At 39.1% G+C, this 72089-nt stretch overlaps 1 protein-coding gene across 1 annotated transcript; it reads left to right on the top strand.

Moving 5' to 3' along the window:
* The first annotated feature begins 21978 nt into the window (after window positions 1–21978).
* On the top strand, window positions 21979–67670 carry LOC124721194. Its single transcript, XM_047246039.1, has 4 exons — window positions 21979–22529; window positions 54865–55158; window positions 63406–63621; window positions 64811–67670. Exons 1-4 carry the CDS (start codon window positions 22245–22247, stop codon window positions 65237–65239), a joined length of 1224 nt encoding a protein of 407 aa, XP_047101995.1. The 5' UTR covers window positions 21979–22244; the 3' UTR covers window positions 65240–67670.
* Window positions 67671–72089: the final 4419 nt, after the last annotated feature.

The following is a 72089-nucleotide window of genomic DNA, read 5'->3' as shown; positions in this document are numbered from 1 at the left end:
GACACAGTGATAATTGCAACTCACCAGGAAACACAAACATTACAACAAATGTCAGTGAAATCACTAAATGCTGCAGTAAAACGGTGCTCCAACAAACTGCTGTGTAATCCTGATAAGAACCAGCATCTACTGTTAGTACTATGTAATGATATAGAAACTAGAACATTTAAACTTTTAGGAATCCGTATTGACTCCAAACTGAGCTGGGGAGAACACATCAGCCACAAGTATATTAAGGGTAAAATACCTGATGTGGAAACAGAGCGATTTAGTTACTCCTAACTATTTAAGACTGACATTTTTTCGACTGTTCCAGTCTCACTTTTATTTTGGACTGCTATTATGAGGCCATTCTACACATATCAGTGATATATTGAAGATACAAAAAAAGTTGTAAGAGAAATATGTAGGGTTGGAACAACAGACCACTGCTGACCTCTGTTTAGAAAACTCAATATACCAAAGGGTGTCCCACTCAAACCTCCCTGGTTTCTAGGACCCAGGAGAGAAAAACCACAGTAGATACGACAATGAAAAATGCACCACTCAAAGAATTTATATTCTCGCTTCAGAAGCGCCAAGTATCGTCGCCAGAGTGCAACATAGTCGCACGAAGTGCAAATGGCGACTCCACAGCAGTGCACGCAAGCAGTAGTGTGGTTTGAAGAAACAAAATCGCCGATTACTGTGCAATGAAATTATCCTCGTGTGTATGAATGTGAGCCAGCTGATGTGAAAACAATTAAGGAATGCTATAGGAAGTTTCTGGTAACAGAAAGTGTTCTGAAACATTCTCACCTTGCACATTATGGAGTTTCCGAAGAGACAGTGGAGGACATCAGACAAACATTTCTCAGAATCCCACGTAAGTCAATTTGTAAAGCATCTAGGCAACTCGATGTACCTCGATCAACATTGTATCGTGTAGTTCACCAGCATCTTCGTGCGTGTGCTTACAAAATGCAAATTCTGCAACACCTGATGCCGAACGACAAACCATGCCGACAACAATTTGCTGTGGATTCGCTGCAGCGTATTGATATGGATGCCAGCTTCATGAAAAGATGTTTATTCTCAGATGAGGCTACCTTTCATCTATCAGGAAGGGTTAATAGGCATAATGTTCTAATTTGGGTTTCACAGAATTTGCCCATTGTCATTGAACATGTTCGTAATAGCCCTAAACCCAGTGAATAGGTCAGTGTATCTGGACATGCTGAAGCAGTTTGTGTACCCTCAGATACAAGACTTGCAACCCAACGTCATTTTTCAACAAGATGGAGCCCCACCGCATTGGTCAACAGCTGTTCACAGGTTCCTGGATAGGAAATTTCCCAATAGTTGGATCAGATGCGGAGGACCCATTGCCTGGGCACCACTTTCACGTGACATTACGCCGCTTGATTTCTTCATGTGGGGATTCGTGAAGGACGATGTGTATGCGACAAAGTGGATGATATTCCTACATTGCGACACCATATCACTAATGTGATTGAAACAATAACAGAGGAAATGTTACAGAGAACTTGGCAAGAAATTGAATATAGAGTCGATATTCTTCATGATACAAATGGTTCACGTGTAGAAGTGTATTGATGATAAATAAATAAATTCTTTGAGATGATCTACTATGTGGTGCAATTTTCATTGTCATATCTACTGTGGTTTTTTTTCCTGGGTCTTTGAAATCAGGGAGGTTTGAGTGGGACACTCTGTATTTGCGTGTGTGTGTGTGTGTGTGTGTGTGTGTGTGTGTGTGTGTGTGTGTGTGTGTGTATCATCACTATACATTAAAGCAAATATCAAAGAATTTCATATAAGAGGATATATACACCAGCACAGCATCAGAGGAAAAATTAAAATGGATATTCCAAGACACAGACCACTCATGCCCAGTCAGCTCCCTAAAAATCTTTAAGAAATTACCACCCTAAGGATGGCTCATACCTTCAAATTATTTCAAAGAATGCTGTATATCTGGCTGGCTGAAAATCCATTTTATATTATAACAAAATACTTTAATGAAAAAGTTTGAACATATGTCTAAATGGTTGTAGTTGTGTAGATAATTCAGTATAAATGCTTGTAACTGTGTTTATAATTAAGAATAAATATACGTGACTCAGCATGTACTAAAATATACCAAACACATGTTAAAACTTGAAGTGTACAGTTAAAGTCTGTAATTGTGTATGTAACTAAAAAGATCAGTATTATGTGTGAGACATAAAGCCTATTCCATTATGCTAATGGTCAATGGCAAATAATGATGAGTAAGGATGAATAAACATTAGATTCTCTCTTTACACAGTTTTGCAGCACATAACGCTTTGGTGTAATATCGAAATATGTTACAAATAGGGAAATCATGCTGTTCAACAAACAAATAGCAGTCAAATTAAAATAATATTTTTATCTACTGAAAAAATAGGTTTTATTGTCAGCTGCAATATAAATCAAGCTTGATCTACACTGTCGCAGTATGAACGCTACATACAACATTCATTTTAAAATGACCATATACTTATATTCGCTATGAAACTTATCTACCCTCCACTAGGAGCCTACAGGTTACACAAAGAGAAAAAAACTACTGTTAATGGGCGTGTTGGCCATGATCTGTCATCAAAATAATCTTGAAATCGTTTTTGTTAATGAAAGGAATTCACCCATCTGGGTATCACGAAATAAAACTAAACGTGTTTGTTAATGAAAGGAATTCACCCATCTGGGTATCACGAAATAAAACTAAAAATCCAAAGACTAAAGAGGAAATCACTCACATGATCTCTGTCCAAATATCTTTCCACTCCACTCATGCAAGGGCGCAGGTATGATAGTCTGTATGGTGCACCAGGGGGAAGGAGGAACCACACCTGGGGGTATAGTGTATTTTTAATATTTTAGAAGACGAATGGAGACTTGTGAGCAGCCATAAAAAGTTTCAGATATGAACACATTAAAAACCTGTGTAATAATGACTTTCAAATCATCTTCTTAAAAGAAAAACACCTGAATATACAATTTTTTCCTTTTCCTGGTGCCTTTATCCTCATGGAGAAAATACGCATGGCAAAGGAAAGAGTAACCAAACTGTTAAATCTGGCTCTGGCATAAATATAACTGCTGATGTTGAGCTGGCGAATGCAAGTGAAAGCAGTACTGTATATGATTTTAAGGGCACTGATAATATTCTCATTGAGCACCTATAAATTTCTATTTAATTGTAATGAAGATTCTGATGTTAAGGGGAGATTGTATGTGAAATTCATTGAAATTTGACATTTTCTGTTTTCTACTCCATCATATACTTTGGACTTTCCTGAACATTTTCGTATATAATACATTAAAATTAGATAATTGTGAGACCTTGAAATAATATTTTGAATGTTGATGTCTGATTGTCAAATTTTGCGGCTATGCATATACTGCCACAGTTCAGCAGTCATATCTTGGAAACTACACAGTCTAGAAGGCTATGAATTGCTTTGTTTTGTGCCTACTGCTACGTCTCAGAAGTTGGCGTTTCGTTGAAAGTAGTGTGACTATCGGCTGTTTTTGTAGTAAGCTAACTTCTATTGCTTTTTGTACCTAAATAAAATGACTAAGCGTAAACGTAACTTCGAGAAATGCAAATTTGCGGGTAACAGGTATGTGAGACCTGCATTTTCTTATAAAGTACTTGAAAACACGTGTGCTAGCTGTGAAGTCAACTACGATAATGTTTCTGAAGTGACTACACCCCCTAGTGCATCGAAAAGGAAAGTAACTTTAGAAACGGGTGACACTGGTAAAAGTAATGATATTATGGCAATCAAACCTATTTACAGAGATTCGGCAAATCCTGAACAACCAAAGAAGTGTTTACATGGGAAGACCGAGAATGTGAATGAGTCCTTCAGTAATGTTGTGTGGTGCCATGTGCCTAAAAATGTATTTGTTGGCCTTATGACTCTAAAGTTAGCAGTGTCTGATGCTGTAATAACTTTTAATGGTGGGGGCTATGAAAGACTTAAGGTTCTGGAGACGTTAGGAGGAAGATTTGGACAGAACGCAGCTAAAGGACTGCAGGAACTGGATGAGCTTTGTGTATGTGAAGCAGAGTCAACTGCTCAGCACGTGACACAAGAAGGAAGTAAGGAAAGGAGGAGGCAAGCACTGAGCTGTTGTGGCACTGAAGAAGACACAGACTATGGGCCAGGGCAATTCTAGTGCATAAAAAAACGCAGAAATGCAAGTCTGTATAGGAATTTGTTATAAAAAAATTTTAAACCTCAATATCTCGGAACTACGTTTTTTGAAATAAATTACCCATTTTCTAAAAAAGTACTGATGGTAGAGACATGAAATTTTCGCCATGACAAGTGTGAGATTCAACACATATGCAACCAGAATAATTAAAATATCCTTAATTGTTTTGTTTTTATGATCATTTATTTACAAAATTCTGTCAAACACTGAGTGTTTGAAAAAGAAAGATAACAGTCCCACAATACAATTTTAGTAATAATTCTAGTTCAGTGTGTCTAGAAAGGTGCATTCAATAATTATGGAAAATTGTAAGTTGATGTCTTAAAAAGTTTCCATGATAATGGGTCACAAAATTCGATAATTTAACATTTGTGGCATAGGACATACAATGTCCCCTTAATGAGACGGAAAAAATGATAAATGTGATAATTATGAGAAAAGTACTGAGGGTGAACATATTTCTGATGCATCTGACTTCAACTCTCCTTCATACAGTGATACTGCACATTTCCCAGAATTGTATTTGTTCAAAAGGGTAGTGAAGTACATATCTCAAAACAAGGAAGAACTTTTGATCCTATATAACGTCCAGGTGAATAAATTCAGAGAACACATCGTTGTTATGGTTTTACTTGCATCTGAAAATGACTAAATATTTAAGAAAATTGATGCTATACTCGCCATTAACAAAGAAACTACTGTTTTTGCTATCGATTATGTGCCTGTATACAAACAAAAATAAATTTATTTCTGGGTTCTCTCAGTTGTGAACATTAAATCCAAAGATATCAAAGCATGAATGATGACCTAAACATTTATGAAATTTAGAAAAACATTCTCTCTTAAAACCATTGACAAGCATAATCAGGAGGTTGTTAATGATGAGAACAGTAACTGAAGAAACATTTGACATCACCTTTTAGATATTAGACTATTTTTAGCCCAGAAAAACTTTTCTTTCCACAGTCATTGCGAAGATGTTTCACTGGTAAACAGAGAAAATTTTTTATAAATGGTGCAACTAATGGCGAAATATGATCCAGTATTGAAAGAGCATTGTTTAAAGCTTGAAGAGTATGCCAGTTACTCCAAGCGAGCGCCCTCATATTTGTGAAAATTTATACAAAATGAATTTAGTTTTATTTTGGGTGAACATGTTAAGAACTAAATTATTGCAGATATATAACAAAATAAACATTAAGAAATAATTTTTGAAAGCACTACTGATGAAAGCAGAATTGACCGACTAAGTCAAATAACTAAATACATCTACATAGAACACCACATTATGGAAGTCAGAGAATCACTTTTAGGTTTCTTTATGTCAGAAAGGACTGCAGAGGTCATGTCGAAAGGTATTCAACAGCAGCTAGAAAAAGATGGTCTAGATATTAGGTTATGTGGGGCTCAAGGTAATGACAATGCTGCATCAATGTCAGGTGTACATTAAGGTTTACAACGTAAAATTCTAGCACTCAATCCAAAAGCCCTGTTCAGTCCCTGTGCTACTCATGCGTTAAATCATGTGGAGTTCATGCATTCTCATGTGTTCCTTCTAGCATCACCTGCTTTGGAGCCATAGAGAAGTTATATTAATTCTTCTTGTCTCCTACACATAGGTGGGAATTACTTGTAGAAAAATGGAAAAGAGAAACGATTGTGTGAAGCTCTCTGGAGTACTCATTAAAATTCAGTTAAGGTCAAAAAAGAAACTGTGAAAAGAATTATTATCACATCCTAGCATGTGTAGTATCCAACCAAGGCAAACCTTGACATTAAATCTGCAGCAAGCTTGCTCCTTCAGCTATATATGATTTTATCTTTTTGATTTACATATATCAACTTTTGGCATATGATAACGGAGTTAGTAAATTTAGTTTGACATGATATAGTCTCCAAAAATCGCTTTGGATAAACGAGTCGCCAAATTACAAACTCTGGACGACTTTTTAGTGAGTGAACAAACTACAGTTATAGACATACTCGCATTTTGGGAATACATATTGACGTCAGCTGTTTGCAAAACGTGAAAATTTCTGACAAACTGGGATTAGAACCCAAACTTCCTGCTTATAACAAGTGGTTGTCTTAACCACTTCAGTTATCTCAGCACTCCTCCAGAACTTGCTTATATCAGTGAGTCCACAACCCTTATGCTTGCACATTTCGTGATTCTCACACAGTGAGAGACAAATATTTGGTTGTCATTTTAGCCCAATGAGTCATAGATACATCAGTAATGATTACAGGGTCTGTGTTTATACAGTGTCTGTATCTTCACATTACAAAACAGACACTGTATGAACACAGACATAGTAACCATATCACTGCTGTTACCTTTGGCACTAAAAACTGCAATGATATGAACATTAACATTGACTGATGAGAAAGAAGCAGCGTAATTGAAAGAAATCTGGGTGAAATAGCTTGAGATGCTGGAATATCCATTCAAGAAGAAGTTCATCAATCAAAGTTTGAATCCATAGACCAAATTATTATGAGACTGTGGACAACGATACATAGCCACGAAAGAAATCACCAAAATTTTCCATGTTGTTGAAACAAAATTTATGATTTAAGCCTCTGCTGACGCTCTGGCTGTAGTTCTGGAGAATACAGTAGAAATTTTAGATCAATTTGCTTAGGAGTAGGTGCTGCAAGAAATAAAAAGGTATTGTAGGCAATTATGTGCAACCAATGTGTGTGTGGACGTTGCTGCTAAATGGACAGCCCAAGAAATCCTTCAAGTTGTAATTAAATTAGACTTCAGTTAATCACTGCCTGGTACATAACTTATAATTCAATACTTCTCGACCATTTGTGTTTTAGTCTCATCATTTAAAAGAATTTTTTCGAAACTGAAATTTAAAAAAAAAAATTATTTGGAATTTCAGTATAACAATGTGTGACAACATTTACTACAATGATATAAATAATAAATACTATCTCATATTAAGGTTGTGAAACTAGCTGATGTTATAACTGTAGAAGCTTCATTTACAGACATATAAAAATAAAAGTCAATTTTCTCACTCTGCTCTTTATTATTTTTTTGCACTGTACACGATGGTTTCTAAGCAAAATGCAGATTTTTGATTAGCTTAGATTTACTTTCATTCCAACTGATCTTTAGTGAGGAGGTCCTCTAGGATGTAGAACATCTCAGAAAAACAATAATACATGACAAATATTTACAACTGAAACAAATAATTTACTGTACCGTCCACGGATCCCAAGTGGAATGATCATCACTTTTTTAATCAACACTGTAAGAAAGAATCATTTTACAAACACTAATGCACTGAATTTAAAATAAAAAAGTTTTTTTATTTATAAGGTAACAAACATGTAATAGAACTACTACAATACTTATTTACAATGAACACATTACTGCGCTGAAATTATGCAGAAGTTACATTGCACTTACACACACACACACACACACACACACACACACACACACACACACTTATTTACAATGAACACATTACTGCACTGAAATGGTGCAGAATATATATATATATATATATATATATGTATATATATTGGTTCTACCGAAAAATTCATCAGTGGAGTAGAGAGAGTTGGCCATCAATAAATCCTTTAGGCTTCTGTTAAGCTGAATTTCATTGGTTGTTGAACTTTTTATGGCTCCTACAAGTTATTGAAAATCTGTGTTCCTGCAAACATGTAATAGAACTACTACAATACTTATTTATAATGAACACATTACTGCGCTGAAATTATGCAGAAGTTACATTGTACTAGAGAGAGTTGGCCATCAATAAATCCTTTAGCCTTCTCTTAAGCTGAATTTCATTGGTTGTGAAGCTTTTTATGCCTTCTACAAGTTATTGAAAATCTGTGTTCCTGAATAATGCACACCTTTTTGAACAAGTGTAAGTGACTATATGTTGTGGGTTGGCAGGAGAGCGAACACCGTGTGACTAGAGGAAGCCGAAAGGCACGCGTTTTAGCTCAGGCAGGCTGGCGTGAGGTCTGGAACAGGTCTAGGAAATTAGAATTTAGAAAAACGGACGTAGCTGGTGGAATACTTAACTTTAATCCATTAAGGATGAGCGTCGCTCTTGACTGTATATTATTCACAATACCAATAGTAACTGGTAATGGCGTCTTGCTAGGTCTTAGCAAATGGCGTAGCTGAAGGCTATGCTAACTATCGTCTCGGCAAATGAGAGCGTATTTTGTCAGTGAACCATTGCTAGCAAAGTCGGTTGTACAACTGGGGCGAGTGCTAGGAAGTCTCTCTAGACCTGCCGTGTGGCGGCGCTCGGTCTGCAATCACTGATAGTGGCGACACGTGGGTCCGACGTATACTAACGGACCGCGGCCGATTTAAAGGCTACCACCTACGAAGTCTGGTGTCTGGCGGTGACACCACACTTTAACTCATGGAATTCATGGAATCAATATTAGAAATAAGGATAATTTCTAATATTGATTCAATGAATTGATCTGTTGGTTTGAAAAAGTGGTATATTTTTAATGACAAATTTCATTAAGGAATAACTATATTGGGAAGCAGTAGTTAGAATCCCTTGTTCCGTAAAGAGGTTTCTGCAGGATGTTCTTGAGTTCACATCACATATAACTCTTACTGCACATTATTGTGCCCAGAAAACTTTAGCTTGGCTTCACAAATTACCCCAAAAAATAATTCCATATGACATTATGGAATGAAAGTAACCATAGTATGCCAGCTTTTTCACTTTTATATCCCCTATGTCTGACACACTTCACATTGCTAATAGAGATTTGTTAAGACGCTTGAGCAGTTTTGTGGTGTGCTCCTCCCAGTTGAATTTTTATCAAGCTGTAATCCCACGAATTTAACACTGTCCACTTCTTCTATGTGCTTGTCATTGTATGTACTAGTGGGACACCCCTTACCAGTTGTGAACTGCATGTAGTGTGTTTTTTCAAAGTTTGGTGACAAAGAATTGGCTAGGAACCAGTGATTAATGTCCACAAATATTTTATTAGCCGACCTTTCTAAGACTATACTTGATTTGCTATTTATTGCAATGTTTGTATCATTGGCAAACAAAGCGAAATAGACATCTGGTAATGTTACTGATGAAAGGTCATTGATATACATAAGAAAAAGTAAGGGCCCTGAAATAGAATCTTGTGGGACCCCACATATAATTAGTTCCCAGTTGGATGATACCTGATAGCTTAATATATGTCTCTTTCCTAGTAACAGCCTTTGTTTCCTGCCAGAGATATAAGATTTGAAAAATTTTGCAGCATTTCCTTTTATACCATAATATTCTAATTTACTTAAAAGGATATTGTGATTTACACAGTCAAATGCCTTTAATAGATCACAAAATATACCAGATGCCTGCAATTTTTTGTCTAATGAATTGAGCACATTTTTATTGTAAGTGTAGATAGCCTTCTCAATATCAGAACCCTTTAGAAATCCAAACTGCGACTTTGACAGTCTGTTATTTGAGATAAGATGGTTTTAGCCTATTGTACATTACTTTTTCTAAAATTTTTGAGAGTGCTGGCAAAAGCGAAATTGAACGGAAATTTGATGCTATTTCTTTATCTCCCGTCTTAAACAGTGGCTCTACTTCAGCATATTTCAACCATTCAGGAAATATTCCAGTGATAAACGACTGGTTACACAGGTAGCTTAATATGTTACTTAACTCAGAATCACATTCTTTAATTAACTTTGTTGATATTTCATCATACCCACTAGCTGCTTTTGATTTTAAAGATTTTATGATGGATATTATTTCTGCTGGGGCAATGAGGGTCAAATTCATATTAAGGAAGTTACTTGAAATGTCTGGTCTGAGGTATTCCATAGCAGCATTTACAGAACCTGACAACCCCATCTTTTCAGTAACAGTTATAAAATGTGTCTTAAAAAGTTCTGCAACACTATACACATCTGTCACCAATGTATCATTTACTCTTAATGCTATTTGTCCCTCTTCATGTCTGGTTCTACCTGTCTCCTCCTTCACTATATCCCATATTGTCTCTATTTTGTTATCTGATATGACTATCTTTTCCTTGTAATATATTTGCTTTGATGTTCATATTACAGTCTTTAAAATTTTGCAATATTTCTTGTAATGTGCTATACCATCAACATCAGAACTGTTTCGGATTGACAGATACAGTTTTCTTTTTGTTTTACAAGATACCCCTATTCCTTGAGTAATCCATGGTTTCTTTGTAAACTTTGGTCTAACGTTCGTTAGTTTTGGGGGGAAACAGTGTTCAAATAAGGTAAGCATTTCATTAGTAAAAGTGTTATATTTTCATTCATGCCATGAGCACTGTGAACATCAGTCCAGTGAATGTTTCTGAGGACTGTCCTAAAGTAATCAATTTTTGGCTTATTGATTACCCTCTAGAGCTCAGATTTAACAGATTTTATGTCCTGTTCAGTATTAACATTTAACAGGAGGAGCTGCATGTCATGGTCTGAGAGGCCACTGACTATTGGTTCTGTAATATAGTTTTGTTCATTGTACTTTTCTATAAAGATATTATCAATGGCTGTTTGTGAGCAATTGGCTATCCTAGTGGGGAACTTCACAGTGGGAATTATGTTGAATGATAGCGTTAATAACTCAAATAAGTTCTTATTGGGAGAGTCTTTAAGGAAATCTACATTGAAATCACCAGCAACCACTATTTCCTTGTTTTTGGTTGTTAAATTGGCCAGTACAGCTTCAAGGTGGTTTTTGAACAGATTAAAGTTACCTGCAGGCGTTTGATATTTACTTAATATTATGAAGGATTTTTTGTGAAATTCTACTTCTGTTGCACATGCTTCCATATGCTGCACTAGGCAAAATTTATGAATGTCTATGTTCTTAAATTTATGACAGTTCCTGATGAATGTGGCAACTCCTCCTTTCTCCATTTCTGCACTACAAAAGTGAGATGCTAACCTATACCCTGCAACACTTAAATGTTCTATACCAGTGGCCACATGATGTTCAGAGAGGCAGATTATGTCAGCTGGGTTTGAGGACTCTAATTCATCTATGCAGATAATTAATTCATTAATTTTATTTCTCAGTCCTCGAATATTTTGATGCAATAAAGACAGCTAACATTTCGCATTGACTGAGTTAAAATTGGGTAGAGTTGAAAATTGTTGAAAATTCTTAACCAGTAGCTGTTTATGTTGATGTAATAAGCTAGAATTATGTTTTTTGGTGTCTTTCTCAAACGGAAAGTTTGTCTCAGTCCTAACCTCTCTTAAAATTTGATTTCTTTCTGTCCCCCCTACCCTAAAAAAGGGTCTTTTTGTATTACAGTTACTTAGAACTTAGAGTATACACATTTAAAATACTTGATTTTCTCAGCCATTATATCTATATTACTTTCTACAAAATGTACATTACAAACATACCAATTTCTAAGCAGACCAAGGGTCTCATTTAGTTTCACCACCCCAGGCCTCGGATGACTTAGTCCACCATTGTTTACAGGTACAATGCTTAATTTTGTAAGCAAATTTTATATGGCTGTGCAGAACATACATTACTGGGTGACTGCCAACACAACCACTATTGTTTATAGAGGATTTTAATTAGGGACTAAAGCAACTTTAAATCTCTAAAGGCACAAATAAATTTTGTATTTCCACTTCACCATGGTATTTACACTAAAATACTAAAGCAAAAAATTATTATTATGCACTGATATAAAAACATTTTTACAATATTGACTGTTCTGCAGTAATATGAACTTGAGCAAGATCCACTTTCGGTTACTGGTACAATATTTTCCGAATCTGTACATCACTTCAAACAGGTCTGTGTTACTTTACTACATATAAGTGATTACAAGCAATTGCTGAAAACTAGAATGAGATTTCTGGCTCACCATTTAAGAACATTTTGTCACTTAACATAGTATAATTGTTGACTGAAGCTTCCAGCAACCTGAGGATGTCCCTCATGCCATGTATTTCCTGCAGGATACCTTCTCAGACACTATATCTGTCCACATTATCACCAAGACCATACATCCCCATTGCCCTAACCTTCCCCTGCAAGCTCTACTCCTTCTCCAAGAATCCTGTCACTTGTACCACTTCTTCTTGTGGACTCATGACTGGGATACACTTACACACCACCACCAAATACAGGGACACATCAGGAATTTATTACCTGCAAATAAACTGTGGGACTGGTGCACCAGACTCAACACTACATTCCCCATTAACTCTTTGAACTATTGGAAACGATTCTATCGACTCACTGGCAATAACCCTATCCCTTACTACCTGTTCCTAAACAACAACCATCCCCTACCTGACAAACTGAGAAAAGTTGTTCTCTTTGCATTGTATATCACGAACATCTCCATCCCTGACAATCCCCAGTTTCATTATTCCCTGTTCTCTACCATCCATGAACGCACAAACACCACTGTCCCACCTCTGGTTCCCAGCTTCCAGTACTTGGACAATGTATGACAAACAGAATTAAATACACCAATCACAGCACATGACACATTCTATATAAAAAACATAACTGAGAACTGTACCCTTACAACACTTTACACCACTATTCTCTCCAGAGGTTACTATACTCAACTATGGAAAACGTCCAAAACACTACTTTTCCTGAAACTGCACAAGCCTCCAACTGATACCTCCTTCTACCATCCCATCTGTCTCACCTCTTCTTTAGCAAGGTCTTTGAATCCATCAACCACTGAACCAACACCACCTGTTTCCCATTAACCAGTGTGGCATCCATCCCAATTTCTCCTCTAATGACCAGCTCCTGAACATTGCCCATCTCCTACCCCACCAGCTCATCTCCCATAAAATCGTTATTTTTGTCTCCCTCGACCAAGAGAAAGCCTACAACCAGTATCGCATTCTGGGCTCCTTTTAAAACATCAAATACACACATATTCACCTTCTTGCATTCTTCCTGTCTGGTCAATAATTCTCTGACACCATTAACAAAACCAATTCCTGTACATCCCATCCCACTGCAGGAGTGCCCCAAGGTTCTGTCCTCTCCTCTCATTTATCTCCTCTATGATGATGGCGTCCTATTGGGTAAAATATTCCGGAGGTAAAATAGTCCCCCATTCGGATCTCCGGGCGGGGACTACTCAAGAGGACGTCGTTATCAGGAGAAAGAAAACTGGCGTTCTACAGATCGGAGTGTGGAATGTCAGATCCCTTAATCGGGCAGGTAGGTTAGAAAATTTAAAAAGGGAAATGGATAGGTTAAAGTTAGATATAGTGGGAATTAGTGAAGTTCGGTGGCAGGAGTAACAAGACTTTTGGTCAGGTGAATACAGGGTTATAAATACAAAATCAAATAGGGGTAATGCAGGAGTAGGTTTAATAATGAATAAAAAAATAGAAGCGCAGGTAAACTACTGCAAACAGCATAGTGAACGCATTATTGTGGCCAAGATAGACACAAAGCCCATGCCTACTACAGTAGTACAAGTTTATATGCCAACTAGCTCTGCAGATGATGAAGAAATTGATGAAAGATATGATGAGATAAAAGAAATTATTCAGGTAGGGAAGGAAATACAGTAGAAGAAGAATGGGTAGCTCTGAGGGATGAAGTAGTGAAGGCAGCAGAGGATCAAGTAGGTAAAAGGATGAGGGCTAGTACAAATCCATGGGTAACAGAAGAAATATTGAATTTAATTGATGAAAGGAGAAAATATAAAAATGCAGTAAATGAAGCAGGCAAAAGGGAATACAAACGTCTCAAAAATGAGATCGACTGGAAGTGCAAAATGAATAAGCAGCGATGGCTAGAGGACAAATGTAAGGATGTAGAGGCTTATCTCATTAGGGGCAAGATAGATACTGCCTACAGGAAAATTAAAGAGACCTTTGGAGAAAAGAGAGCCACTTGTATGAATATCAAGAGCTCAGATGGAAACCCAGTTCTAAGCAAAGAAGAGAAAGCAGAAAGGTGGAAGGAGTATATAGAGGGTCTATACAAGGGCGATGTACATGAGGACAATATTATGGAAATGGAAGAGGATGTAGATGAAGATGAAATGGGAGATACGATACTGCATGAAGAGTTTGACAGAGCACTGAAAGACCTGAGTCGAAACAAGGCCCCGGGAGTATACAACACTCCATTAGAACTACTGACGGCCTTGGGAGAGCCAGTCCTGACAAAACTCTACCGTCTGGTGAGCAGGATGTGTGAGACAGGCGAAATACCCTCAGACTTCAAAGAGGAATATAATAATTCCAATCCCAAAGAAAGCAGGTGTTGACAGATGTGAAAATTACCGAACTATCAGTTTAATAAGTCACAGCTGCAAAATACTAACACGAATTCTTTACGGACGAATGGAAAAACTAGTGGAAGCCGACCTCGGGGAAGATCAGTTTGGATTCCGCAGAAATGTTGGAACAAGTGAGGCAATACTGACCTTACGACTTATCTTAGAAGCAAGATTAAAGAAAAGGAAACCTACGTTTCTAGCGTTTGTAGACTTAGAGAAAGCTTAGACAACGTTGACTGGAATACTCTCTTTCAAATTCTAAAGGTGGCAGGGGTAAAATACAGGGAGCGTAAAGATATTTTATAATTTGTACAGAAACCAGATGGCAGTTATAAGATTCGAGGGGCACAAAAGGGAAGCAGTGGTTGGGAAGGGAGTGAGACAGGGATATAACATTTCCCCGATGTTATTCAATCTGTATATTGAGCAAGCAGGGAAGGAAACAAAAGAAAAATTCGGAGTAGATATTAAAATCCATGGAGCAGAAATAAAAACTTTGAGGTTCGCCGATGACATTGTAATTCTGTCAGAGACAGCAAAGGACTTGGAAGAGCAGTTGAACGCCATGGACAGTATCTTGAAAGGAGGATATAAGATGAACATCAACAAAAACAAAACGAGGATAATGGAATGTAGTCGAATTAAGTCGGGTGATGCCGAGGGAATTAGATTAGGAAATGAGACACTTAAAGTAGTAAAGGAGATTTGCTATTTGGGGAGCAAAATAACTGATGATGGTCGACGGAAAGAGAGATATAAAATGCAGACTGGCAATGGCAAGGAAAGCGTTTCTGAAAAGGAGAAATTTGTTAACATTGAGTATAGATTTAAGTGTCAGGAAGTCATTTCTGAAAGTATTTGTATGGAGTGTAGCCACGTATGGAAGTGAAACATGGACGATAAATAGTTTGGACAAGAAGAGAATAGAAGCTTTCGAAATGTGGTGCTACAGAAGAATGCTGAAGATTAGATGGGTAGATCACATAACTAATGAGGGGGTATTGAATAGAATTGGGGCGAAGAGGAGTTTGTGGCAGAACTTGACAAGAAGAAGGAACCGGTTGGTAGGACATGTTCTGCGGCATCAGGGGATGACAAATTTAGCATTGGAGGGCAGTGTGGAGGGTAAAAATCGTAGAGGGAGACCAAGAGATGAATACAGTAAGCAGATTCAGAAGGATGTAGGTTGCAGTAAGTACTGGGAGATGAATAAGCTTGCACAGAATAGAGTAGCATGGAGAGCTGCATCAAACCAGTCTCAGGACTGCGGACCACAACAACAACAATAATGCCCATATACTCAAACCACATCCACCAGTCCAATTCCTTCAGTATTCTGATGCCATCACATTTCTTGCCGCTACCCTACATTCCAGAAACACTAATGATCCCTACAAATCCACCTCAGTCAGTTTATCTGCTAGTGTAACTGATGGCTCCTCGAGATCAACCCTTCCAAAGTCCAGGCAATAATTAAAAGATGAACCGCCCACAACTTCCATCTCCATGATTTGTACCTTATCATTTACGACTGTATTATTCATTTACTACTGTATTATCCATTAATAGACTAAATATCTTGGACTGACCCTCGACCAGCTATTTATGGGGAAACCTTATCTACTAACCATCCAACAGAAAGCTCACTATAGACTGCAACTACTAACACGCTGAACTTGTGGATTACACACCTCCGCTATTATTCACACATACGAAACACTGATCTGACACATTCTCTGTTATGCAAATGCTGCAGAGACCCCTGCCCCATCAAAGTTCTATAAGTCTCTCCAGATCCTCAAACCCCATGCACTCCATCTCATTTTCCGCATCAGTTTACCTTCCCTCACATGGAACCTCTACCAGCTCATCAAATTACCACCCCTCCTACCAACACTGAATACCTCCAGATCTCCTATACCATCTGCAAACAAGAGTACAATAACTCCACTGTCTGCACTCTGATCATCAACCCTGATATACTGTCACACATTTACAAATGCACCCCATCATCCTTTCATCTACACACACTCCATATCCTATCCCAACACAACTCCAATCAACTCCCTCTCCCATACAATGAGATTCGCCCTGGTATTTATATTTCCTAGCAACTTGAACTCTCCCCCACATACCCCACTCCACATCAGGGATCCTCTCTCCTTTTTCTTCTGCATCCATCCCCACCCCTTTCCTGTTGTTACCACTACCTTATCCACATACCAAGCTCCACTTTACCCTCTTTCTTTCCTACCTTCTGTCTTCCCACTATCCTCCCCAACATGTGTCTTCATCTCGATAATTTTCCTACCTAACAGACCCCCTATCTTTCATTCCCACACCCCTCAACACTATGAAACATATTCCTTCCTCCTGAAATACTTCTTTCCCAGTGCAGTACTGCGTTTCATTGCTTTTTCTTATAATAATTTCACGATTCTCCGATGTTTTTTTTTCTATTGTGTCTATTTTCATTTGTAGCTGTCCATCTTTGACGTTGAATTTCAGAAACAAAAGTAGTCCTAATGTTTTCTGTCTGCTCTTGTTTTTAAAGTGCCTATAAAACACAAGAATTTTAATAGGGCTATGCAAGAGTAATCATTGTATATGTCAGTTTAGGATGATCAACAGAGGATTATCTGTGACTCTGCTTACTGCATTAATTTGAAAATATAGTATACATTGTTGTGTTACTTAGCAGTTTTGAAAAACACTCCCATTTCTAAAAACACGCCATATATCTGCAATTACTAGGGAGAGATTTGCGAAATGCATGTCAGTCTCTCTAACACATCACAAAGAGTAATAAAAATATATTACTTTCATTGTCTCAATAGGTCCTTGCCAGGCAGTTACAATTTCTTCACACATCTGCATAGAATTTTAGCAATTGAGCTTGCTGATATTACAGAAGTAAACTTTGAGCATTAGAATGACCTGTCTGTCGCCAGACATTTCCAAATTTCTCCTAAACTCTTGCTGACTGTGACTGCCTTTCACATTAACGTATTGTACTTCTGTACTTTATTTTGTATCAATGCTAATAACTTGTTGGAAAATAATTTAGGAAATCTTTCGGATCCATGATTCTGATTTCAGTCAGTAAATTCACATGTGAACAGTTGCTCCTTCTTTTCAACCAATCTCGGACCCATTTCCACTTTTTCGTTTTTTTTTTTTTTTTTTTTTTGTTTGTAAGCAGTAGCTAATATAATTGGGTGTTTGACATCTTGTTGTTGTGGTCTTCAGACTGAAGACTTGTTTGCTGCAGCTCGCCATACTACTCTATCCTTTATGAGCCTCTTCATCTCCCTGCAACCTACATCTTGCGGAATCTGCTTACTGCATTTATCTCTTGGTTTACCTCTATGACTTTTACGCCTCACGCTTCCCTCTATACTAAATTGGTGATCCCTTTATGTGTCAGGATGTGTCCTAGCAAACCGATCCCCACAAATCTCCTGTCTCCTCCATTCTTTTCAGTACTTCCTCATTAGTTATGTGATCGATCCAACTTTTTTTTTCTGTAGCACCACATTTTGAAAGCTTCTGTTCTCTTTTTATCTTAATTGTTTATCATCCGTGTTTCATTTCCATACATGGCTACACTCTACACAAATACTTCCCAAAAAGATTTCATAACACTTAAATCTATATTCAATGTTAACTAATTTCTCTTCTTCAGAAATGCTTTTCTTCCCATTGCTTTTCTGTAATTAAAATCATGTCCACTTCAGACATCATCAGTTATTTTGCTGCCAAAATAGCAAAACGCATTTACTACTTTATGTGTCTTGTTTCCTAATCTGATTCCCTTAGCAGCACCTGATCCAATTCGACTACATTCCATTATCCTTGTTTTGCTTTTGTTGCTCTTCATTGTACATCCTCTTTTCAAAACACTGTCCATTCCATTCAACTGTTCTTCCAGGTCCTTTGCTGATAGAATTATAATGTTATCGGCAAACATCAAAGTTTTTATTTCTTCTCTCTGAGTCTTAATTCTTACCCCAAATTTTTCTTTGGTTTCCTTTAGTGCTTGTTCCGTGTGCAGATTGAATTATATCAGGGATAAGATACAACCCTGTCTCACTCCCTTCTCACCCATTGTTTCCCTTTCATGCCTCTCGACTCCTATTACTGACATCTGGTTTCTGTACAAGTTGTAAACAGCCTTTCACTCCCTGTATTTTACACCTGCCACCTTCAAAATTTCAAAAGAGTATTGCAGTCAACATTGTCAAAAGCTTTCTGTAAGTCTACAAATGCTATAAATGTAGGTTTGCCTTTCCTTAAACTATCTTCCAAGATTAATCGTAGGGTCTGTATTGCCTCATGAGTTTCTACATTTCTCTGGAATCCAAATTGATCTTCCCTGAGGTCGTCTTCTATGAGTTTTTCAATTTTCCGTAAAGAACTCGTGTTAGTATCTTGCAACCATGACTTGTTAAAATTATAGTTCGGTAATTTTCACACCTGCCAACAACTGCTTTCCTTGGAACTGGAATTAGCACATTCTTCTTCAAGGCTGAGGGTATTTCGCCGACCTAGCACACTAGATGGAAGAGTTTTGTCGTGGCTGGCTCTTTCAAGGCTATCAGTAGTTCTGACTGAATATCGTCTACTCTCAGGTCCTTGTTTCGACTTAGATCTTTCAGACCTTTGTCAAATTCTTCTCGCCTTATCATATCTCCCATTTCATCTTCATTACGTCCAATTCTCTGTGTATAATTTTTCTTACAAGTTCATCTCCCTTGTATAGGCCCACTATATATTCTTCCGCCTTTCCTTTCTTTGTTTAGGACGGGTTTACCATCTGAGCTCTTGAAATTCATACAGCTGCTTCTCTTTTCCCTAAAGGCCTCTTTAATTTTCCTGTACGTAGTGCCTGCCTTTCCCCAGCTGAAATATGTTTCTGAATGCATACATTTGTCCTCTAGCCATTCCTGCTTAGCAAACTGTGCAGAAATAATGGGCATCATTAGCTCTCTAAAACCCTTCAATTCAGCTGGGCCTGATGACCTAAATACTAATGTTTTAAAAGCCTGTAGCCAAAATGTCTCTGTACCTCTGTCTGCAGCAGTCAACAATATAATAGAATCAGGCACCTTTCCAGACAGACTCAAAATAGCACAGGTAACACCCATTTTTAAGAAAGGTGACAACAACAAAATAGAAAACTACAGACCAGTCTCAATCCTTCCTGTCTTTTCCAAAATAGTTGAGAAAGTTATATACAACAGGATTATAAACTTTATTTACAAACACAACTTGATGTTCGAAAATCAAAATGGATTCCTAAAAGGTAAATCAACTAGCACTGCAGCTGCTCAACTAATTGAAGAGGTGATAGGGGGTATCGAAAGCAAGGAACATGTGGCAGGTGTATACCTAGACCTGGAAAAAGCCTCTGATTGTGTGAACGTTGACATCCTCTTAGACAAGCTATGGAAAATGGGCATTAGAGGCGCTGCTTATGACCTAATAAAGTGTTATATGAGCAATAGAAAACAGTTTGTTCTACTTAAAACGGAAAGTGGTGTCTACAAATCAGGATCACATGCATAAAATATGGTGTGCCCCAGGGCTCGGTGTTGGGCCCCCTTCTGTTCTTGATCTATGTAAATGATATTAAATACTGTACTATAAATTCCAAAATTGTTCTGTATGCCGATGACACGTCCATTGTATGTAACAAGGAATCATGTAATGAACTAGAGGCAGAGTGCAACAATGTGACAAAAGAAATTGTTCAGTTTTTTAATGAAAGCCACTTAAATGTAAGCACTAGTAAACCATGTTTGATGGAGTTTAACAAAAGTAGTTTGAATAATGAAATTAAATTATACATGGGCAACGAATTGGTAAAGAAAGAGTCTAGTGTAAAATTCCTTGGCATAACAATCCAAAGCAACCTGAAATGGGACACACGTATTGACTCCCTAGCAACTAAGTTGTCAAAAAATGTATTTGCAACCAGTACTATTAGCAAGTTCTGTAGAGACACCCTAGTCCTAAAGACTGCATACCATGCTCTTTTCTCCTCTCACTTGAACTACGGTATTGAAATTTGGGAGGCAACAACCAAAGCCAATCTAGATAAGCTACTCATTCTTCAAAAAAAGTGGTGTGAGAATAATCTGTGGAGCAAAATATAGGGAATCTTGTCGCAACTTGTTTCCAAAAACAGAGGTGTTAACTGCTATAAACACATACATTCTAAAAGCCATATTGCTTGTGAAAAGACTGCACCCAAACACTTATTCAGATTTCCACCAGTACAATACTAGAAATAAAGAAAGATTTTACATTGGCAGCCACAGAAGAGCACTTTACGAAAGGGGGCCTCAGTATGCAGGTATAAAATTAGCTAATGCACTGCCTAGTGCAGTCATGGCTCTTCCTACAATTAAACTGAAACATCAACTTAAGAAATTTTTAGTAAAACACCCTTTCTACTCATTAGAAGAGTACCATACTTATATGAAGAACAACAAATGCTTTGTGAAATTATGCGAATAGAAATCAGTAAACATCTTATTGTAATTTTGTTGTAAATTAATGACGTATTCAGAAGAATGTGTCTTGTGTATTGTACAAATAAATTTAATCATTACTGTTTCTTTGCACATGTGCAGTGTACCATTCGATGTTGAATAAAGCTATTATTATTATTATTATTATTATTATTTTGCCCTTCCTGTCAATCTCATATTTTGAATGTTTGTATTCCCTTTCCTCTGCTTCATTTGCTAAATTTTAAATGTTCTACTTTCATGAATTAAGTTGAATATCTCTTGTGTTATCCAAGGATTCCTACTTGTCTTTTTATCTATTTGATCCTCTGCTTCCTTCACTATTTCATCTCGTAAAGCTACCCATTCGTCTTCTACTGTACTCCTTATTTCCTTTCCCCTCTTCTAGTCAACCGTTGCCTGATGCTCCCCCTGAAACTCTCAACAATCTCTGGTTCTTTCAACTTTTTCGGTTCCCTCCTCCATAATTGCCTACCTCTCTTCCAATTTTTTTCGGTTTTAATCTACAATTCATAACCAATAAATTGTGGTCAGAGCCCCCATCTGTTCCCGGGAATGTTTAAAATCTGGTTCCTAAACCTCTGTCTAACCACTATATTGTCAATCTGAAACCTTCCCAGTGTCTCTAGGTCTCTTCAAAGTATACAACCGTCTTTTATTATTTTTAAACCACTGTTAGCGATGATTAAATTATGCTCTGTGCAAAACTCTACCAGGCGCCGTAGAAGTCTTAACCTTTAAAATCGCCTTGTTAATTGACAATTTTTGTTAATATTATTGATAGTGTGAGCTCGCTTCAGTATATTGTAGTTTCGATAAACTACTATAATCAACAAATATTGAACGTGTTCTTTGGTAGTCATTCATTCGGTTGCGTCTACTGCAAGTTCTTTGATGGTCATTGTTTGTGTAGTTGTGTACAGTAGCACACGCACAGGTCGCACACTGAATGTTGTGTATACACCGGCTGGCTGCACTGCGTAGTGTGTGTGGTGCCGTTTGGTTTCTGTGGGGAGAGGGTGGCTTCAAATGCTTGAACTATAGCTGGTGTTCACCGTTAATTTACTCGTACAGTTAATTTTTGTGGATAAAATGTGCGGTATTAATTAGGTTGACAAACAACGTTTCTCCGGTAGGTGATAGACAATTACATTATAAGAAATGCTAAGACATCTTACAAAAAATGCTAGAGACATATTTGGCAAATTTAGTTTTAAAAATTTGGTGAATACCTGTGAGTTACGCAAGGTCAGTTCATGTATAATCAAGTCGAGAGGAGCAACTTCATATTATGCAAATAGTTTACAAAATAGGAAATATGTCAACAACCGCCTTGGTGATGCAGGCGTCAATACCAATAGCGAAGATGGATTTGGACGAAATAAAAAAGATTCATGGACAGATTCCATACACTTGGAGCATTCTGCACTTGAATTTTTGGGATGGGTAAGTTTTCTATGCTTACTATTGTTAAATATAACAGTGTTGAATCGTTATTTCGAGTGTGAGTAACAAATTCGTGTAAATATTTTAAAGAGGTAAAGACAAAATGATAACGCTGGCTTTATTCTGCGTGTCAGTTGAACTGACGATTTCTTAGGTTTTTAATATTTCCTAAAAGAAAAACAAATTTGCCCCTACGATACTATGAGCTTTTAAATATGCTAAGTTTAAAACATATAACATTGAGACAGAGCTGTTCACCGAATTTAGACACCATCAGTCAGAAAATGTGATAGTGTCTTCCACTGGAATAGTGTTAGAGATGAGAGACTGAGCGGGAAGTTACACAAAGCCTAGGTTAGGTTAACATGTAATAACTTGAGGGGGGGGTGGTATTAATATGAAATTAAGGTTGTAATAATGGATGAATCCTAAGTGTAGTCCAAAGGTTTAAGTTAGCTCTATAATTAATGCGATTTAAGAACCAAAGTTTCGAAGTTAATTCATAAGACCTGTTTTACGTAATACATAAATGTGGACGATTAGTTTGATGCCGATTATGTACCGCTACATATAGTTCTATATTACATAAAAACTCTGAAAAATAATCAAATTAGCTAGGGGGAGGGGTAGAACACGACTTTCCATCCCCACTTAATTTTGCTATTGACGCTCCGATGGTTCAGTGCCTAACTACATACATTATTACCTCTTGCATGAAATTGGTGTTTTTTCCCCCCACAAGGACGTTTCACGTAGCGTCTGTGAAAGGCATGTTATTATTTTTTAGAAATATGTATTACTCAACCTTGTTTCCTGACATAGTCTGCATGCTTTAGGATCTCCTCCCTATGGATCTCTGAACGAAAAAGTACATCTAATCTAATTTTCGACCATCCTTTCAGGTTTAGATTGGACAGCACTAGGAATTACACGAGGAAAGTATTTAATTTTCTATATTTAATTGTCGTTTCACGTAGCATCTGTGAAAGGCATGTTGTTATTTTTTAGAAATATGTATTACTCAACCTTGTTTCCTGACATAGTCTGCATGCTTTAGGATCTCCTCCCTGTGGATCTCTGAACGAAAAAGTACATCTAATCTAATTTTCGACCATCCTTTCAGGTTTAGATTGGACAGCACTAGGAATTACACGAGGAAAGTATTTAATTTTCTATATTTAATTGTTTCGAGGAAATTTCCTCATTGCAGTGATGGGCCAACCTTTAGTATTGTCGTGTTCTGTATCAGAATATAGGTTTAAAACAATCACACATGGGTTGAACTACCTAATAAGTAAGAGGTTTGATAATATACTATGCCAGTCCATTCAAATTTGCCATTTTAGAAGGTTAACTACCTCCATTTGTCACATGTTGTCATTTAATAAGACACGTGGTAGTCTTAAAAAGTAACTATTAGCTGTAAATGTTTCTGACTTACACAGTCACAACATTATTTATATAAGAATATCGTGCCCTATTGCAGCAGAGTCTGCTTAAAGTCAAAACACAGAGCAGCATCAGCAACATCCACTGTTTGTGTATCATCAATTTTATTTTCATGCTGCAAATAAAGTGAAGGAAGCTGTAAAAGAAATTTAAACAAACAAGAATGTTTCATGTAAAAGCAGGTCACAATACTATCACAAGCTCACTGCATCGATTTAGGTAAAGTGGATAAACTTGGAGAGGAAAATGGTGAACAATTACCCCACAGCACGACCACCACTGGGTCGTTCCATGTGAAGTGGCCTAAGGCTCCCAGCTCAGCCATCTTCAGTTTTGATGAAATTTGTACAGTATGTACCTGAGGGTGCAAAGTTTCAGGGTTGCCTGTAACTTGGTTGAGATGCTAGAGCCACTTTTGTGAAGACCACTTCTACAAGAGGTCAAAAAGTTGTGAAGAAATCTTCAGGTTTGGCATTCCACTGTTTCTAATGCAAAAGAGCTAGGCTCTTGCTTCTGGGTATAGTGGTACAACTTCTTGTACTATACACACAAATGATGGAAGTAGAGTTCAGAAAGCAATGCATTTGGCATAGTCTCAGTTCAAAGTGGGCAACACATCATGTTGCGAGAAATTTGTCCCATATTTTAATGGGACGTAAGTGGTGGAGAAAGTGGACTATGGGCCTGGTCTTTTGCCAAACTACTGTCTGTCTGGGAGTTTAGTATATCACAAATTTTAGTCTGGCTTCTGTGTTTAATTACTGTGCTACCATGCTGTAAATTTGCCAAAAAACATGAATGTATCAAAATATATCTGTGTTCAAAGTCACGTATCTCAAAATGAACACCTATCGCATTACATTCATTAGCAGCATTTGACAGAGCATATTTTATACTATTAGAAAAATATATTTTCATTTTGGTGTCTCTTTGGGTAAGGTGCAAAAATTGTGCCCAAACTATTGATTTTTTTTTGTAATTTGAGAAAAATCCTTGCATTGCTCCATAGTGGCTACGCCATTACCAATCTCAGTGGCTTGTAGCCCCATTGCCAAGGGGCCTCACCTGATAGCCATGCAAAGTCAGCCACAGGTGGGTTTCTTTACTGCACGTTCCCAAACCGAAATTTGAGCATCTAACAGGTTGTCAATCCTGAATGTGGGTATCTAGCAGGTTCCCAAATGTGAATGTGGGTATCCAACAGGTTCCCGGGCCTTGTTTGGGTCTCTTTGTGGTTCACAAGCCATAATGCAGAATTTTTCAGTCATTAAATGCAATTTGTTGCTGATGTCCAAAACTAGTGTTGCGGCAAACTGTATTGCCGCCCTATCATTGAAGCAGCTGGAACTGTTATGACTGTAATTATCTGTTGTTCTGGAATGCAGCATATGTCTCTTCTAACTGGCCAGTAAAATGATTGAGCAGCTCCATGAGGATTCATGACGTTAATCAAGGCATCTTTTTCTTCACATGAAAGTTCAAATATTTTCTATCCACCATTTTCCACCATAAATGCAAGCGACATACTGGCCAGGCTGTAGTTCAGTACTGACAACATGTTTACTAGCAACTTTAGCGCACTGACTAAACTCTTCATCATAAAAATATTCTATGACTCTTGCCGTCACAGCCTCAGGAAGCTTTTCCCCACATTTAACTTGGGCTGTGCCAATATTCACTGTTCAGCTTTTAAATTTCTAGCCTTACGTACCATTCTTTCTGAAAAACAAAATTCTTCCATAGTCTTTTTGATAGACCAGCTTTGGGGAACTAAGGTCAAAGTTTGAATTTCCTGATTATGATTTAATATATGTAATTTGTCTTTCAGTACTAGGATCAGCTGACTGTAATCTGAACAAGTCAAGCATTGCTTGCTTGCGGATGGTTGCTCCAGTTCACTGGGATCAAGTCCTCCCACTTCTGCAACTTTCTTAATGATTGCACCTTCAGCTTGATGTATTTTTCACTTTGCATATCCTTTTGTATCCCTTGCATCAATTTGTTGAAATTTTAATGGTGATATTCCAACAGCTGTTAAGCTTGTACTCAAATTGTGAGCAACATTAGTCTCGTCATCTTCATCTGACCGAGATGTAACTTCCATCTGTGAATATTTCAGTGTATCAAATTCTTCTCAACAGGAAGGGCACTTTTTTTGGCTTGGTTTAATACCAGACACAGTTATACTTTTTAGTAGGTCAGCTGTTTCTATGTTGATCAAGTGCAAACTGTTTTGTGCAGTGTGGTTTTTCTTACCAAAGAGGTTGCGGCACGATCTTTGCAAAAATTCAAATCTTTGTAGGAGTAAAGTGTCATGGTGGAAGCATAGTTGAGCATTTTCAGTAGGGTGTAAACCATTCCGTCTAGTAAGTAATTGTTGTTCTTTTAAGGAAAGTTCCTTTACAGCTTTTTGTCCTTTTAAGACACTGTACGTTATTAAATGGCATGGGGAATCAGTATTTCCAAAACTGCACACATTAACTTGATCTTGGGTCATTCCATGTCAAGTCACCCAGGCCATGACACCCATTACCTAGTTGTGAACTGAGATTTTGTGTACTGCTTTTGTATCTTATATTGAACGTTGGCCAATTTTATTTATTTATTTATTCTTTTCTTACATCATGGATCCAACTGTGAGAATTTCACATGGATGTAGTGTGTGTCAATTTTTACATTGTCAATGACAAGTACTTATAAACTACGTTTACAAGTAAAGATCAGAAAGTTACGTTACTACTACAATGATCCATAACACAATATGATGAAATGAGAAACCTTAGGCCTACAGATGACAAAGTATAAAACATAGTAGATTAAATATGAAAAAGGTCGTATAACCTAGATAGGCTAGTTAAATATAAGCAGTTAACACTGAAAGTGTTACATGTGTGGCAAGAATGTACAGCTTAATGTTCAATTTATACGATAATACATTGATTTTAAGGCAGTTTCTCACTGTGTTTCATAAACTCTTTCAAACTGTAAAATGACATGGCTAAAAGAAATTGCCTCAGAAGCTCTTTAAATGTAGATTTGTTGGCTATTTCACATTTGATTTCAGGAGGAAGAGCATTAAATATCTTTATACCACAGTACTGTACACGATTCTGCACAACCTTCAAATTTTTACCTTCAGTGTGGAAATCATGTTTCCTCCTTTGTGTTGTACTGATGGTATTCACTGTTACATTTGTATAAATCAGTGTTTTTACTTATGAAACACGAAAGTGAATATATGTATTGAGAAGTAGTTGTAAGAATTCCCAGATTCTGGAATAGGCTTCTGTAAGTGCATCTAGGGTCTACACTACACATCACTCTTACAACATGCTTCTGAGCAATGAATGTTTTCTTTGCAAGAGGTTGATTTCCCTAGAAAATAATTCTATATGCCACCAAAGAATGGAAGTAACCATAGTATGCTGCTTTTTAAATTTTGAAATGTTTTCTGGCACTATACCATCTAGTGAGATATTAAGAGTTTCAAAATACTCCTCAACAATCTCTTTACTTAGAACTGCTCTCATTGTAGCAATGTTGCTACACTGCCTCACTGATAAGTGTTTTGGGGATGACTTAGCCCTGTCTCATTCTATCCAACAAAATTTTACTGCTCGCTCTTCGATCAAACAAATCGAATCGGTACCCCCAGGCACCCATTTGAATCACACAATTACACAGTTGTTGCTTTTCTTCGTATGAAGTAAAAACTATTCGTCCTCCAGGTTTCTCCCAGTGCATATTTTTCATTTTATAGCACAAGGTCCGTGTACGTATATTGAATATTTGGGAGACTTTGTTTAGTGACATCATCTTTCGCAAAGAGAACAATAGTACTCGAGAAAATTGTAATCTCGTAAAAGAGTTGTTGCAACTCTCATAATTGTTTTTAAATTACGAATCAGTTCTGCACGTCTACCGTACATGAATCTGGCTTGGTACTCTTCTATATTAGATCCTACTTGTCTCTCTATTCTATTTTGCTTTATATACATTCTGTTGGTAGCAATTGCTGAAAGTTTGATGCAATGCGTTACTTCAAAGCAAACTGTAAAAATTTGAAAATTGGCTGCAGTTTTTAAAGAAAATATGGTATGCTGACAGTTTTTTCCCTGAATATCCTTTCGGACATGTAGTTTCTGAAAACATGTTAGAGTTGCCCAATTAAATTTTTGTAAATTAATGTAAATTAATGTTATTGTTAATTTAGAAAAATATTTTGGACAAGTGTCCCCCGCCCCCCAAATAATAAAGTTTTATCCCACAAAAAAATCAGTTTTGAAAAATGAATGGCACTATCCTGGAGAGAAATACAATTACTAACCAAGAGACATTAACAAGATAAGTACACATAACAATATCCAAATTGAACATAAATTGCAGTACATTACATGACACATGAACACCTTCTTACTTGTGTCATAACCAAATTAAGTGAATGTAAAAATACATAGCATTTTGTTTATAATATTTAAGCATTTTGTCAAAAGCTAATATTGTCAACACTGCCCAAAATGGTGGTGCTGCCGTCTGCATTAAAGTTGATTCGGAATTACACATGTGACAATACACTTTGATGCTCAGATAATATTTTTTTGTATGAGAACCACTTTTCTTCCATCAACTTTGAGGACTCTTTGCTCAGAGAATAAGTATGGCAAGTTGCAGTGATGATACCAACTTAACTTAGAATACGAGGTGCGACAATAAATTAATGAGGCTGATGTGAAAAAAAAAATGTTGCTTACCGTTTTAGTCAAGTTTAGTGTTGTCTCCTTCAAAGTAGTTGCCTTGTGACTGCACACACTTTTTTCAGTGCTTCTACCATTGATGGTAACATTCCTGGAACTCATCTTCTGTAATATCCTCCAAGACCCTCATCACAGCTTTTTGGACATCTTGTGTTGTTTGAAAATGGTGTCCCTTGACCGCCGTTTTGACTGTTGGAAATAGAAAAAAGTCGCACGGAGTGATATCTGGTGCATAAGGTGGCTGTGGTTGTACTGAAATTTGTTTTGAGGTTTTAAAATTGCTGTACTGACAGAGCAGTATGGAACCATTTTTGCACAAATCTTTCTCATACCAAGATCGTGAGTTATTATTAGATGAAACATTTCTCAATTGATGTTCAGTTCTTCTGCAATCAGTTTTACGGATAATCTTAGATCAGATCGCACGAGTTCACGCACCCTGGCCAAGTTTACATCTGTCCATGAGGTTGATGGTCATCTACTGTGGTCTTCATCTTCAACATTCGTTCTGCTTTCACTAAACATTTTATGCCAAGAAAAAACTTGAGCTCTTGACATTACCTCCTCTCCAAAACCCTTCTGAAGCTTACCATAAGTTGTCGTTGCGTTTTCACCCAATTTAACGCAAAAAGAAATGGCATACTGTTACGCAATATTATGCGGTTCAATTTCCACAACAAATGACACAAACATGTGTTAACTTATTACAGCACATCTCACGACTGAGCAGTTGCATCGATGTGCCGCTTGGACTAGAAGCAGCTTATAGACCAAGGTCAAAGGTATTGTGCCTACGCAAGCCTGCAGGGTTGCCACATCTTACAAAGAAAATCAGTCTCGTTACTTTATTGTCACACCTCGTATGAGAGAAAGAAACATCACAAACATCATCATCAGTCCATTAAAATGGGAGTGGTCCATGAGGATGCGTGAACCCTACTGTAACATCTCCACCTTCACAATTCACCTTCTCAACAATTCCCAAATACCAAGAAGAGTCATATGCACATGCAACATAGCAGTTGGACTGCACAGTGCATTCTGGCATTAGTGGTGTAAGTGCATCTGAGAAATCATGCACGATACTAAAATCCGTATCACAGCTCAGCCTTTTTGCTCCAATCTCGGTTGGTGATATTGGTACAATGTGATGCATAGATCGTGTTCCAGGAATTGTTTTTGCACTTATTAAGTGCCGAGAAAGATAATGTCTGACTTGTAGCATTTCATCTTTTGAAATATTGAGAACTGAAGTGCCTTGCAGATAGAATTCAATTAGCTGTGAAGTTGTAAGTATTTGATCTTTGTAAACTCTTTGCAAACTTGTTTTTGTGACAAGTCCTTTAACAGTGCCACCAATACCATCAGAGGGAGATTTTCCATGGCTGGTAGCAAAAAAGGAACAGCTGCACTTTATGTTAAAGTCATGTTCATTGTAGCAGATATTTCTGAAATTCTTAATAATTTTTATATTGTGGACCACAACCACAGCGAAATATTCAACATACACAAGATGAATTTATGGAAATTCACACTTTAAAAAAATTCAGTACAGTCTTCTGAGTCTGGTACACCAATGCAACATCATGTTCTAGATAATCAGAAACAATACAAATACTTTTTGCTTCAGCTGTTTGTCCTTTCTGTAATATATATGGGCAGTGTGAACAGTGCAGCTACCATTGTTCCACTGGTACCCCTGTACTTCATCTTGAACAACAAACTTGAGATTTTCACTGAAATCCATTAAAATTAACACTGACCCTTCTTCATTTTCAAATAATCAGATTTAGATTGAGAAATAAAAGAGTGTGGAGTAAGTTTTTCAATTTTATTAATTAGTTTTCACAGAATTTTGATACAGAAGTGATTTGAACACTTAGTCATTCTATCGATTGATACCCATTGACTGCACTATACCATCTCATTAGGATCATAGTCTTCTATTGCATTTTGTGTGTTTTATGCAATGAACTGATGGGACATTTTTCGCACAGATGAAACATACAGGTTCAGTTATTTATATCACATGTTACTATTTTAATTATATCTTGGTATGTTTCCTTAATAGAAATGGAATTTAGAAGCAATTTAACGTTTTGGTGGTAAATGCACACACACACACACACACACACACACACACACACACACACACAGTATGTACTCCTGATGGTCCTGCAAGTATACACTGTTTTGGTCGAAGAGAAGCAAATTTTGAGAATCCTTCTTTGTCTTCAGGATAATTTTTTAATAGAGAGAATACAGTTTAGTTAAATTACTTAACACAAGACACTTTTGTTATAGGTATTTTTGCTGATGCTCACTTTGGCTTTTTTTCCCAGGCATTATTCTTGTGTTTTCGTCATCCAAATAAAAACTCTTTACTTTTTGCACTGTATTGTCTGGCAATATTTTTTCTCTTTTCTGCTCACTCATTGGTAAAATATCCTTCTCCATAACCCCCTGCAGGTCCGGGGTTAGAATAGGCATGAGGTGTTCCTACCTGTCATAAGAAGCAACTAAAGGAAGTCTCACAGTTTGGACTTCACGTGGTAGCCCCCTGTAGAGTTTGACCTCCATTCTTCAAAATTTTCCCGAAGAGTGAGCCAGTTGGGGAAGGGCGCCTTACATGGTGCATCGTGTGCTGAGACCTTTCGCATCCTTCATCGATGTGGATCTGCACTTCGGCTCATTCTCCAGCTGTTGGGCGAGGTCACCCTTCTGGGTGCATTTTCCTCCATCCATTGTGCAGGAACGTTCTCTGCACTGACAGTGATAATGGACTTGTTTACTTGTTTGCATCTGATATCCAGCATGGTAGCCAGTCCGTTGTGGTGGGGCTGCCACGTATCGTGTTGGTTGTAGCCCCCTGACCACACAGGAGTCGCTCTGCTGATGCCTTTGCCATTAACTCCCCATGTATGCCAAGGAGTAGATGCCCGTCACCCTGGGGCATCAGAACTCCCAGTAATGGCCGTCCTGCCAGGTGGCCTTTGCTGCGGCTGGGTGGCATCCAAGGGGAGGGCCCCTGGTCGAAGTGGGTGGTATCAGGGCGGTTGACACTCCATGAAGCGTAGTACATCACCTCTTGCTGGTGGTCAACCACCAGCAGTCTCCAAGCATTCAAGGGCTCAATTTAATCCACGGAAGTATAACCACAATTCGTTCCCCCCCTGACGATGCCATGGTAGGAACGCCAGGCTAAGGACGACAGTGAATTTTACTCGCCCCGGTACCCAGTATGTACGAGAGCTGATGGGGAATGCTTTGTGTCGATGAAGCATCAGTTTTTTGTAGAACATTTGGAGGACAATTTTGGGGAGGTGGAAGGATTGTCCAAAATGCGGTCAAGGTCAGTCTTAATAAAAACAGCCTCCTCTACCCAGTCACAGGCATTACTCGCTTGTGACAAGCTGAGGCTGTTTCTGTTACTATCACGCCCCATAAGAACGTAAATATAGCCCAGGGTACTATTTTCCACAGGGATCTTCTTTTGCAGTCTGACAACGAGCTGCACGCCAATTTACAGTGGCGAAGTGTTCATTTTATCCGGCGCGTCTATTGGGGTCCGAGGTATAATCAGGTTGCCACCGTTGCCTTCATGCTGGCCTTCGAGGGTGACACATTACCCGAGAAGGTCAAGGTGATGGTCTACCGCCGTGATGTTACGCCATATATCCCTCCCTCGATGTGGTGCTTTAAGTGCTGGAAGTTCGGCAATATGTCTTCCCGCTGTACTTCCAGTGTCACCTGTCGATATTATGGAGAAACCTTCACATCCCAATATTCCCTGTGCCCCGCTTCTCATCTATGTCAACTGCGCAGGATTTTACAGAAAGAGAGGAAAATTATGGAATACGAGACCCTGTACGACTGACCTACACTGAGGCTAAGAGGAAATTTGAATGCTGCACCCTGTGCCTATGATATCTTCCTATGCCGCCGCTACAAGAACAGTTATCACCCCATCAGTTCCGCCAATTCCAGTCGGGTCTCAGAGCTGTAAAACTACACCTGTCCCATTGATGGTGGGGGCGCTTCCCTCCCTCTTGCTCCTGCACACCTACTTCGCGAGCAACTCCCACCATCGGGGACATTAGTCCCACCTTCACAGCTGGAGGAGTGTAAGTCTTCTTCAGCTCCTCTTGCTGTGAAGTGGTCCCTTGGCTCACTCCCTTCCCAGGATACTACCAGTGGCAAAGCGGACACCCGCCAGTGGCTGAAGTGCACACACAGGTAGCTGGTCGTAGGGCTTCACAGTCCTCCTCAGTCCCTGAGACTGAATCAGTGAAGCCCTTCCTTGCCCGAAAAACCTAAGGAGCAGCAAGATAAACTAAAAAAGAGAAAGACCCGCTAGAACCAAGGCACTGCGATGGCACACACACAACCGCTACCTACAAGCCCTGCATCTGAGGATGAAGTGGTGATTGTTGTGTCTGCTGAGGACCTAGCTCTCCCTGGGCCCTTAGACAAAATGAATGTTGATCGCACAGGTACTCATCCGGTGGCAGCAGGTGATCCTGAGGTGTAGACTGCCTCATTGAGTGTTTCATGCCTTCCCAGTCTCACGATAATGTCATACTCCAGTGGAATTGCGACGGTTTTTTCCACCACCTGGCTGAGCTACAGCAACTGTTAAGCTTAACACCTGCTTTCTGCATTGCCCTCCAGGAAACCTGGTTCCCGTCAATGTGGGCCCCTGCCCCCCACGCTATAGGGGATATTACAAGAACCATAGCAAATGTAATAGTGTGTCAGGTGGGTTGTGCATCTATGTCCTGAACTCTGTATGTAGTGAACCTGTGCCCCCTTCAGATGCCTCTTGAAGCTGTGGCTGTCAGGATACGGACAATGCAGGAACTAACTGTCTGCAACGTATATCTGCCTCCAGATGATGCAGTACCCCTGAACGTATTGGCTACACTGATTCAACAACTCCCTACACCTTTCCTACTTTAGGGAGATTTTAACGCCCATAACCCCTTGCAGGGTGGCACCGTGCTTACTGGCTGAGGTAGAGGTACCAAAAATTTACTGTCTCAACTTGACCTCTACCTCCTGAATACTGGGTTCGCCACACATTTCAGTGAGGCTCATGGTATTTACTCGGCCATTGATTTATCGCTTTGCAGCCCAGGACCTCTCCCATCTCTCCACTGGAGAGCCCATGATGGCTTGTGTGGTAGTGACCACTTCCCTATCTTCCTGTCACTCCCCGCAGCGTCATGCCCATGGCCACCTACCCAGATGGGCTATAAACAAGGCAGACTGGGAAGCTTTCACCTCTGCTGTCTCCGTTGAATCTCCCCCACATGGTACCATCGATATGGTGGTTGAGCTGGTCACTCGAAAGATTGTTTCTGCAGTGGAAACCGCAATCTCTTGTTCCTTAGGGTGCCCACGGTGAAAGTCAGTACCTTGGTGGTCACTGGAAATTGCTGAAGCCATTAAGGAGGGCAGGGGCTCTACAGTGACATAAGTGGCACCCTTCCCTAGAGCACTTAAAAGATCTTAAATTGCTCTGTGCCTGCGTTCGCCACCTTATAAAAAGACGGAAACAGGAGTGTTGGGAGAGGTATGTCTCAACCATTGGGTGCCATATGTCACCTTCCCAAGTCGGAACGAAGAACGGACGTGTTTTTGGGTACCAGACCCCAACAGGTGTCCCCAGCATTACCATAAATGGCGTGTTTTCTACCGAAGGAAACATGATTGCCGAGCACTATGCTCGAGCCTCTGCATCAGCAAATTACCTCCAGCCTTTTGCAACCTCAAACGGCAGATGGAAGGAAAGATCCCCTTGTTCACTACACGCCACAAAGAACCTTATAACGCCCCATTTACAGAGTGAGAGCTCCTCAGCGTCCTTGCAGTTTGCCTTGACACTGCTAATGGACCAGATTGGATCCACAGTCAGATGCTTAAACATCTTTCGTCCGACTACAAGCAATATCTCCTCGTCCTCTTCAACTGAATCTGGTTCGATGGTGTCTTTCCATTGCAAAGGCGGGAGAGCACCATCAACCCAGTGCTCAAAACCAGTAAAAACCCACTTGATGTGGATAGCTATCGGCCCATCAGCCTCACCAATGTTCTTTGTAAGCTGCTAGAACTTATGGTGATCCAGCGGTTGTGTTGGGTCCTGGAGTCACGTGGCCTACTGGCTCCATGCCAGGGAGGTTTCCGCCAGGGTCGCTCTACCACTGATAATCTTGTGTCCCTTGAGTCTGCCATCCAAACTGCCTTTTCCACATGCAAACACTTGGTTGCCATCGTTTTTTATTTACAAAAAGCTTACGACACGACCTGGCAACATCATGTCCTTGCCACATTATGAGAGTGGGGTCTCCAGGGCCTGCTGCGATGTTTCTGTTTCCATCATGCCCCATAAGAGCTTAAATATGGTCCAGGGTATCATATTTCACAGGGACCTTCTTTTGTAGCCTGACCATGAGTTGCGCGCCCATTTTAGAGCAGTGAGGTGTCCATTTTGTCTGGCGCATCCACTGGTGTCAGAGGGATAATCAGGTTGCCACCTGTGCCTTCATCTTTGCCTTCGAGGGTGACACATTACCCGAGAAGGTCAAGGTGATGGTCTACCGCTGTGATGTAAAGCCATATATCCCTCCCTTGATGCGGTGCTTTAAGTGCTGGAAATTTGGCCACATGTCTTCCCGCTGTACTTCCAGTGTCACCTGTCAGGATCAGGATTGTGCCTTCACATCCCAATACTCCCTGTGCCCCGCCTCCCACCTCTGTCAGCTGCAGAGAGCACCATTTGCCTTACTTGCCAGACTGCAAGATTCTTCAGAAAGAAAGAAAAATAGTGGAATACAAGACCCTGGACCAACTGACCTACACTGAAACCAAGAGAAAATATGAGTGGCTACATCCTGTGCATATGACGTCAACCTACACTGTTGCTACGACAACAGTACTACCATCTTCCTTTCTGCCATGCACAGTTGGCTCTCAGAGCCGTCAGACTCCATCTGCCCCTTGGTGGGGGACACTTCCCTCCCTGTTCCTCCTGCACAACCTACTTCAGTCCCTGAGACTGACTCGGTGAAGCTCTCCCAGCCGGACAAACCTAAGGAGCAGCAAGTGATCGCACAGGTACTTATCCAGTGGCAGCAGGTGACCCTGAGGCGTAGACTGCCTCATGGAGTATTTCATGCCATCTCAGTCTCACAATCATATAATCCTCCAGTGGAATTGCGGCAGTTTTTTCCACCACTTTGCTGAGCTACAGCAGCAACTGTTAAGCTTTACACCTGCTTTCTGCATTGCCCTGTAGGGAACCTGCTTCCCGGCAATGCAGACCCCTACCCTCTGTAGCTGTAAGGATTATTGCAGGAACCGTAGCGACTTCAATAGTGTCAGGTGGAGTTTTCATCTGTCCTGAACTCAGTACGTAGTGAACCTGTGCCCCTTCAAAACCCTCTTACGGTGGCTGTCACAATAAGGATGACACAGGAAATAACTGTCTGCAATGTATATCTTCCTCCAGATGGTACAGTACCCCTGAACGTATTGGCTGCACTGATTGATCAACTCCCTAAACCTTTCCTACTTTTTGGAGATTTTAATGTGCATAACCCCTTGTGGGGTGGCACCATGCTTACGGCCGAGGATCCGAACAGCCTTTTCCAGATGCCAACATCTGGTTGCCATCTTTTTTGACTTACGTAAAGCACACAAGATTACCTGGTGACATCATATCCTTGCCACATGGTATCAGTGGGGTCTCCAGGACCCACTCCCGATTTTTATCCAAAACTTCTTGTCGCTCCATACTTTCTGTGTCCAAGTTGGTGCCCCCCCCCCCCCCCCCCCCCCATATCCAGAAGAATGGGGTCCTCCAGGACTCTGTATTGAGTGTATCTCTATTTTTAGTGGCCATTAATGGTCCAGCAGCAACTGTAGAGCCGTCCATCTCACCTTCTCTGTATGCAGACGGCATCTGCATTTTGTACTGCTCCTCCAGTACCGGTGTTGCTGAGTGACGCCTACAGGGAACCATCTTCAAGGCTACAGTCATGGGCTGTAGCCCACGGCTTCCAGTTTTCAGCTGCAAAGTTGTGTGTCGTGCACTTCTGTCGGCATCATACCGTTCATCCGGAACCAGAACGTTTCCTTAATGATGATCCACTCACTGTAGTGGAGACATATCAGTTCTCAGGACTGGTTTTCGACGTCCGATTGACTTGGCTTCCTCACCTTCGTCAACTTAAGCGGAAGTGCTGGCAGCACCTCAGTGCCCTCTGCCGCCTGAGCAACACCAACTGGGGTGCAGATCACTCTACGCCTTTCAATCCTGCCTTGATTATGGGAGTCTGTTTTATGGTTCAGCGGCACCCCCCAGTGTTGCGTTTACTCGACCCAGTGCACCCCTGTGGTGTTTGCCTAGCGACAGGAGCTTTTAGGGTGAGTCCAGTGACCAGCATCCTGGTGGAGGCAGGAGTCCCTCCATTGACAGTCAGGCGTGCACAAGTACTGGCCAGTTACGTTGCACACATTCATAGTCCTCCCGCATCGGCGGCCCGAGTCAGGGCTTACGATAGTGGTTCGCGTCCAGTCCATTCTGTCTGAACTGGAGTCCTTCCCTTTACCACCTCCACTTGAGGTCCATTCACTTACACCTCCATGGTGTAAACCTTGGCCAAAGCTTCGCCTGGACCTTTCACGTGGCCCCAAGGACTCCATTAACCCTGCGCCACTCCACTGTCATTTCCTCTCGATTCTCGACATGTACCTGGACCATGAAGTGGTTTACACCGACAGCTCAGTGGCTGGTGGTCACGTAGGCTTTGCGTATATTCCTGGAGGACATACTGAACAGCACTCCTGCAGATGGCTGCAGTGTTTTCGCTGCAGAGCTGGCGGCCATAGCTCGTGCTCTTGAGCACATCCACTCGTGCCCTGCCAAATCATTTCTCCTGTGTACTGACTCCTTGAGCAACCTACAAGCTATCGACCAGTGCTACCCTTGTCATCCTGTGGTAGCGTCCATTCAGGAGTCCATCTATGCCCTGGAACGGTCCTGTCATTCAGTGGTGTGAGGGTGGACCCCAGGCCACATCGGAATCCCAGGAAATGAACTTGTCAACAGGCTCGCCAAACAGGCTACGCGGAAACCGCTTCTGCAGATTGGCATCCCCATAACTGACCTGCGTTCTGTCTTCGGCCACAGGATTTTTCGGCTTTGGGAGATGGAATGGCATAACAGTACACACAATACACTGCGTGTCATTAAGGAGACTACGAATGTGTGGAAGTCTCCGATGCGGTCCTCTCACATGAAATCACTTGTCCTCTGCCAGCTCTGTATTGGCCATACGTGGCTAACGCATGATTGCCTCTTCCGTCGCGAGGACCCACCTCGGTGTGACTGTGGCTCACAAATGACGGTTGTCCACTTCTTGCTGGACTGCCCACTTTTAGCCGCTCTGTGGCGGACTTTTAACTTTCCCAGCACTCTATCTTCATGGCTGGGTGACAATGCCTCAACAGAAGCTTTAGTTTTACATTTTATTCGTGAGGGTGGGTTTTATCATTTGATCTAACAAGGGGAGGCCGCCAATTGTGAAATTCAGGTTCGATTCATACTGCGCATAATAAAAGCTCATGGCCAGAGGTGTAATGTGGCAAAGCACCAAGATGCACTTCTCAGCCGTTGTCGAGAAAATCGACAGTTAAAAGAAACCGTTGCAGTGAAATACTCTCTACGATTAATAATTTTCTACAGCGTCGTGGCGCCGCGGTAAGCGCACGGCTTCGTAATCCGAAGGTCGCCGGATCGAAACTCGCGCCAAGCAACCTTTTTTTTTTTTAGTATTTGTTTTTTTGTAATTCAAATGTACACACGCACACACACACACACACACACACACACACACACACACACACACACACATATATATATACATATACACTCCTGGAAATTGAAATAAGAACACCGTGAATTCATTGTCCCAGGAAGGGGAAACTTTATTGACACATTCCTGGGGTCAGATACATCACATGATCACACTGACAGAACCACAGGCACATAGACACAGGCAACAGAGCATGCACAATGTCGGCACTAGTACAGTGTATATCCACCTTTCGCAGCAATGCAGGCTGCTATTCTCCCATGGAGACGATCGTAGAGATGCTGGATGTAGTCCTGTGGAACGGCTTGCCATGCCATTTCCACCTGGCGCCTCAGTTGGACCAGCCTTCGTGCTGGATGTGCAGACCGCGTGAGACGACGCTTCATCCAGTCCCAAACATGCTCAATGGGGGACAGATCCGGAGATCTTGCTGGCCAGGGTAGTTGACTTACACCTTCTAGAGCACGTTGGGTGGCACGGGATACATGCGGGCGTGCATTGTCCTGTTGGAACAGCAAGTTCCCTTGCCAGTCTAGGAATGGTAGAACGATGGGTTCGATGACGGTTTGGATGTACCGTGCACTATTCAGTGTCCCCTCGACGATCACCTGTGGTGTACGGCCAGTGTAGGAGATCGCTCCCCATACCATGATGCCGGGTGTTGGCCCTGTGTGCCTTGGTCGTATGCAGTCCTGATTGTGGCGCTCACCTGCACGGCGCCAAACACGCATACGACCATCATTGGCACCAAGGCAGAAGCGACTCTCATCGCTGAAGACGACACGCCTCCATTCGTCCCTCCATTCACGCCTGTCGCGACACCACTGGAGGCGGGCTGCACGATGTTGGGGCGTGAGCGGAAGACGGCCTAACGGTGTGCGGGACCGTAGCCCAGCTTCATGGAGATGGTTGCGAATGGTCCTCGCCGATACCCCAGGAGCAACAGTGTCCCTAATTTGCTGGGAAGTGGCGGTCCGGTCCCCTACGGCACTGCGTAGAATCATACGGTCTTGGCGTGCATCCGTGCGTCGCTGCGGTCCGGTCCCAGGTCGATGGGCACGTGCACCTTCCGCCGACCACTGGCGACAACATCGATGTACTGTGGAGACGCCCCACGTGTTGAGCAATTCGGCGGTACGTCCACCCGGCCTCCCGCATGCCCACTATACGCCCTCGCTCAAAGTCCGTCAACTGCACATACGGTTCACGTCCACGCTGTCGCGGCATGCTACCAGTGTTAAAGACTGCGATGGAGCTCCGTATGCGACGGCAAACTGGCTGACACTGACGGCGGTGGTGCACAAATGCTGCGCAGCTAGCGCCATTCGACGGCCAACACCGCGGTTCCTGGTGTGTCCACTGTGCCGTGCGTGTGATCATTGCTTGTACAGCCCTCTCGCAGTGTCCGGAGCAAGTATGGTGGGTCTGACACACCGGTGTCAATGTGTTCTTTTTTCCATTTCCAGGAGTGTATATATAAAAAATTCCCGGCAATCAGTTGCAACAATGATGCATATAATAAATTGTTGAAAGTCGTTTGTCGTGGAAAAACTGGCGACTTCGAACATCATTATGTTTTCCGCAAACAAATTTGTATTTCACAAATGTTATTAATTGTCTTCATAATGTTAACCACGTATAGTTAACGGAAGACGTAGAAACGATATTCCGAAACGAATACGTATAGCGTAAGTCAAACGTTCGAACTAGAATAGAGACCCCACGAACACAAATTCGCTGTGGCAGGTATGAAATACAAACTCCGTTACTCGCTCGTTACACTTGAAGGACAGATGTTGATTGGGTCGAAACGAGCCGCCGCATAACAGCGTAGTTGCCTGCTAATTTCGAAAGAAGGTAGATGCGGTCCCTAGCTCAACTTATAACATCGTCGAAAATCAGTGCGAACGGGAGAGCTTTGGTACACCCTGTTAAAAAAACGGAAAAATGGAGGCGGTACAATTGGAGAGCGATCTGCCTTCAACAACATGCATAAACAATTCATTAATAGTATATATATATATATATGAGTTACAAAAAACTAATAATAATAAAAAAAAATTGCATGGCGCGAGATTCGATCCGGCGACCTTCAGATTACGAACCCGAGCGCTTACCGCTGCGCCACGACGCTGTAAACAATTATTAATCGTAGAGAGTATTTCACCGCAACGGTTTCTTTTAACTGTCGCTTTTCTCAACAACGGCTGAGAAGTGCATCTTGGTGCTTTGCCACATAACACCTCTGGCCATGAGCTTTTATTACGCGCAGTATGAGTCGAATCTGAATTTCACAATTGGCGGCCTCCCCTTGTAAGTTTTAGCACATGTCCTTGGTCCCTCTGTCTTCTCCACCCTAGTGCTTTTAGGGTGGAGGTTGTAATGTATTGCAGAGTGTCTGGCTTCTCCTGTTTATTCTCATGGTCAGCCAGCCATGGTAATCTGCTCTCTTGTTTTGATCTCTTCTACGTGTTTCTTGCATCTCTCTGTGGTTTCCTTGTACGATTTTGTCCACTTTAGTGTTTGTTGCTCTTCTGTCATTCTTGTGGTTTTCTCTTTTCTTCCACCTGTGTTTTGTATGTCTCGATTGTTTTACTCCCAACCTTGTGAAATTATTTTAATGGGAACAAGGGTCTGATGACCTAGCAGTTTGGTCCATTCCCCCCCTCTTTTAAACCAACCAACCAACCAGCTCTTCTCCATTAAAAGAGCCCTTGCTTGTCATACCAAATATTCAGAAACCTGAAATTTGGAACTGACTTTTTGTTCAGGCCAAGTTGGCAGCACAAGAGTAAGTAACTGAATTTTTTCACCATTATTTGCATATTCAATTTTCTGTTTGATTTTGTCCATGAGTTCATAATGATGTTTTACCTTTTCTTCTAGTTCTATTAAACCACTGTCAGGGATAGTGCTTGCATTAGCAGCCAGCTCAACTTCATATGTATGTGAAATTTTAGTTTTCAAAGCCCCAGCTGCTGATTCCAGTTTTTGTTTGGCTGTTGCTTACCGACTATGCTGAGCAACTGAATGCAGCTTTGCAGGAGATACTGCTAAGCTAGTTAAGCCAGTATTGAGCACAGATTTTTCTGGAGCCTGCACCTTCACATTACTGTCATTTAAATAGTCTGGTGATGAGTCGTCACTTGCTTGTTTTTCATTAATAAGTTTTATACGGGTTGGGCACATTTTCTCCCCAGGAATAACGCTAAAGCCTCTCATTATGAAGGTCTTTGCCTTTTCTAAAGTAATTTTATGCAATCCAGATGAAACAGATCGTTTATGGCACTTGAAGGGATCACAGCAAATTTTCTTGCGTAGAGAGAATCTGCGCAGGTACTTGTCCTTGTGTTTAACACACACACATGAAACACTTAAATCACAGAATGAATGACTATTGCTTCGTCATAATAAAAGTTCTTGTTCTTCACTAGTCAGTTCATTCACACAAGTCAGGACATTACCACACATATCTTGCAGATACTTTCCAAGAAAACACTGCCTGCTTGAACTTTCCTTACTGCTTCAGTCATAAAACCAATATTTGTCGTAAATAATTCAAAAGATGATTGGTATAACCTAAAAAGTAATTAAATAATGAAAAATAATTATATCCCATTGTTTCATTACAAAAGTATTTGTTTGGAATGAATACTTAAAAACTGCAACAACTGAATTTTTAACCAGTAATTGACTCTGGGTACGACTCAGTACATGACTCTGGGTACAACTCAGTACAAGAGCTCAGAACTGCATGCTCAGTGAATACATGACCCAAAACAAAAGGAACCGAATGATGCAATACATGTTGTGGCAATAAAACAGTGTTCTCAGATTTTATTGTTTCCTAGGGAAATTCAGTGTAACCAAATTCAGCAATTCAGTGGTGACATGGTAGTCATGAATTAGCAGCTTCAATATTTCTTGTACTGTAATGTTGTTTTTCACACTTGCCATTGTTTCTACAAACTGATTCTTTTTGTGTGACATAATGGAATATTTATAATAATATTGTAAATTTTCAAAAGGTATCTATGAGGGGTTCTACCTTTAAAAAATTATAATGTCCATCCATGGATTTTGTTTAAAAGAAATTATTTACAATTTTTTCTGAGATGCATATGGTATATATTCCCTACAAGAAGCCTGACTATAAAAATATAAACCTTCCTCTTTAGAGGGGGGGGGGGGGGGGGGGGGGAATCAAGTTTCCACTGCAAAAACTGTAGGAACTATTGCATTTTTAAATTATAAAGTAGCTCATCTATGAAAGCCTGAATTCCTGAATCTATACAACTTCTTTTTATCATAAGTGAAAAAGTAATTGACTTTCAACAGTTACATTTTGGAAATGTGAAAATATATAGATAAACTTGCATTACACAAAATTTCAAGGATTTGCGTGATGATGGGTGTCATTTCCTAAAATTTCTGGATGATTTGATGTGGAATCCCCCTCTTGTTTTTCCATTTTAGCGACAACTTGATGTGCTTCAGGCACAAAAATCAAATTGTCGAGTCCTAAATAAAGTAAAGAAATAAAATTAACTATCATTCAGCTTCACAAAAATTACGTAGCAGTCTCGAGTACAGTTAAATGGTTAAATTTAGCAATGAACCTGTCACAAACAGGTTTAAAATCACCAAATAAAAAGCAAAATGGACATTTAAACACTGCAGACATAATCAACAAAATTTCAAATTTAAGGTGCAATTTTTGCACCTTACCCAAAGAGACACCAAAATGAAAATAAGTTTTTCTAATAGAATGAAATATGCTCTGTTGAGGGGTGTTAATGAATGTAATGTGGTAGGTGTCCATTTTGAAACACATGACTTTGAACGCAGATATATTTTGATACATTCATGTTTTTTAGCAAATTTACAGGATGGTAGCACAGAAATTAAACACACAAGCCAGACCCAAATGTGTGATGTACTAAACACCCAGACAGACAGTAGTTTGGCAAAAGACTAGGGACATAACACACTTTCTCCACTACTTATGCCTCGTTAAAGTATGGGACAAATTTCTCGTGACGTGATTTGTTGCCCTCTTTGAACTTAGATTATGCCAAATGCATTGCTTTCTGAACTCTACTTCCATCATTTGTGTGTAGAGCACAAGAAGTTGTACCACTATACCCAGAAGCAACAGTCTAGCTCTTTTACATTAGGAACAGTGGAATGCCAAACTTGAAGATTTCTTCACGACTTTTTGGTCTCTGTAAAAGTGGTCTTCACAAAAGTGGCTCTAGCACCTCAACTAAGTTACAGGTGAGCCTGAAACTTTGCATAAGTTCATGTAGTGCCCTCAGTTATATACTGTACAAATTTCATCAAAATTGGAGATGGCTGTGCTGGGAGCATGTTCTAAACTGGGACACTTGACATGGAATGACCCCACATTATTTTTAAGTGGGTATTAGTTAAGTATAGTGGCTGGAAGAACCATAGTTTTGAGGGCATTACAGGAGTGTCCGATTCCACCTGTCTTCTTTGACCCATGATGCCATCAATATGGCGGAAATGGCTACTTCCAGCTTATACAAAATGACTACAATGATGTCACTACATACACACACCAATAAACCCGAACAATAATAAAAATGACAAAATGATGACTCACTCCAAAAATAAAATTAAACTTAATGGGACAAACATGGAAAATTGGGTGTTTAGGGCGGGGACAAGCTAAATATACACCAGTGAAAAAACACGGCACAATCTCAAAACAAATAATATAAAAAATTAAATTACTAAATTCCACAACACCAACAGGAATTGGACATTTTCCTCGACGTATATAGCACCAACACCTACAGTCCCAAAAAGTGGAATTGGAAACTTCCTTTGATGTATACAGCTCAACCACAGCTTCCAATACCAAAAAACCAACAACTACAACTCTGAAAAGTGGAACCAAAACCAACTCAAAAACCCAAATATCCCATATTCGCGACATCAATTAAAACACAACTCACCTTCCATAAATATACAACACACAAAACATCATAATTACTATAGAATAAAACCAAAACAAATATTACTTACCAACAAACGCCTCTGACACACACACACACACACACACACACACACACACACACACACACAATGCCACATGTCCATGGTGACCAAAAATCTGCAGAAGCTGTATGATAGTCATTGTACCATCACCTATCTCAAAACGTAGCGATACCCTCATGAACTTACCTGCCTTATCTGTACCTAACAAAAAAAGCAATAAAAAAATTTGTTATTTCCCCACGACAAACACCAAACTAATCAGGCCCAAGAAAAGCGCCAAACACACAAACAAAACAAACCTTAATAACTCACTGAAAACACTTCCTCAACACTCGTTATAGTAACAAAAACATAAACTCAGAACCACGTTAGCATGATGACAACAACAACTCAAATGAACCCAATACCACATGTTAAACTCAGCATGTCCACCTCCACCTCTAGAGGGCACCATCAGATATAACAACACAACATCTACAAACACAACCAACTCAAAAACTCCATGCCTTAGTGACGTCACACACCACAACACTATTATGTCAAGGGTCAGAGCAGACGGGTGAAATCACACACTTCCATTGACCCTTTTTGAATGGATGAGTACATGATAATCAGCAAAAAATATAGTAGTGGTAATACAGGACTAGAAAATAAGAATATGTGGAACCAATATGAATAGGGAATGCGTTACAATTACGGACATAGACTAGAACCCAACACTCACAACAGTAGTATAAGTTTATGTGCCTGCTAACTCCACAGATGATGATTTTGGGAAAAATATGTAATGAGATAAGATCTTCAGACATTTAAGGGAGATGAACTTTTATTTGTGATGAGGGACTGGAATTAAATACTGGGAAGGGAGGGGGGGGGGGGAGAGATTGGCATGAAAGAAGGTTGTATATGTGAAAGAATCCTGGAGACACCAGAATGCTGCCAGTAGATTACATAATGGTAGGAAAGAGAATTAGAAATCAGACTTTTTTTTTATATTCAGAAATTTTCCTCAAGCAGACATGGACTGAGTCCATAGCTCTTGTTTATGAACTCCAGATTAAAACTGAATAATATACTTGGGAAATTCAGGAGATAGGGCTGGGATAAACTAAAAGAACTAGAGGTTTCTAAAAGATTCAAAAAGAGAATTAAGCAACAATTGGCTGGAACAGGTGAGTGAATACAGTACAAGTCAAAGAAAATAATGACAGCAGGAAGTCAAATAGGCAAAATCCAATGGCCAGTAGAAATTCTTGTATAACACACAAACATACTGAATTTTTTGTACAAAAGGAGAAAATATAAATATCTAGCTGGAAAGAGGAATTGACATCTAAGGCATGAGGTTGGCAAGTAATGAAAAATAGTGAACCAGGAATGGCTAGAGGAGAAATGCAAAGCTGTCGATGTATGTGTGATTGTGGGAATGATAGAGGTCACCAATAGGAAAATGGTGGAAACCTTTGGAGAAAAGAAAAGGACCTGTATCTATATAAAGAGCTCAAATGGAAAGCCAGTACTAAGCAAAGAAGGGAAGGCTGAAAAGTGAATCAAATATATAGAACTGTTCAAAGGAAGTAACTTCAAGTTGGTATTATGGAAAGCAAGAGGAAGTACATGAAGTGATGGGACATGTACTGCTAGGAGAACTTGACAGAGCACTGGAAGACCTAAGTCGGAACAACTTCCTTGGAGTAGATAATATGCCTTCTGAATTACTGACATTCTTGGACAGCCAGCCATGGCTATATTATTGTGTCTAGTCTGCAAGATATATGAGACAGGTGACTTAACCTCATTACATTTATGGTAAAATGTAAAGCAAGTGGAAGGCAACATTGGAGACAGGTTTGGGTTCCAGAGTCATGTTGAGACACACAGGGGAATACCAACCCTGTGACTTGACTTAAAAGACAGAAGCAAGTAATACAAATCTGCCTTTACATCATTTGGAGAATTTTTAAAAAAAAAAAAAAAAAAAAAAAAAAAAAAAAAAAAAAAAAAAAAAAAAAAAAACCACTTTTGACAGTGTTGACGGGAATAAATTTTTTGAAATGCAGAAGCTAACTGGGATGAAATACTGACAGCAAAAGGTTATTTTCAACTTGTACAGACACCAGACTATAATTTTAAGAGCCGAAGGACATGAAAGAGAGGCAGTAACTGAGATGATGGTGAGAGAGAGCTGTAGCCCATCCCCTGTGTTTCACAACATTTATGTTGAGAAAGAAATAAAGTAACCCAAGGAGATATTTGAAAGGGAATAGGCTTCAGTTGAGATTACTAGTGACATTTTAATTCTGTCAGAGACAGCAAAGGACCTGGTAATCAGTCGAACAGAATTGATAGTGACTTGAAAAGAGTTTATAAAGAGAATGTCAACAAAATTAAAACAAAGGTAATGGAGTTGAGGTGAATTAAACAGGGTGATACTGAGGGTATTAGATTAGGAAATGATACACTAAAAGTCATGGATGAGCTTTGCCATTTTGGCAGAAAAATAACTGATGATGGCGCTGAAGTAAAGAGGATATAAAATGTGGAATGACTGTCGAAAGAAAAGCATTTCTGAGAAAGAAAAAATTATTAGGAAGTGCTGTTTGATAATGTTTGTCTGTATATAGCATGGCCCTATATGGAAGTGAAAAGTAGGCAGTAAGCAATATAGGCATGAAAATAATAGAAGCTTGTGAAATGTAGTGCTGCCAAAGAATAATGAAGATAGGATGAGTCACTCACATAACTAATGATAAAGTACTGAATTGAACTGCGGAAAAGATAGTATTACATCACAATTTGGCGAAAAGAAGAGATCGGTTGATTTGGTATATTCTGAGGCACCAAAGAATAGTCAGTTTGGTTATGGAGTAAAATTTGTAGAGGAAGACCTATGTTTGATTGCAGTAACCTGTTTAAACTGGATGTAGGTTGCTATAATTATGCAAAGGCTTAACAGGGTAGAAAATGGAAAAAAAGGTGCATCAAACCAGTCTTCAACCCGAAGATCGCAGTTTTTGTTCCTAATTCCATTCATAACATACATGTGCCGTGATCAGTGCACTCGTGAGCTTGCGTCGATTGCAAGGAAATGGAGCTGTGCTCAGTGCTCCATGATGTAGAATGGAATAGGGAAGGACACTGTCTGAAGAAGGAAAAAAAAAAAAGGTTAAGCACCCGGAAAGGGAGAAAGAAATGAAATTCCACAAATTGAGACGGTTTTTGATGTTACTTCATTGATTACCAAATAGTCAAACTTCGAAGAACTTGACAGTATGAGCCCACCTATCAGTATGTCACTGCACTCCATCTGGCCTGGATGCATGCACTAATTCATTGGAAAGGGTATAATAAAGCCATAGTATCCTCTCCTGAGCCAAGTCGGCCCACAACTTTTGTAACTGGTTCGTGATGTCCTTGGTACTGGCACTGGATCAGAGTTGATGTCTGTTACATGTTTCATCAGGGTAGGTCTGGGGATCTTGCTGCCCATGTGAGCACCTTATCATGCCGGCAGTTTGTGGAAACACGTGTCACGTACGGACAAGTATTGTCGTGTTGAAAAATGACACCGAGATACTGTCACAAGAGAGGTGACATGTGAAGACTGTGTACGTCCGTGACATGGCAGTGTGCCATTTGACTTCCTTCAGTCACTACCAGCCATGACCTAAATCACACTCAGTCTCTCTACACTGTGACACCAGGAGTAAAAGTACTGTGCCTGTCCAAAACATTGAAGACTGGACCTCTCGCTAGGTTGCCGCTATACTTGCCAAGGATTATCCAGCATACTACACTATTGCAATTTTTTGCTGAACACAATACAGTGCCATTCAGCAGCATCCGTACTTGCCAACCACAGCACCATCGAAACACGACCATTTTTGTGGTGTTATTGTCAGCCTGTGCGAGTAATTCCCTAGTCTACCTGCCACTAGCCTCCAACCAGTGGTGGGGGATGATGGACTATTGCAGGGAGTGCATTACGTGTTCTTGGGTGGTAGGCACAGTGTGAAGGGGTCGTGATGTGCTCCATGCGCAATATGGTGATCCTACCATGTGGTGTCGAGACATGATCGACTGGGATCTTGACGATGCATATGCCTGCCCTCCTATTCCCATGCAATCCGACATTCCCATGCAATTCAACATTGGGATGCTGTCACACCTGAATGCCCCACACATCTGGATACTGCACGATTTGACCAGCTGGCCAAATGGCAACACACAATGAGGTCCCTATCAGACTCTTATCAGGTGCTGATAATGCTGTCTCACAGGCGCATGTGGCATCTCCGTGTCCTTCAGTGGTCGCTAAGTCTGATGCTGTTCACTCTCCTTATTTATCCTACGAGGCATGGTAACAATAGTAAACGTGAACAACACTAATGCACTCCAGTGGCTGTTCTACCTATCACAGAGAATTGCAACTTTAAATCATTTTCATACCTGCTTATAGTGTGTATGAGTAAGAAGTTACATTGATATCAGACCATGTCTTCTGGGTGCTTAACTCCTTTTGTCAGGCAGTGTAGAACAGGAAGATGGAAAATCCAAAGAGGAGAGAATGAGTGCAGGTTGAGTGAAGTTACAGTTAGTGGGCAGGGGTCTGTGTGGGACAGGGAGATTGGGGGTTTAGAGGATTGAAGGATAAGTTGCAAAGACAATCCCCATCTATGTAATTCAGAAAAGCTGGTGTTAGGAGACGATTGAAATGGCTTAGGTTGAGAAACAATCATTGAAATCAAAGCAAGTTCTGAGCAGCATTTTCTGTCATTGAATGCTCAACTCTGTCCTCAGCCACGGTTTGGCTCTGGTTATTAACTTGACTGGACAGCTGTTTGGTGGTATTGTCCACATGAAATACTGCCATAAGTTACAGGAGTACTGTTATGTGATAAGACTGATTCCACAGGTGACACTGCCTCTGATAGGATAAGATGTGCCTGTGATGGGGCTGCAGTAAGATGTGCTGAATAGATGTATAGGACAGTCTTGCACCTGGGTCTTCCACATAATGTGACCTATGTGGCAAGAGATTGGTAATCAGTGCAGCATAAAGATGGACTAGGTAATTTTGTAAATTGGAGAGTATCCCTGAAGGAAGGATGCAAAAGATTGTGGCTGACTAAAATTTGATCTTCTCGTGACCAACTCTAACGAAGGCAAGTATAAAACAGTGTTTGAGAAGTGTGTGAAACTCTGTTCCAAACTTCAAGTTGTGTGGCATTCTCACTAAGACATGGTAACAGTAATAATGGTGGTGAAGATACTATCATGAGATCCACCAAGTAATTCAAATTAAATGGCTGATAGAATTAGTTGAAACACAGTTTTATCTAAAGTAAGTGCCGAAGAATAGTATCTGTTTCATAGAGCAAGTTGTTTTATGTTGTTCTTAATGAAAATGGTAGTGCTATTACTAGAATCAGAGAGTGTTAAAATCGCTGATTAGGCTCAGGGTGTGTTCATAAAGTAACACAAGTGGTGGTGTAAAAAAAAAAAAAATTATTCAAGATATAATTACAAAGCCAGGGCAGAAAGGCGGTCTGTATCGGTTGTAATGTCATCTGTCAAATTGGACTAATGCTTGTACATGCCTGAGTTAGATTGGAAAATGTGTCATTATAATTACGTTCAGTCTACATCACTACTTGTAACAGTATGTAATTGTGGATCTGTAATTGTTGACAACTGTGACATGGCGTTTGATCAGTGTGCTGATGACAGCTGCACTGTCAATTGAAATCTAGATCTGCAATGCAGTTAAAATAGAGAAGGCTTGCTGAATCAGTTGATTTGTATCAGTATAACTCTTGCCAAGTTTGGCACAGAACTTGATCACATACCGTTGTTCAATCATTTACTCCATTACAGATGAAGACACGGTCTCGGAGATGAGTTTCACTGAATGAAAAAGACGCTGACACAACCACTGCTCAGACCAGACTGACTTGGGGTGCATTGTGAACCTGGTGCATCCTCCTCTCTTCCTCCTTCCCCTTCAGAGTCTAGCCCAAATGATCCAAATGCACTGCAACATACGGTCACTTCACAGTGAAATCACTTGAAATACTTTATGAACACTCCCTGTATACACATTGCATCTCAACAGTCACTAATTTGAATGGTCATAGAAGACAATCACAATGTGTTAGTAACACTTCAGAGTGGCAGAAAAGAAGTGAGGAAAGAATCCAAATTTCCACATGTTCAAAGAAAGTAGTTAACTGTTGGCAGCAAGATCATTAGAAATGGTACCTGGTGGAACACACAACCGAAATCAAGGCTACTGAGCAATTTCTTATCTTTCTCTGAAGTGAAATTGCAGCAACTGTGGGACTATCCCTCTCATTCGTACCAACAGACTGGGGGTTGTTATGACTATCATAGTGAACTGAACAAGATTATGTTTGCTAGTATACAAGGCGATACAGCTAAGCTATTCTTCCCAGTTGTTTCTTGAACTGTTAAAGATACCATAATTCTATTTTCCCCGAATGAATTATGATAAATGTCTTTACTACAGGATGCATATTCTTTCTGCATAACTATGTTAGAGATATTGGTATCAACTTTGCTTTTTCAGGTAGAATTATATTAATTTCTGCTGCTAGTCTCATAGTTCTAAATGATGAATTCAGTGACACTTCACTCTTCAGAATCTGATTAGTAGTTTTGGAGAAATTACAATATTTGGAACTTAGGATATTTCTGTTTTGCACTGGAAACCAGTTGTTACCTCATGTAGAAGTTCGCATTGTTATACAGAACTGTCATGTCAGGCTGATGGGGTGCTTTGGCTTGATGCATCTAAGGGAGACTACTTAAAAAATTGGAATAGTGGAGAAAAGTTTGATTTAAAACTGATACTAATAACACTAGGCTATGATGATTTGACTGACACATGAATGGGAATGCAAAGAACGTATCATGTAAGGATGGTTTGCCAGTTAACTATGGTGACATTTTGGCTTTTGTTCCTGCCAGAGCTTTAAAAGAAAGATGTATGTCAAAAATTACATAGATTTGTAATACAGGGGACTGAGTTATAAAGATTGGTAAATAAGAACTTTGTTTTATGAATTTGATGTAAAGATACATACTCACATTGCAGAATTACATCAGCAACAGTAGCAGAAAGGGTATCACAAAACAACTTGGTCATAAACTCTTCTCTAAAATTCCATTTATATCATGAAGTTTTTTTAATGCTGACCATCTACTGCAATAAACATTGTTGTTTCTGGTGTGAGGACTCGTAGACAGACAGATGAGATTCCTTTGACATCATTGCATGTGCTGCTACAGTTTTGTGTTTTAAATCCTGTTAGATCAACAGAACATGTGCATGGGCATAATCTTTGAGTTTACCACAGAGAAAAAAGTCTGATGGTGTCAAATGGGGCAAATGAGCAGGCCATCTGATAACACCCACATGTCCTATCCATTGACCAGGAAAGAGCTGGCTGAATGCTTTCCTAGAACCAGATGTTCACTCTGCCAGCATGGGTTCTCAACTACTTACAGAATTCTGTGTGTTCTCTGCAATCTTGTTGCTTAATCGGCTGATAAAGTGACTCGTGATACAGATGGAAGCTGTGTGGGTGCAAAATGCAAACACTAGTCTGACTTACTCCGGACGCACTCACAATATATTTTCACCTAAGATGTGGATTATGAGCAACAGATGCTGGAACATTTTGTTTTCTCCTTACCCTCTGCCTAATATTCCAGTGCCCTTCCAACATAAGCTTGTTGCACATTCGCTGAATTGTCGTTCTTGTCAGTCACTGTCAGTCTGGATATCTTTGCACGTACAACTTAACTGATTGCATTGTGTTCCATCTGCATTAAAGCAGTAGTATATCCAGTTTCTCTTGGTTTTTGAAAGGCTTTTTTTTTTCCAAACAACCAACACTCAACACATGTAAATGACATATACTGAATGAAAGTGATATTTCTTTTTTGCTGCTTTTACACAGGTATTGTAGTGGTGCAAACAGTCTGTTTCTTCCGTATCTGGCATGATGTTTTTCCTTATTTGGGTACAAAGTTACCAACTTCCGTATGAAACAGCAATTGATTTAATGTTCGAAACGGTCAAATCTTAAGTTCTAAATGTTTTAATTGCTCCAAAACTGGTACTCAGATTTTGAAGGGTAAAATACCATGGAGCTTGTCTCTCTTAGAATTACAATATTAGGATTTTCATTTTAAAAAGTGAAGTTAATACTTATGTCTATGTAATAAATATATTTATGCAAAGAAACTGCATATTTTTTAATGAGAACCTCCTCGCAATTCATCTAGGTGAAAACAAAACTAAAAACTATTACATGGTTCCTGAAATACTGGAGCTGATCAGCTTAGCTGAATCACCATCTATAATGTGGTTGGCATGTAATAGGTCATGTGTGGTAGTTATGTAGGACAAGTTTCATATCGTTGATGGTTTTAGTATTAGGGTTGATTCTAATTTATATACCCAACAGGAATGTAAGTACATGGTGCAGCCAAACTACGACAAATCTGAAGTTCTGTAATTAATGAACTGTCATAGGCTGCCAAATAATTTGTGAAAAACAGAGTGCCCAATAACAACTAGTGCAATAAATGAAGTCTTGTAAATGAAGACTAATCCACTCCAAGGAGACTCCGAGTAACAGCCAAGGCCATAGTATGTGCAGTTGTTGCTATACTCATCAGTGATACCAGTAGGCTTCTGATAAACGATCTAGTGTATCTCTGTGTAGCAGATTCTGTTGTTATTGTATGATGCTGGGCACAGGCAGTGCTGATGCTCTAATGCAGGTTCAACATCAGAGGTTGTAGAGTGAAAACATCTGGTTTCTAGTGGAATTTGCTCTTTTTGAAGGGAGTGCTACCTAAATATTATCATCAGTGTCACCTATGCTGAAGTCCATATCTATATATGTGAAAGCAATTAGATACCTACCCCTTATAACCAGCCCATTGGGTTGCTAGTGATCTGGATGGTATCTGTATTGATGAATGCATGTATCTCCACTAGTGCCATTGGAATAGTGGGTGGCAGTTACTGTGTTGGCACTCTGTCCTGCAGCATTGGTGGCAGCTGTGGTACAGTGGCTGTATCTACAGAGATCAAATCGCAATACGGGACATTCAAAACCTAAATGCAGAAGATGACAATAACAGCATAGTCTGAAGATGCCCTCATTAGGTTCTGTGCAATATATCGCCCCACACTCGTTCACCATTATACGACTGACAAGGTGGTTAGTGGTTACAGGCACACACCATGACTAGACCTGCTTTGCGTTTCATATTGAATGCAGGCAACACAGTAATGCCCATACTACTATACAAGTTCTGACCTCTAGACAATTAGCCAGGGCTTTGTTGTGGCCAAAAAGGAATGATAGCTGACATGCAACTGGTACTGTTGGGAAACATGGTGTTAGTAATGCCTACCCAAAGTCCTCATCCCTCACACTGAGCAAGCAGATGTACTCTGTAACATACCAAACACTCTGTCCCCCCTTTTCCAACCCAACCACTCTGTGCTGTGGTTGAAAGTATAGTTCTTGTGAGAGAAGAGAACTAAGTAAATTGGAACAAGATAAGACTTGTCATCTTCCCTTACAGCAGAAATGAGAACTTCTCAGAGGCACTCATAATATGAAAGTGGATTGTGATTTGAGAAATCCTGCAGCACACTCCATTAGGGAATTTCAAATGATTGGTAAAAATACAGGGTGAACTGAACCTTCATGCGCTGGATGTCGGCTTCATCCCGTAACGTAATGATGTGGCATTTCTTGTTGTGTGTGTGTGCAGACAGACAGAGAACAGAACAGTGACAGTATTTCTTATGAGGCTATGTAAGTTGTGGTGACAGACTGATCTGTAGCATAGTCTCAGGTCTGTTTACATTGGAAGCTAAGTTTGGTTGTGAATACAAAATCTTAGCTGTGCTGCCATACTGATCTGTAGTGCAGTCCAAGGTTTAGGTTAGGTTGTAAGTTCAGAGTTTTTTTAATTGGTGAAGTGGTATTGAATGCTTCAGTTAATCCAAAATACATTTATAAGATCGTGAACGTGATTCACTGTGGAAGGAAGAGATAAGCAACTGGAAGATGGAGTAGCTTATCTAATGTGGAAATGGAGTAAAATTAAATTTATACAGGAGAATAAACTCTTAATTTTATCATGTAATAATGCATTGTGTTTTGTTTCTTATAGAGTACAGCATTGGCCATAGGATGGTGCATGAGCCAGCCATTTTTCCGAAAGTGCATTCTACCATCTGATGGAAATAAATTTGATAAAGCAGGACTTGCTCCCAATTTGACAAGAACGGTATTTGCTCAGCCGAGTACTGAAATAAATAAAACGAACAGAACCTTCAGTTATGAAGTGACAAGAAGTACCATTGCACAACCAATTGTTGGAGTAGTTAAAAAAGACAGTCTCTCCACTCAGACTACAGCTCACAGAGTTGAAAATAGTGCATGCAGTACACTAACAGTGCAAGAGGTAAGAAAGTGCACACTATGTTCATAATCTGTTTCTTTACATATATTTAATGAAATCCATAGTCATTATATCTTATAAGCAGATTGGAATCAGTCAAGAGTTACAAGCAATTTTGCTCACATTCCTTCTACTTTGTATAGTGTGGTCCAACTAAAGGCAATTATTTGAGGATTTTTGTATGTATATGGCACGATTTACTCAGCCAGTTACAAGGGGACTTGCAATTTAGTGTGGGTTCTGAATTGCTGTACAACTTGGCATCTTTCGCATTAACAAACATTGCTAGAGCTGAAAGAAGTGAAAAATGACACACAACTCGTAGAACTGACTGGGAGTCAAAACTAAGACCTTTGGATCTGTAGTGTGACACTTTGCCAGAGAGCCAAAAAGATTTTTTATACTTAAGAGCTATATTACATGTTTTCAGCTCTACAGCAGGTTGGCCCTTGTGTATGATGGTTCCATAATGAGTAACAGAGTTTGAGAGTATTGTCATTGTAATTAAGATATATAAGAAAAATTTGGAGTAGGAATTAAAATCCATGGAGAAGAAATAAAAACTTTGGAGTTTGCTGATGACATTGTAATTCTGTCAGACAGCAAAGGATCTGGAAGACCAGTTGAATGGAATGGATGGTCTTCAAAGGAGTATATAAGATGAAAATCAACAAAAGCAAAACGAGGATAATAAAATGTAGTCTAATTACATCAGGCGATGCTGAGGGAAATAGATAAGGAAATCAGACATTTAAAGTAGTAGATGAGTTTTGCTATTTAGGGAGCTAAATAACTGATGATGGTAAAAGTGGAGAGGATATAAAATGTATACTGGCAATGGCAAGGAAAATGTTTCCTGAAGAAGAGAAATTTGTTAACATTGAGTATAGATTTAAGTGTCAGGAAGTCTTTCCTAAAAGAATTTGTGTGGAGTGTAGCCATGTATGGATGTAAAACATGGATGATAAATAGTTTAGACAAGAAGAGAATAGAAGCTTTCAAAATGTGGTGCTACGGAAGAATGCTGAAGATTAGATGGGTAGATCACGTAACTAACGAGAAGGTACTGAATAGAATTGGGGAGAAGAGGAATTTGTGGCACAAGTTGACTAGAAGAAGGGATCAGTTGGCAGGACATGTTTTGAGGCATCAAGGTATCACCAAGTTTGTATTGGAGGGCTGCATGGATGGTAAAAATTGTAGAAGGAGACCAGGAGATTAATACGCTAAGCAGATTCAGAAGGATGTAGGATGCAATAGTTACATGGAGATGAAGAAGCTTGCACAGGATAGAGTAGCGCACATGGAGAGCTACATCAAACCGGTCTCTGGATTGAAGACCACAACAACAATTAAGATAGTCACATTCTTCAGAAAAGTACATTAAATGTACATCTCCCCCAGTTGTGGTTATTAATGTTAATATGAAAGAGAACAAACTGCCTTCAGTCACAAATTGTTATTTTTATTCCAATACATGATGCATTTCAAGCCCTTGGGGGCTGAAGTTGAGCCCCCCCCCTCCTTTCCAAGGGCTCAAAATGCATTGTGTATTGCAATAAAAATCAATATTTGTGATTGAAGATGGTGGTTTTCTTTTTTACAGAAGTAATATAATCACAGCAGTAACATTGCCAGTAATGGACATAATTAGGTGGTAATATAGGTGGAAGAGGTGTTGGCTCTCCTCTTAAGTCTCACTTTATTATCTCATCAACTATGATACTTCATGGGCCACTGTACCATGGAAAGATGGCCCTGATAATTAGTTATTTTTTCAGCAAATGAATCATGATTAACTATTTAGTGCTTGATCCTTGTAGTATTAAAAACTGAAAAGTTCCTGATAAACACTTACCTCTGTTGCATTGTGTACAAATCTGCCAAAATTGACAAAACCCCTTTAAGATTTTTACAAAACAATGGGTCATAGCATTAGATGTTATATGTCATGAATTGATGATCTGTGGTTGGCGTCACTTCTCTGATGGCCAAGAAAGACAGATTTGGATGTGGAATGAAATAAATCTTTTTGTTAACTAGTTTTAAAATCTTGGTTTAGTTACATTCATTTTAAGTAAAAATCTCAAATTAACTTAAACCTGATTGTATATGTCTGTGTGGAGAGAAATCATTGGTTTTAGTTGTAGTATCATCAGACTTTAACTACCATTAGACTTGTGTATTGTATTAAAAGCACTCTCATACAATATGAGAGTACATTTTAACACAATGAGAGGTTGTCAAGATGCAACCTGCCTCTCATGTAGAATCCACTACAGAAATACTGACTTCTACACTCACTACACTGTACAAACTACATTGGATGAAATAGAGCTATGGGGGAAGTTGAGATTAAGAGCAAACGATGCAGCACATTATTAGTCTATTTCTGCCCACTTACTATTCAACATAGGGTCCATTGCTTTCTGCAGCCTAGTTATGCATAAAAACAAACAAGTAAGTGGCTTTTACAAAGATTGCAGGTAGGCTACCATACAAATGACATGGACTAGATTTAGGATGTCACATTCATTTTGCACATCCTCTGCATGTGCCCATGAAAAGTCCAAACACTAGTTGCAACATTCAACATATAAAAACGTAACATCGCTAATCATTGTAAATTTGGAAGAAAGAACTATGAGATGTGACACTGATGTGTCACTTAATACGAGGACATACAGAGCATTGCTCATTGCTTTCCACATTAGTGTTGGTTAAAACTCAACCTTATGTGTATATGTTAACAAGGACAACTGCTGTGGCATTTTCTAACTTTATGAACTCTCCATACTTTGAATAACAGTTTGTGCACATCTTCACAAACATTCAGAAATAATTTGTTTCATGGTTGTTTTAGTTAATATTGAAGTAATAATGTTTGCATACCATTGTGTAATAATTAATAAACAAATTAAGTTTCTCTGTAGTATCTGTCTTACATTGTTATTGGCTTTAGTTAACAGTTGTCAGTAATTTTTGGCAGTTTGAGCGTGACATCAATAGCCTTTCTACCCCTAGTAGCTGTAATAATCAACATTCACTGTCACATTTTTGCAGCCACATTACTCCACTCTCAGGTTGTAACAAGTCTCCTGTCACTGAATAGAATTGTATGCTTGATGTCAAATGAGGTGAACCCTCTAAAGTCCTGCTCTGCCAGTGTTCTTCAGTAAAATTTTACCTGTTGGACTGGAGATGTCTTACAACAAGCAATATTAGACTTTAAAAGTATAACAACATAGCAAAAAAAAATTGCGAGCTCTCTGATGGAGACATCACAAGAAGCCAGTGTCTCCTCTCCCAGCTCACTTAGTGCATTACAGTCTGTCCAGCAAAAATACCCAGCTCTCAGAATAATTCATAATTATCCAGGCTACACACCAGTGTTTACAAATAACAAGTCATGATGATGTATGTTGGTATGTTACTACATGACAACTCAACAGACAAGTTTTAGTGTATACAATAACAGAGACTCACTTCTTTACTGATAAAAAGATCAATAGAGTATCACTGAGAAGAAAAGTTAGTGAATTCAGAAAACAGTAAACTGTGATATAGTGTAGACACTTCAACATAAGCTGGCCACTAGCATGAACAAATGAGGACTTAATCCGCCGTGGGAAGAGGAGCAATTCAGGGGAATAAGTCCCACCTGCCTCTTACACGGCCAGCAACCTACATTTGTGGTTTATGCTTCTCTAAAAGTGAAGCTGTCGCATCGTGATGGTAACAATCGCTGATTATTTTTAGGGTTGTAGAAGTAGCACCAGAACCCCATGATGGACCTGGAGTATCTTCTTCACTCATTTTGAAATAAGAAAAGAAAGCAGCGAGGAACACACAACATAATGTATAGTGGACTACACAGACTGTTTGGTAATGGTTACCCGAATCTCTTGCTGAGATTGGCAGTGCCGTAAACGCAGAACAGACCTCTGTTGGTATTCTGTGCTACCTATGTTCAAAATGCCTTCCACCTAAAACTGCCTTGATGACGTTTCTGCCCAAGAGATAAAAGAGGTAGTCATGTGGCCATTCTCAAAATATGTTTCCATTCACGATGTTGGAAGGAAATTACCTTAATCTGATTTCACATAGAGCAGTTTGCTTTGGACACATGGGTACCTTTTCCATGGAAAGGATCTGCTTGTTTTTGATGGTTATGGCATGCCACTTTCAGTAACAGCACATATTTTCTTATTAGGTTCAGTAAATTGTTCTACATTTAGTTTCTCTTATTATTAGGAGCATATTTCTCTCATATTAAGAATGATTGGACACTATTGACAAAGGAAACTAAAAATAAAAAGAAAAGCAAGGTTCAATAATTATATTTATCTTCATTGTGCTCTCCCTCATTCAAGTTATATGATAAAAAATTATGGCATACCTGCAGTAAAACAAAGCATCCATGGCACATTTTCTGTTGATTGTTCTACCACCCCAAATATTGCAGTAACTTAATATCCTCAGCGCTCCATTAACTTTGTGTCAAATCATGTGTGAAATATGTAGGATTCTTTTATGAATATAAATTAATATGGCAAGCTAACTTTGCACAACAGTAGTTTTGTACAAAAATTCATGTTAGTTGTAAATATATTAGAGCAGCATAATTAGTCATAAAAGTGCTGTGAACTTCACATTTTATATTAATAATACCATTCTGTTTGATGGAACAGTGCTGCAGATACAGGATTTAATTTATTGAAAACCCATTATTTGTTACTTGAGTATAACTTATGTACCACTGAACATAGACCCAGTAGTTGTTAAGTGCCAGCCTACAAACCCATAGATTGAGGGTGCAGTCCTCACTTGGTAGGACTTATGTGAGGAAAAATGCCAAGTTGCATCATGATTTAGAGTCGATATTCATATATAGGTTCTTCAACGGGTTGTGTCCGTCAATTAACTTTCGATGTGACAGTGCCTAGTGAAGCACTATGGTGTTTAAACCAACATTTTGGTTAAGGCAAACTTCAATTACTAGTTAATAGTTTTTTAATTCACTCTAACAAATATCGTATTATTTTTTCTCATTAGTAATACTTTTCTCATGCATTTCAAACAATTGCTTTAATTTTTTCCTGTAAGAGAATGTCTTAGCAATATTCTACTTTCACCTGTAAAGCTAATGGGTCATTTGTTGTATGTATACAGGTTGTTTTAGTAGGTGATGGGCATACTTTGGAAGATGATAATATAGACCTTTCTGGGGGTGGGGGTGGGGGAGACATATATTCAGTTTGATGTACAAATGTTGGAGAGTCACAACATTTGACAGATTGATTACTGGAATCCAAACATTAGTTGTTCAAAGATAGAAACAGCTTAAGAAAAGGGATGAAATGATGAGTCCATACTACCTTGCCCCAGTTAAAAATGTTGTTGGAATTTGCCAGCATAGTTGAAAATATTCTGTGATGTCATGGGCATTTACACATGCCACTTATGGTGACATCATGTACCTCTATGAAATTTGCAGATTTCATTGCTTCTGTTCAAGAGTGCCAGAGATAGTTTCCTAAAAGAAGACTAGCCTGTAGCACAGGCTGTTCCAGCTCTTGCACTCTCTGCTCTACAGAGTGTTGTCACTTACTTTGATCAATCAGGTGCGCCACCATGTGGCACTGCGAGCTTTTTGATCTGCCACCCGCACCTTACAAAATGACTGACATACTCTTAAGTGCTATGGAGAAATTTTATGCAACATCAGGGGAATAGGAAGCTAAACAAGTAAAGAAACTGAGTAAGTGTATTGGCCTTCTGAAATTTGACTTCTCCAGACCAAGAGCAGAAATATATTGGGCATCAAGGAGTTCACAGCATTAATAAAGAGGATACTCTTCATTGTCACATCCTGAAGGAAAGATTATTCCTTGGTTCTTATTTTGATTACTAGGAACAGCTGCTCAGAAGGGTAAGTAGGCCCAGACATGCACATGATCTGGGTGTCATTTTTGTGCAACGTGGGAGATGTTTTTTGTTGTAATGAATGGGACCACCATGAAACATTTAGCATTGAGCAAAGCTGAATTGTGGAAATCTGTGACTTCTAACTGGAATGACGATGCCAAATCATCAGGTGAAAAAGAGAAAGGGGTGCTGAACAGTTTCATTTCTATTTCCAAAATGGTGGGCTTTCAGAATCTTTTTTTCAAAAGACGTAGTGAGCTACTTCATCTTGGTTTGGTAACTGCGAAAACTAGTACCTTCAGGTAGTTTTAAAGGAGTCAAAAGACTGAAGAATATTAAACTTTCATTACTCATTTGCCTTTCAAAGAAAAATTTTTTGATGAATGCTCTGATGTGGTGGTGGATGTCATTAGCTGCTCTTTGCCCTGCAATGACAAATTTAAGTTGTTGGGATGCATAGTAGTCAGCTAGGAACACTAGGTCTGATATTCATTTTAAATTTTTAAGACAGTGCGTTTCTTCCCCACTCAGTTTGTGTGTGAGAGAGAGATTTCCTTATTAATGTTTCCTTATTAATGACAAAGAAAACATCAAGAAATTTCCGCTGACTAAGTCAATGAACTGTACTGTGGTAAGATATGTCACCTTACTCTGTTTCCATATCTTGCAGGAATCCTTTGAATTGACATTGGTTTGCCATGTGAGACCACACAAAATTCACCCACTCGACCACAGCTTTCATTATGCCTCCTAGCTCTACTGTTTTAGCACACAGTGCTTCAGTGAAAGAAGCCGTGAACAATCAAAACATCTTTCTGGAATTCACTTTTTAGAGTATATTTTAAATTAGAATCAAAACCCTGAAGGTGCCAGATCATTTGTGATCCACCGTCTGTGGCTACAGAATGTAGTTTATCTTATGGTAAATTCATATTGTCCACTGATTCACAAATATGCGAAGTCCTAGAGCAGTGTAATGGAGCAGTACCACATCCCAGAGTTTCTCCGTTACTTGCAGCTCCATCTACACCATGCACAGTTACTGAAAGCTGAGCACTGTTGTATAGATCAGTGCTTTTGTCAAGTGCAAATGAAAAGACAATCAAGTTCTCGGCTTTTTTCCTGAGCTGCATCTCAGAATTTTCTGCCGTATCCAGGATTTGATGAGGTTCTGTTCGCTTCAAAAGGCAAACCCATTGAATTGCCTGCAGCTCCCTCAAAAACGAACAGTCTTCAACTGCTATCATATACAATTTTACAAGAGGTCCCACTGAAAATGAATTGTCATTTGTTGCTTTAATGTGGCGACTTTTTAGCTTGCTCAAACTGCTGCCTCATTCACATTTCCTTCACTATCATTCACTTGAAAAGTATAAACACAATACAGTATGTGAACTAATCTCATATATAAATTCTGTCCTAAAAATTCCTTTTTTAAATTTGAGTCTCCTGGTATGTTGTTCGTAAGCCTGGTTACTAACACGCTGTGTGCTTTGCCTTCTACCTGCTTGTAACGTGTTACATGAGGGTGTTTACATTGACACTGTATGTTGTACTTTGTAGCAGAATTATGCATTTTGTGACATACAGGCACTGTGGACATCCATCCCTATCAGTAAATAGAAATGTAGCCTCCAATTGAGACATGGTTTCCACAACTAGCCATTGCTGTTATTGAATGCACATTGTTGGTTCAAATGGCTCTGAGCACTATGGGACTTAACATCTGAGGTCATCAGTCCCCTAGAACTTAGAACTACTTAAACCTAACTAACCTAAGGACATCACACACATCCATGCCCGAGGCAGGATTCGAACCTGCGACCGTAGCAGTCGCGTGGTTCTGGACTACAGCGCCTAGAACCGCATGGCCACCGCGGCCGGCAATGCACATTGTTGCATCAGTTATGGCTTCATGCAACCAGGGAGCAGTAAATTCATTTTCCACCCCCATGTGCATTACAATCTGCTGCAGTGAACTCTCTGGAGTGCTTCTGCTCTGTGGGTCACTGTTGGAACAGCCTGTTGCAGAACAATCTATTCAAAGACATTAAACACTGCATGAATATGGTCTCTTCCCAATGTCTGTGTCATATCAGTATGCATTAAAAGCCAAAAAGTGTTACATCATAAACTATTGTGAATAGTGTTTATGTTGATGTGGAACAGTCTGAAGGGGAAATAGCATACAATCAGCCAGTCAGGTTTTAATTATTGTATGTTTCCTCCTGAAACACTGTGCATACTTTAACTGTGACATAACTAAGTTTTATGTTATATTAAGTTTCTTCTACATTGTATTAAGTTTCTTCTACATTTTAGGCTCTGGATAAAGCTACAGACAATTTAGCACAAATTCAGAAAGCACTAGCTGGTGCTGTTGATAATAAGCTTGGAGTGAAGCACATGGAATCAGGAAAAAAGAAGCTAGCAGCTACATACTTTCTAAAATCAGCAAAGCTGGGCAACAGAACATCTATATTTAATATGGGCATTTGCTATGAAATGGGCCTTGGTGTAGAGAAGGATTTGACTCAGGTGGGTTGGAGCATCCTTTATTTTTTATATATATAATGTTATATATGTTTATATATATATAATGTTAAAAATCTTCTGTTTACATCCAAGCAATTTCTTGCGTTGCTGTACCACCTTTAGCGAAAAAGGCCCAAAATTTCTCATGGTTATGTCAACTTGAAAGTAAGCTACAGTCCAACATAAAAAAGGGAAAAAATCATGCAAGTAGATATATTCTGCCACTTTTCTGTTTAATTACCTCCATCAGGACAAATGGAATGCTACATGCTACTAGGTGTGCGTGCGTGCATGCATGCGGGCTGGGAGGGGGGGGGGGGGGAGGGGGGCAGCTCAGTTTCTCAGAAGTGTAATTTGAAGTTGGCAGATTGTTGTTTGGAACAGAATGTCCCACCAGATTCAGCACAACAGTGCTGGAAACTGGATTCAAACACTAAAATGTTGTATTTTTACAAAAAGGCCTTTTTCATTAACTGATTTCTGTTGAAACTTGAGGTTGATATGCAAGAATATTTACTAATGTTTCATCCACATTTGTGGATGACATCTTCACAGATGAAGACAAGGAGGAAATGTTAATGAGTAATTTCCTGCATTGATGCAGCTTCTCAGCCTGGAAGTTTCAAGAAAAGAGAGGGCACTGGTTTTGAAAATCTTTGTTCAACCCTATTAATTATTAATATATAATTGGTTTTATGTAAATGAAGGTGGGGGTGGGGGGAAGGAAGGAACTGTTGATTTCAACTGCATTGGGACTTTATGTGGAATCTGTAACAACAAGTGAAAATGTGTGCCAGACCAGGATTCGAAACCTGGATCTCCTGCTTACTAGGCAGTTGCATTAACCACTGTGCTTTCCACAGTGTTGATCACAGTTACGTGGAATATCTTGGCATGTCACTCAGCTGGCCCACATTCCCACCTAGCACCACCTATCTGCAGTCCCTGTCCTTGCCCTCCAGACTCGCTGTTTTGATATTCCCATAAGAAATCGAATGTAGTTGTGCATCCAGACTGAAGGTGGTGGGTTTATTGACCATTGAGGTGAACCAGTTATATGAATGTATGGTGTTTGTTCTTTCAGACAAGTCTGAAAGAACAGACACCACACATTATATAAATAATTTATTTTGTTACTCATTTACTATGATCCTCTTTCATTAACTTATTTTTGTATAAAATTCTTTTGCAGGCAGCTTCATATTACAGAATGGCTGCAGAGAAAGGACATCCAACTGCAATATACAATCTTGGTGTTTTTCATATGTATGGTTTAGGTGGTGTTGCAAAGGACCTCTCTCATGCTCAAGAACTTTTCAAGTATGCTGCATCACTTGGTCAAAGGGAAGCAAAGGAAGCATATACCAAACTTTCATCTTATTTAGAAAGAAAGCAAAGGTTAAAGCAATCCACAGATATGTCAGCACAGTGTACAAGTAGCATAAAGTTGTCAGAAACATCATCAGATAAAAAAGCAACCCTCTTAACGGATAGACTGTCTGCTAATGTATTATATCACAGATCTAAATTTAATGAAGTAGTAGTGCCAACTACCAGTGCCCATGATAAGTGGACACAAGATTTTATTAATCGTGTCTCTTATTTACACAGGCCAGGATAGAACTCCAATAGAAAATTTCTTTCAGTCTCTGCCACAAGTGCAAGTGACATTACTTGTGTTTGAGGATTGGGTGGGTGTGAGTCAAGGAATTCATACTCTTATTCAAGCATTTTTGAGGACAGGTCTGAGTTTGATTGAGGAATTTTCATTGTTAATCTTTGCTAGTGATTTTATGGGAAACGAAGCCTCATTTTGGGTTTTTGGCTGCATATTTAGCTGTGGTTATATCCAAGGCCACATTTAAGAAGCACAAAAATGGTGATAATGAGATTTTAGAGGAAGAACAATGTTTTTGAAAAACTTAAAAATTTCTGAGAAATATTAGTATTACTTTTGGGTACTATTAGTGTCTTACAATTTTAATGCAACTAATTTTTATTAGACCACTATTTATAATGCAACTTAGTATGCTACTGTTTATTTCTTTCATTTTGTGTTAATGTGACATGTGCTTTTATATCCTAAGGTGCAAGTCAAATTTAAAAGGTCTATGTTCTACAAACTTAGAGAAAACTAAATGTAAATATTTTGAAAATTCTGAACTAAACAGCAGTTACATGCTCTTTGACATTTGGAATACTCACTCATTTTAGAGCCTGTGGCAGTATTGAAGGCAACCACTGGTTAATGAATTTCAGTGACAATTTTAAATTGTTTTATAAGAATTGTTCCCCCCCGTAGGTCATAGATGGACCAACTAAAGATACAGAATCCTGTTGCAGGAATAATCTCACTTGTTGGGTTGTCCCACACAGGTATCAGATCATCCCATTGCATATGTAAATATCTGGGCTTTTCCCACTTTTCAAACTGCCGCTGTACTCATGATAAAAATACATGCATCTAATAAGTTAACTAACTACTTTTATAGAGGTTGCATTGCTTATAAACATTGACCTACTCAATGTCTTCTTCCATATTTCTATTGTTAATGCCATTCTTACTTATATGTGCCCACTTTTCTGTCCTTGTGTGTTATTTCCATGACTTTGAGCACTGTACCTTGTGCATTTTTAATCCACATTTTACTACATTTCTTCTTCCAATAAGATGGAGTCTCATAAGTTACCAAATTGTCACAGTGTTATTCTACAAATAGTCTTTCTACATTGAAATTATGGCCATAAAGTTATTGACTAGTATATGTGTTGTCATTGAGACATCCTGTTGTGAAAGAACAATAATATCTTGTAGACAGGAGAGAGTGCTTGCCTTGTTAGATCCGTTGTTTCCCTCTCTAGTACCATTTGTTTGGAGCTCTGCAGAGGGAAGCCAATTACTGAACGTCAACTTCGCTGCTACTGTTCACCTGATTGTAACATAAGCTTATCTAATAAATTCATGATAAGTGACTCCGCAGCCAATATATAACTTGTGTTTACAGGCATGTTGAAATTACAATGTTCAGTAAACTCATCTATTACTAATGACTCTTCCCCCACTTCTCAGCTTGTTTTTCCCTATTACTCTACACCTCTGATTATAATTTGATGTATGCTTCATTTATTTTGCAGTTTGAAGAGTTCTTCTTTCTGCTACTCACACACAACTGTAATGACTGTCCTTCCTTGTTGTGAAAAAGTATATTCCCATTTTTCTGTATTTCATTATATTTCTTATTTTCACTTCATTTAGTCATTATATTTATATCTTTTTATTAATTTGGTTCAGCTTACCTGTCTAAGTCACTTTATGTGTCCAGAACTGTTTTTCCCCATGCACATTTAAATGAGCAGTTGATTTTTATTCTTTCAGCATGTTTTTCATGTGTACAGGGCTCAATTTCATTTATTGTTGTATTTATATTTTCTGTAAGTTTCTTCTTTGAGTTACTGTGTGAGCATCATGTGGTTACCTTCACTCCCTCTTCGTTTCTTCTTTGTTTACTGCAGCTCCTAAATCGCCCATTGATCCTGCAGTTCCCAAATTTCGTTTTTGTATTGTGCGTGTTTCAACCCTCATATAGTTCTTATAGCCACTGAGTATCGTCTTCTGTAATATCATAGGATACAATTGACATCGTTCACTGGCCAAACAAATGTTGAAATAAATTATTTTTTAAGAAAAGAAGTGATCACTGATATCAGACTAAAAATAATAGTCAAACAAATATACTTGTCTTTTCATTTAATGTAAGAACTGGACATTGTGAGGTGTTTAAATTAGTGTACTTAAGTGGCTGAAATATTCTGCTTTTGACTTGTGATGGAGTATTCTTCTGTAGCTGAAACTGGCTGCCAGTCAATGTTACTTTAAATGGTTTCTTAACTGTATCTTCAGTGTGATTCTAGTGTTTAAAAAAAGGCACTAGTTTTGCTTTTAATACATAAACAATGCTTCTGATAGTATCTAGTGGACTGTGTTAAATTTTTAAAATCCAGAGATCATGTGAATTGTGAAACTGAAAAAATAAATTTTTGTGTACTTTGTAGTTGTCTTAATATCACATGCAAATATTTTAAAAATTAATTCTCTTGTTTTGCTTCACATAAAAATTTTTTCAGAAAATCTAAGACGTAACAAGAACTTTGCTCAGAGATTGAGATTTCTTATCCAGTAAGTACAGACTGTAGTAATGTTGTTTCTGGTGCATGAAAGTATGACAAGAAAAACTGAATTCTGACATTTATCTTCTAAAAAGAGGATAAAAAAAATATACGAGTCATAAACACCCTTGTATACACTTTTCTGATCTAACCAGACATTTGCTTACTGGGAGTGCTCTCCTAACTCATAGAGGTTCTGTAAATCTAAAGACTACACTTCTGAATTATTTGAACACACAACTGAACTTAAAATGCCTGTTTTTCGTGTTTAGAGAAGTTATCTTAAATATTAACTCTTTCATAAAAAGGATGACCTGAGATATTGCAGACAATGAATAAATAAGTCCCAGGAACATTATCAGAAACATTCAATTGTCATGTTGCATAAAAATGCAGCACTGTCTAGATCAGAGGCTCAGACGATTCTGCAGCAGCTGAGTCCCATTGAAAATTAGTGGCAGTGCTGCAAATAGTTGTCATGTATACCCCTTTATACTGTACATGGCACATGTGCCACCCACCCCAGCTGCTGCCCCCAAGACTTGGCTGAGCTGGTGGTGCCGCTGATAGTAGAATACCGGTGCCAACAATACATCACACTCAAACACTTGGTCCAGCTGCATCAAAGAGTTTTGTGTTTTGATGCATGGAGTACAGGGACAGGGTTCTACATCTTACTAAGAGGAACACCCTTGTCTTTATTGATCAAATTGCCTGGCAGCCAAATTTCAATTGCCTCTTAACCCATGTGTATGTTGATGAAATTTGATGAGAGTCTGGTAGTTGCCAGTACTTCCAGAGTCTCATCAAATTTCATCCCATGTGCCTCATTAAAAAAAAAAATGTTCCACTTCTGCTGATTTTTCAGGCCATTGTAGTATCATGTGACAGCAGTGTTGTACACACCCATCCAGTGCTGTACAATTCAAGTGGCTGATCCAAGCCTTTCCACATTGACATGGAATTTTGTATACGCTAAGCTTTCTAAGTCTGAAATCATCGTTGTCAGAGATAAGTATTCCCCAAATATCGGAAGGTGGACACAAAACGTTCTTAATGTTAAAACTCCTTAAAATTCTTTCAGTCTTAAACAACATGCCCCCAGCATTAGGCATGAAGTACATTGATAAATGTTCCCCTTCATACACTCCCAGGGAAAGTCTATTTAACCTCGTCCTACAGTGCCAGAAAGGGATACACTTTGATACCCCGTGATTAATCTTTCAAATAAGGAGATGTGGGGGCCCACAGTGGTGGTGTTGGAGAAAGGTTTAAATTTTACTCTCACTCCAAGGAGGCTTCCTGTTACAGAATTTATCTGTTATTTAGCACAAGCACTACACAGCTTCTCTGAAGACCAGGCAGAAGAAATTAGGCAAGAAGTGTTCCACATGTTCCATCGGTCTTCGCCACCATGAAATAACATCTCTTATGTGGAGAGAACAGCTATTTGTTCCCTTAGGAATGACGACGTAGTTTTACCAGCTGACAAGGGGGATACCAAAGTTGTTTCGACATGAGATGATTACATCCTTAAAACGGATTCATTGCTCGGTGTCCTGAATTACAGATGATGTTGATGTTTATGATTATGATTATGATGATGATGATGATGATGATGATGATGATGATGATGTAGATGTAGATGTAGTAGTGACCTACAGAAAAGATTAAGCTCAAGACTCTCTCTGTTGTGAAAATGTGTAATTTTTAGAAGAGTTCCGCAAAAAACATCATACTGATGCTGTTGTTCCGCATAGCTGGTATGGTCTACCAAAGATACATAAGGAAGGGGTATCTTTACATCCTATAGTTCATAATTTGTGTGCACCCACTTATAACTGGGCAAAATACAAAACATTTGTTCTTAACCCATACATTGGCAAGTGTGAAAACCATATCTCCAATTCAGTAGATTTTATTTGAAGGCTGAAGTCTTTGAAGCTGGAACCTTCAGATTTACTTGTGATCTTTGATGTGTTCTCTCTCTTCACATAAGCCCTTTTGAAGGCTCCTCGGGTTTTATTAGTGAAAAACTGGATGAAGAGTTGATAACTATCTGTCATCATTTACTGACATCCACATATTTTTCATTTAATTGAAACATTTTTGAACAGAACGGTGGAGTGGCTATGGGTAGTCCTTTATCGCTGATAGTTGCCAGTTTATTCATGGAGCTTTGCATCCAACATGTTTCTGGAGACATGTTGACAATACATTTTTTGTTTGGCCATGGGGAAGTGATGCTCTTCCATTTTTGAATGTTATGGTTTACAGGAAACGTGATGGTACTTTGGGACATAGTGTTTACTTAAAGCTGATAAAAAAAAACAGGTTTTTGAGATGTCAACCATTTACTGTAATGATACTGCAATACGAATCTGAAGTGTTAACTGTACAACTTTGATAATGGTGTATTCAAGTATTAGTATATTTTAAATTCACAATTGCATTTATTATATTAATTTAATTGTTGATCAATTTCACTTCACCTGTGGCATGAATCTGATCACTAATTTATTTCTTATGCAAAAACAAGATCAGTTGTCCTGTGTAGTTAATCAGATCACTATTTTAGAATATGTTGGTGTATTTACAACAACATATTACATTTTCTAGTCCACATAAGTTTTCAAAGGTACATTAAATTCCAACATTAATGCTGTGAAACACTTGCATTCAGGAAAGTTGGCAAATAGATTTCAGTATCAGCATGAAAGATATTGACTCGGTATCATAAATATCTATGCATTCAAGTATATATTTACCTCACCGTCTATGTTCTGTCTCAACTTTTTTAATGATTTGGGCTTGTTATACCTCAGTTACATCTTTAATTTTTAGAAAGGCAAAGTAAATGTTACTATCAAAAACTTTATCTCGGAAACATCATTTCATAAGTGTCATTAGAGAGGTTATCAAGTTTATCAGTAAAAAACCTGAACCTTCATTTCATAAAAAATTTCACTGTGGTAAAATAATTTTTATTGAATTCTTGGCCATCCCTATCCTTCTCTTTGCCGATCCCTTAATTTTCATTTGACTGGTGCTGTTGTACATTATTGTTAGATATTCTGGAGATAGAATCAGAATCACAAGATAGGCACGACTTTCAGCACTGTCACATTCATTGAAATATCTGCCAATAATACTTTCATTAGGATGAATGCATTTCAGTTACATTCTGAAGTCTGCTATCCAAAAAACTTCTGGTGAGTCCTTGTGTTATGTATTAGTTTCGTCTGAAATCTGTGAAATGACCTTATCAGGACAGAAGGAGAAATTCCTACTTTTCAAAACCCAGATATAACATACAGGCACCTTTCAACAACCAAGGAAATTTGTATTTTGTTGCCACCATCTAGTATTCATTTTATAGCCATCTAACTTATTTCTCCAGGCAATTTCTAGGGGTCTGAAAAGGTCACATCAAGCGGCTGACAAATATTAGTAGAGTTAGGTGATAGAAGCACAAATTGAATGTTATGTTCCAGGCACAGTTTAATCATGTTAAGTGATGGATGCCTTGAGAGATTTTAACCTATAATAACTTTCAGTCTCACTAAAAGCCAGATGTAATGCAAGACAGTTTGAATAAATCATGATTCAAACACTGTTAGTTCAAGCGAATCACTTTTGTTCGTATTATAACCTGCACCAGTTGAAGCTTGTATCTGTTCAAGTATCATAGAGATGTTTTGCCATATAAACTGTGTATGGTGGGAGGGTTGTGCTGTCGACAGTCACTGCTATCATTACCCTGATATTTGAATTAATACTATCCACAACCCTTTCAGGATCTCTTGTACTTCACTTCACCATTACATTCACTTGTTTAGGGTCATCACTAAAGCTGGTCTCATCATAGTTTACGATGTTGAAGGGAGGAACACAATTCAAGGACACTTCAAGTCACTTGATATAATCACTCACTGTTTCTTGAGTAACTGCTACCTTTTCCCTCTTCACATTTTACATTTACTCTAGCTGTTGGTTTGTTATTTCATTTCAGAAAACATTTTACCCACACACAACTCTGTCGATTGTCATGAACTCTTTTTTTCAGTTGGCCCTGCTTGGTTAAGAGATGCCTGTAGTGTTCCTAACATTATTATTCCTTAAACAAAATCATCTTTGTGCACATTACAATATTCTTTCAACTGGATTTATTCAGCATTATTAGTTATTGCTCTTTGGCCGTCTATTTTATATTTGTATCAATGTTGTATAAAATACTGCGTATTTTCTGAATCTTTACAAATCCTTAAGTTTCCCGATTTTACAGTCTTCATGACATATAGTTG

The sequence above is a fragment of the Schistocerca piceifrons genome, chromosome X (assembly GCF_021461385.2).
Source record: "Schistocerca piceifrons isolate TAMUIC-IGC-003096 chromosome X, iqSchPice1.1, whole genome shotgun sequence".
NCBI classification, from domain to species: domain Eukaryota; kingdom Metazoa; phylum Arthropoda; class Insecta; order Orthoptera; family Acrididae; genus Schistocerca; species Schistocerca piceifrons.
This window is presented reverse-complemented; position numbering and strand designations above follow the sequence as displayed.

What these genes read in the sequence shown, in the direction of transcription:
- LOC124721194 (XM_047246039.1), top strand. Translation starts at nt 22,245, where the DNA reads ATGCTAAGACATCTTACAAAAAATGCTAGAGACATATTTGGCAAATTT. An exon ending in CACTTGAATTTTTGGGATGG is followed by an intron (nt 22,530 to 54,864) that starts GTAAGTTTTCTA and finishes TGTTTCTTATAG; the next exon opens with AGTACAGCATTGGCCATAGG. An exon ending in TAGAGAAGGATTTGACTCAG is followed by an intron (nt 63,622 to 64,810) that starts GTGGGTTGGAGC and finishes ATTCTTTTGCAG; the next exon opens with GCAGCTTCATATTACAGAAT.